Below are 72,089 nucleotides of genomic sequence, written 5' to 3'. Positions count from 1 at the left end.
ATGGATATATACTGTGGTCTAGCAATGCTGAACAACAATACAGACCAATACTCATCATAATTTACCGTGTTTCTTCCAAAAGGGTAACACCTAAATCGGTATAAACGAAAAACGAACAAAAAATAAAATTAATCATCAGACAAACAAGCAATTAAAAGTTTAAGTATGCTTTCAACACATCCGTTACAAATGCGGCGCAATTTAGTAAATATTGTCATCGATTGGCGAAGCGTTTTATTTCTTTAAAGCAAGCTTTTTAATGCTTAACCTCCTATAAATTCCACATTAACCTCAATCTTAATGCATCGCCCTATCCCACCCACGGCTTCCAGGAAAAAAATTCCCGTCCTATATGCACCTAATCAGGATTGCTTTGCAAGCAAGGCCAGGCTACAAAAACTAGCTTTCAACAAGAACGCAGCTTTTTACTTGTCCAGTGTCAGCAATTGTCTTTGAGATCTGGCGCCCGCTAGCGGTGCATATTACGCCGTGGTTTTCGCTTGTCGCCATTTCGCTCACAGCCAGCAGTGAATCACACAACTCTTGGTCAGATATTTCAACCATTATCTCCTTCAATTCCTGGTGTTTCGGGCGAAGTTGGTTCATTTTGCCTGAACGTTAAGAATGAGCGAATATTTATTAGGTTATAATAAATTAACAAAATATGATTTTAATTTTTGAGTAAAGTGAGATTAGCCAAGCTTTCTCTTCATTTCATAAAGGAATGTAAAAATCCCTATCACTCTGTTGTGGTTCCGCTTCGTGCACTTTCTAGACAGCAGTAATCGCGTACGCGCATTCCACATTCACGTGAATTGTACCGCATTTCATTGCTGTTTTGCCTGTGGTGATTACTATTCGTCTGTGCTATGTAAATTGCCAATTGTCCAAGCTATAAATACTTGTTTCATTTATTCGTTACTGATTCTATTTTACTCTTCGAGCTAACAATACAAAAAAAATATTTTTTTATACAAGTAAATAAAAGCAAAGTAACAAATTGCTAAAATGTGAGTACGAATTAGACACAGAATTGGACTTGACCTGGAAAATTGTGAATTTCGGATTTAGTTTTAAAACCTTAGCCCCGGTCCTGGTCTGACAGAGGTTGTTTGTTCAAATCTCACCACAGGCTAGTTTTACGAACATGATGCAGAAGGCAACAGAGCAATGTTTTTATCTCGACTCGCTCCTCTCTGGGCCTGGGTACCTCAGTTGGTAAATCGTCTGTTTGGGTATAGGTCGCAAGTTCAAACCTGACTCTCCTGCTTACACCATTGGTCAACACTTTTAGTGTGCTTTCACTTAATCTTTCAAACAGTTAAACTTGGCAATTTTAACGCATTTTTTGAGTGTTGCTATCTAACAGCGGTTGGCATTTGAAATTTTAGGTTGTATAAACCAAATTGAAACATGTAAATTTTAACCTAATGTAATATTACCTGCAACAGTTTCGAAATGTGCTATATTCCACCCTGTGGACATTGCGTCATCTCCGGCCTGGGGCGGAAGTGACGGCATACAGATGGGTCTGACGTATGGGGTGAAGGTGATTTCCCCTTTCAGCTCGACCAGTGAAATGTCCAACTCGGGAAAAACCACGGACCAGACCGAATCGAAGAGAAGTTTTTTCTTTAATCCTTCGAGCAGCATTTTGCTGCGCAGAAATAATTCAACCTTAAAATACTGTATATTCTGGGTATCTCTCCCGGCCTTATAGATGGATAGAGCTAACATATGTTCGTGTGTTCCTCAGAAAGTATGTTGTGTAGGTTTGATATCTTATATAGCATCATGTTGGTATCACAAGTGTTGGTATCGTGTTTGCATCTATAATGTTGGTAACTTATAGTGTTGGTATCTTTAATGGTGTATCTTGTAGCATCATGTTGGTATCACAAGTGTTGGTATCGTGTTTGTACCTTCGTGAGTTTTAGCGAGATGTGCCTTTCACAGAAACGGTGTTATATGAAATGTAATGTTGGTATCTTGTGCGTAAACAGTAAATCAAAATATTTGCGTGTTGCTTTGCGGTCCAACTAACTCAACTGGAAATTCTACCCTAGCTTAAATTCTAATCCCATTAAATTTGTTGTCAGAAAGTAACTATTTCTTCCAACTTACAATTGTCTTGCTGGTGGCAAGCTAATTTTTGCAACTGCCAATCGCTGTTCAGTTGGTTCCCACACTTCCGACAAGTGCTTTCCGACCAGTATTTCAAAGTCGCCTTTTTCGAGCCTGTACATTGTAAACACATCATTTGGTATAAGGTCAATTATAAATACTACAGTATACTAAGAAATTTCTTAAAATTGGATTGTTATAAGCTTTCCTCGTAGCTCAGACGCAATCACAAAAAATGGATTTATATATAATTATAAAAAAGCGGGATTGTAATATGTAAAATTAATATTACCTCAAGCTCCTACTTTTTGGGCAATGTTTAATGTAATCACCAGTAGGTTCAAACTTTTTAAAGTTACTTTTTTTGTCCAACATATCGGTATCAAAAAAGTACCGGCCGGCCCTAGCTTAAAACTAAAAGCAAATGTGACTACAGTGGACTTCCGAAGTCGTTAACCTAAAAATAGTTAATTTTAGAAAATCTGCCAAAGATTTGATTCACTTTAAATAATTTTACCTATTTTTTAAACAAATTACCCTGCATCAATGTTTCTCGAAATTTTAGGGGGTCCATGAAGGCCAAAATTTTTCGAAGAAAATATTTTACTTAAAAAAAAACATTTTAGCACTGAATGTATTCAGACTTGGTTTACTTAAATCATCAGCATATTTCTAAAATCTATTTGTATTGTGACGCAAATGTTTGACGTCATTTTTGAAAATTTCTTGCCAACTTTTGTTCACGTAAAACAAAAAAAAATTAGAGGTTTACGGTAAAAAAAAACCCTGCTCTACATAAACCTACTTTTCAACGCAATGAGCCGCAGTGAGGACGAACTTGCTTGACACGACTGTCCCCTGGCAGTACTTGTTGTAAGAGCCCTTGGTAACCAGCCCAGCATGCCACGGCCAAGATCCCTCGTTTGAAGTAACTGGTAGCATCCGGTCGTAGTCAAATAGCTGTACATAAAACGTCGCACGATATAATAAGTTACTATATGTTTAGACCAGCGTTTCTCAACCGGTGCGCCGCGGCGCACTGGTGCGCCATGGAAGGTTGCTAGGTGCGCCGCGAGCCAAAGGAAAAACATGACGAAATAAGTGCAAAATTAATCGGATTAAGACTTTGATCGACAAAATAACGTTTTTAGTCTCAAAGAATGGAGGTCCCTTTAAATGTTGCAACTATAAAACCCATATAATGAAAACTGCAGGCAATTTAAGAGAAATATGGGTACACCTCAAAAATTTCGCGCTCGCTTCCCTCGCAAGGTGCGCCGCCACGTTTTCATATGTCTCTAGGTGCGCCCCCAAGTAAAAAAGGTTAACAGACACTGGTTTAGACTATGAGATTGCAAAAACAACTTTGAGATTTCGTCTCAATTTTCGGAACGTAAAGTTTAACTTCACAGTAACTATGTATTTAAAATCAAATCTCCACCCATGGAAGTTTTTATTTAGAATATACTTTCGAATAACAAAATCTGTCTGAATCCAAATGGCGAAAAACAAACGATTCTGGCTGCACATCAATGATAAAGATTAAATAATAAGCATAGAACTTAGTAAACCGAAAATCAGTTTGTTTGGATGTGAAAATAATTCACTCGTAAAAGCATCATCAGTATCTTATGCAAATTGAAAGATGCTGATATTGCTTTTAGTAGCGAAATATATTTATCATAAAACATTCAAACAAACTGATGGTAGGCTTACTAAATCCTGTACTTATAGTTTAATAATCATGGAAGTTTTTATCAGTGTTACCATTTTCCTGAACACGTTAATTTTTAAAGTTTGAGTTACGCAATCTAATTTAAATTGCACACTTATGTCACTCCTATGAGGTAAATTGTTAAACCAGACCTGGTTGTAAGCAGGAGTCCTTGAAGTCATTCCACATTTTTCCCATTCCTTGTTTTGTTTAGATGGTCGCTCTAGCACAAGCAAAAATAAGCTAGAAATCAGATTTCTATTGAAGGCTTTTTCAAATGAAAGAAACATTATGGGAACATTTACTTCAACTTTGCCATCACCTTGGTATGCGTGTGCTTTAAACATCAATATACACAATAACGATTTTAGGCGAATATTGAATTGTGTCGCTTTATTAATCCCGGTGAATTCACGAGTTTCACGGGACTCGTTTAACTGTACTTTAAAAAATTATCACTTTCGGGAAAAACGAACTTACATTTACCAAATAGGGTTCAGGTGACATTATGCAAAGAAAAATATCGAAATGCTGCATTTCTACTTTGACCTGATGAAAAACGGTTGTGCGAAAGCTTGTCGATAATTATTCAATACAATTTGTTTTATACAATTGCCACATGATTACTTTATTTCAAAATAAAAAAAATTCCACCTGATTACCTTGTTTCGAATCAGAGAAATATGGGCATTGACAAATATTACAATTACAACTAAGTCTTAATAACATCTTGAGTTAAAAATAATAAAACAGACTTGGACGCATATGTCTTGCCGAATCAATTGCAAGGTTCCTTAGAATAGCACAACATTTTTGGTATATGTAAAAAATTAGGATTCTCACTTAAACTCGTCCACTTTAGTCTGAAGTTGCGATACTTGGTCGCCCCGCTCGCGTAATACGTCACCACAGCCGTGTGTGATGACGTCACAAACGTGGTGTTGCGCAACTGGCCGCAAAGCTTTCGATCTTCCATCTAAAGTTTGTCGCAGTTAAAATCGTGAGGAAAAACGTTTTAAATCATGGTGAAAACATGTTTTGACAATATCAATTTTTTAGGATTGTATGATAGATGATTTTTAAATATTTTTTTTTCGATAAATGTGAAGATTATTTCCTTTCCAGAATAATCACATTTATGAAAACATTCTGCACCAGTAGAATTTAACATTTGTTTTTGTCGTTAGTTTACTCAAAGCAGAAGTTTATAATTTCAACTATTAAAAAACATTCTGGCCGCAGATATCGGAACTTGTCCGATAAGTAAAATGTTTCCAGTAGTTTGTCTCACAAACTCTGCTCAGTGGAAGATTTCAACTAAACAATTAAATTCACTTTACTTCATATTTCCTAAATTTTTAAACGGGTATAAGTTGTGATTTTGCAATGTTATCCACCTTTTGCTTGTTGGCGAGCAAAGGGAAACAATCTGCTATTGTAATCATATAATGTCCGTAAATCAAGATTGACAGAATAAGCTTGAACAAATCTGGTTTGTCTAATTAGTATAGTGCTACCCGCAATCCAACATGTATTTTGTTAATATAGAAAAATGGATGCTGTTTTAATCGTTTTAACTAAATCAAAGTTTTTAATTTATAGTGAGCAATTAAATTATTAAAGTTATGTACATATTTATTCAAGATTATCTGATCTTCTTATAAGTACATTAAATACTGAAAATGAATACCGTGTTATATTTTTTATTAAACTAAAAGTTGGTGTATTACCTTTGCCGAAAGCTTGCTTCCATCAAAAACCTCAAGATATCCCCAGAAACAATATTCATCAAACGGAATGCTGAACTCTTCAAAGTTGAGCTTCAAGATCTGAAACGTCACAAATTTGTAGTTATTTGCAACCTAAATTCAGTCCAAATTAACTTTAAAACAATAACTAAGGAGGTGTTTTATGTAATGGACATCAGTTTTTTTTGTTACTAAGTAAAACAAAGTAAATGTAAAATAAATGGTGAACGTGTAGTGGCGTATTCTTCCCATTGACCCAAAAGTAGGCCGAGAATGCCTGAAATGTCAGTAATGTTTAGACCCAGTCCTCAGGACAACCATTCTCCCATAAGGAAACGGTGCCGCCACTTAGAGGTAGGGCGGCCACAGTAAAACTGTGCATCGGCAGGTCAACATTTTTGCTTATTTGGTTATAGGACAGGGGTAATATCAATGTAAATAGTAGTAATGATTTTGGTATTTTACTGCCTTAAAACACCCGGTAAGCAATGGAAATAAAGATAATAGCACAGAATACTGCATTTTGTGGTCGGATACCAGTACACCACTGAATTCGTTCTCACCATGTCTTTCGCTGTTCTAATGGTCCAAACGCAGCTCGTTCCATTGATGTACTGGAGACCATTTGGTGTTGAGATTTCCCCTACAAGCGTAGGGTCGAATTCGTAGCCATCACTGCAGGCCACTGAAAAGTATAAAAGGTTAATCAGCGAAAGTTTTCTTGTCACAAGCGTGTATACGCGATTTCGCAATACAAACAGTCGTGTTTTCATAGCAAATGTTTAGCAAAAGTTCTATTTATCACAATGGATTATATGGCGGTGGCGTTTTGCGTGGTGTTGGAATAAGGGAAGTACGCGGTGTTAACCCACACCGACATTGCAGACATGGGTTCCGCCTTGCCTATTAATGACTTTAACACGGATTTATAAAATCGGTCGGCGTTTATTTCTTGTAAATTTACAACTGACCGTGAGAAACTGACTGCACTTGCTAACCAATGGTGAAAATGCAGTTTATAAGCCTTATAGTCATTTATTTTTTACAAAAACAATTTTTCACATATTTTTGTTTTTACAATCTCGAAGGTTGTATCTTTATCAGTGTTTCTCAAACTTTTTCCGCGGCAGCCCAAATACTACGCCTAGGTACAACATCGAAGCTTTGGAGTTTTTAAATTAACTTGGAGTTTTGCAATAACTTCGCTGGGTTTTGTAAGCTTATGGTGAGCAAAACACAAAGAAGCCATTAGCGCTGATAAAGTCAAAATTATTTAATATGAGCCATGCCTTCGTTTCCTTTAGCAATTTTAGGGATTGCTTAAATAAAAATCTTAATCAATCGGAATACGTGAACCGTTGCAGTGAAAATGAAAATTTGCAACCAATCGAACAGCGGCCCATAAACGATTTAGTTCTCTATACAACGAAAAGCCAATTAAGCAATAACTTATAGTAGTTGGACGCACTCATGCCATAAGATCGAAATAAGACACCGTCAGATCAAAACACAGCTCGGAATAAGACCAAAACAGGATTAACTTCCCTAATAATTTCTGTTCTAACCGTACCCATTACCCGCCACTAACCCCAAACAGGGCCCAATAAGAAGCCGTTCCAAAACAGCGGCGACGTTTAAACTATGGCGTCCAAAGGTCGACAACCATTCGGCCGATGCCAGAGACCCATGGCCCATGATCTTCCCATAACCATTTCTACAGTTTCAAGCGTTGTTTTGACCATTTAGGTCTATTTCTGATGATTATAGGACCTTTTCCGGCGGATTTATGTCTTATTCAGAGGATTAGGTATGTATTCTGTCCTGGATATTACTGCGTACTTGGTTTTATTTATGCTTTATTATCGGTCTTAATACCATGATATTATAGATTTATTTAGGTATTGTTACTGTGTAGGTCCTACTGTGTTTTCCCATGTGGACGTATGTGTTACAAGCAAAACAATATTACTAAACAAAGAAAGAAATTAAAAAAATATAATTTAGCATCAGTAACCTACACATGCTCGTGGTTGTCTGTACTTCTTTTAGCAATCTATTAATCTTGATTAGTTCAACCAACTCCGGGTCCATCAGACAATGCACAAGCGGTGGAAACAGCAAAATTATTAACGCCAAATGCTTCATTTTGAATTTATTCAAGGCTAGAAACACAAGACAGTTAAACAATTGTAATGATGTCGCTTGGGCCAGATTAAAACCAGGCTCTAAAACATCGCATTTCGCAAGAAAATCCATTGGGGTGTCACAAATTAGTTAAATGTTCTGCTGATTTTTAGTTTAATATAGTTGGTCAAACGTGATGTGCTATTAAAAGAAAAAAAATCATATTACATTTATGCTACTCATAATAGCGACCCCCCTCTAATCAAAACAAAAACTTACACACAAACACTGTGACAATTAACCAAATACGCGGCCTGGCTTTTCGAGGGCAATGCCCCAACACGAATAAGCACTGTTGAAGTTTGCTTTCATTTCAATGTAGCCTACAGCCTTCACAAATAACTGCAATATCGAAACTGGATACTGATAAACCTCTTACATCATATAAAGCAATGCCATGAAGAGTAGGTAATTCAACAACAGACAGCTAACGGTTTAAACAGCCTTTCCTAGATACATTTTTCCAACCATTGAAGCCAAAGCGCAATCTCAGAAGGGTGAGCAACGGGTACTTCCCCTTTAGGTTAACACTGTAAGCGAAAAAGCTGTTGACACCCACTTTCTCTCTTTAGCCAGAATCAGCCTTTTCTATGGCAAGTGGGCCAGACAAAGGCACGCCAGTCGACGTGCACACCTACAACAATAACGGATGTTGCCCTCAAGTAGCCTACTCTGCCTTCTCAGGTGTATCCGCCTAACTTAATGACAATTATATGCTGTGTCAGTCGTGTTTTAAAGTTTTACAGCTAAAATTTGTTGTGTTATCCTGGATTTACAGCATAAGGGTAAGTGAACAGGCAAGCCGTAACCATTGTTTTAAATATGCAGGCGTTGTTGCCTAATAGAAGACAAGTTACATGATTTACGTATCATTTTGCAAGCCGAATAACACCCGGCGATATGGTGCTAGAGCAATATACCTATATGTAACGCTGCAATTAGTGTTGAAAAACGTTTTATTCTAAACCTGTTGCAATGAACGACAACTTTAAAACCTCGACAACTTTAAAAACCTAAGTCTTAGCACAATTTAAGTCAGGTTAAACCAGTAGCCTACAGTACTGTAAGCTTTAGGCATTTAATAGATTAAACGCACTTCTCTATCATGTTGTACAAACCCTCTACATAAATGTATTTTAAAACGTTTTCCATTTTGATGAAAAAGACATCTGGCTATCTCTATTGCTTAATGTCCTAAACCTACCAGTCGTAACCGTAATGCGAGCTAAGCTCTACACTCTATCTTGGCCTGTGTGTGATTTTCGTCGCGTTTGTTAGCCAGTATCGCGTTTCTCGTAAAGTTTCACCGCTTGACTGGCAAACCAACGGACAGCACAACAGACGCTCTTTTGGGGCGATTATACAGCATATTAAAAGGCGGGATACCTGTGTTAGGGCTTTACAATACTCTAGCAGAGACTCTTACGCAACAGTGTGGCAATCAAATGGCGAAACTCTTTTAAACGTCACAATACGTTTTCACTAGTCTAATTTCAGCAGGTGTTGTTTACCCAAACTGTCTAGAATGCAGATTTGGTGTACAAAAGCTCCCACACACATTGCACTGAATATGGGATAATGGAAATCACCTTGACCCTTGCAAGATAAATGTCGAACTTAATCCCTGATCAGTAACAGCAAAACACTCTAGCAAAGAAGATTTTAAAAGATATTTGATTTATTCTAGCTAAGATAAACAAACGACGCCTTTGCTGTCGAAATATATCTATATCTTTTAAAATCATTTAATTGTGTCTGACTTGAATTACTAGGTTTGCTAGAGTATTCTGCTTACTGATCAGGAATTAAGGTCGACATTTATCTTGCAAGGGTCAATAGAGTTGCATTAAAACATATTCAGTCGTACATGTTTGTAGGACAGGGATTTCCAACATTTTATTATAGTGGGCCGCATTAACACTTGAAATAATTTAATAGGCCGCAGAACCTATTACGTTTCAAGATTAAGTATTGGCCTTTAGAGTTATAACGGACCTTTAGAGTTACATATATATTTTTTTTACCCATACTATACTATTATTGCGCCCCTAAAGGCTGACTGGTACATTTTAATTAGGCTAATTGAACGTTTAAAATGGTACTTTGCCGCAAACAAATTTCAACCGCCGCTGGTTGGACATCCCTGGTGTAGGAGCTTGTCACATAATCTGCATTCCATTCTAGTTTGGGTAAACACCACGCGCCGAAGGTCGACCGGTGAAAGCCTATTGTGACGTTTGAAAGAGTTTCGCCATCTGAATGCCACACTGTTGCGTCATAGTATGGTTCCGCTAGAACATAAAAAGAAATTGTGTGATGAAGCTCAGTGCAAATCCAACAGTGTTTCGTATGTAAATAAGAAATAGAATAAGGTATACCGCTGTGTCTTGCACCAGTAGTGTATTCGAGTGATTAATTATATTAAAGTGTGAGCTAAAGTGTTCCGCAGAAGCAGAACTATTGATAATTTCGGAAAATAATCAACTCGTAGGCATGCAGAATGCAAAATTTGAAATGCGTAACTATTAACCGATTTTGGAGCATAATTGTTGGAGTAAGACGTAGTAAGAATATCAAAGCCCATACAGAAGTGGGTGTCATTTTTAACCTTCAAAGAGTTTTTCGAAACGTTCAAAATGCTATCTACTTCTGTATAGACTTCGATTACCGATTTAATTTAAAAAAAGGTCTTTACATATTGCCTTGCGGTAGGGTAATTGCTAGGCTACATAATTAAAAAAAAAAAGTATGGGTCGCCACCCAAACATGGGTCGCACAGGGTCAAAAAATGGGTCGCTCAAGGGTGGCTCAATCTTGCGCAAACGAACTTTTTTCATTTCATTTTTAGAATATTTTCAATTCAATTATGACTGAATTGTTGCATTATAAGCTTTTCACGTGGCTTCAAATCTGTAACCTGGATTATTGCATCATAAGTGGTTTTATGAACGTTTTGATGGCAGCCAGCTACAGTAGCTGCTAAGACTGGTGTAAGCTCAAAAAAGCCACACTGATATTATAAATGAAAAAATTCAGTTTCACCAATCACACTAAAATAAATCAATCACTGTTTGTAATCAATCATTGTTTCATGGTTGTCTGTGTCTTTTTTCTATTTCATGCATATCAGAAAAAGTACATTTTTTGATGTTTGAGACTTGGGTCGTGAGATGCTCATAAAACTCAGATTTGGGTCGCGCTTAAAAAAGTTTGAGAACCACTGCTCTAGCATCTAAGCTAAATATGCCTGCATCTAACTGTGCTAAAAATAAATAGGCTTTAATTCGAAACTTTACCCAACAACAACCACTTTTTTCCTTTAGGGACATGGTGTTTTAGGATGCAATGAATGCTTGAAAACGTTGGTTTAGATCCACCACTTTCTAAAGAACATTATGTGGAACGATATTGGTCGTTTTTAATTTGAAATACCTCCATGATGTTTAACTAACTAAACTTCGCGATAAATATGCTGTTGCTACCAGGCGTAGTATATTTAAAACAGGTTCCTCTGGCAATTGGCAAAAAAATAAACTTCGCGATGTTTGCATTATTAAGTGATGTCCAAATGTTTCTCTTTTCAACCTAGTCGTCACGGTTAAAAAAATCAGGTGCCGCTTGTAGGAGAAAACCCGATAGGCATACACCCAAGGTGAAAACCCAGGTTGTTTTATGAAGGTGATTGCGACATTCACCGCTTTGTTATGCAATAACAGTTAAATGCCAATAATTTTTATAATTTATATCTTACTATTAGAAGAACACTCGGTTCATAGGCTTACAGCCAAAATCCATTATTTGAAATATCGCCAAAAATGTTAACAGGCATGATAAGGCATGTGCCACATAAAATCACAGCGCCAGTCACCGCTTTGCCTGGATTAAAATTCTCAGGTGTCGCTTATTGGGGAAAACCCGATAGGCACCCACCTGAGGGGAGAACCCAGGTTGTTGGTTGAGTGTGATTGCGACAGTCACCACTTTGTTTGGCAGACAAACATCAAGCCATTTGGGGTTTATCAACAGTCGTATATTCTGACCTTTCTTCACAGATCCTCTATGTTTGTAACTATGACTTTGTTTAAGGCGTTTTTACTGTGTTTTTGTGTAGCTTCTGTTTGCCTATATCAAACCGTCGCCGCCACGACCGTTGGTGAGTACTTAACAGTTTAAATTGATGGAGCTTTGTAACTTTTTTTGCGGATCTATTCCTGTTTTAACGCTCTCTGCCTTTTCCCATGCATTTAAATCAAAGCTTTTACCAGAACTGGCCGCCATTTTAGTACTTGCATTATTCTGCTTTAAGATAAAGCAGCTAAGATTTGTATAAATCTTATTTACGATTTTTGTTTATTTACAATTTTAAATCACAGCTTAGTTAAATTAATATTAACGTAGTGGTAAGGTGCACTGAATTTTCGTTTTTGCTTCAGTTGATTTTGCTTATCTTTTTAATTTAATGACAACAAAAACACCCATAATGCTTGCTGTTAGTTTTTTTGCTAAAACGTATTTGTTTCATTAATTGCTTTCCGAAGGCCCATCAATCGCAATGTAAGTTCTTGTAGCCTCTTTTTAATATTGTTGACTGATATGTAAAATGTTAAATTGATTGGAAACAAATATATTGCCATTTGAGTTAACTTTAAATCACTGTTATTCCAGTTGAAAAATGAACTGTAAAATAAACAAAATATTTTTTGTTATTTCTTGTCTAAAGTGAAAACATCAGGTTATTGCGAATACTAAAAAAATAAGCACCCTGGAAGTAAGCAATCCCTTCGTGCCAAGCGTCTAAAGTTGATTTAACTTAAATTTTACCAATTTTTTTTTTTAACTCTTTTAAACATGACGGACTGAGCTTTGCTAAAACGTTTTAAATCGCAGGCGTCAAAAAGCACGTGAGAAACGAACACAGTGGTACGATTCGCTCACCCGGTACAGTTGCATGGAGTACGGACATCGTGAGACACGAATGGTTGATTTCCACCCCTGCAAACACGGTATGGTATCTTGTGGAATTACGACCGAGCTTGTTATAGAATAATAAACTTGAGCTCCTTGTCTGTACGAATCAACAAACGTTGAGACCTTTCGGTATAAAACATTAGTAAGACATAACTGTTTTTTTTTCAAACTTACTACCATTTTGATTAAGGCGTTTAGATATGAGCTTGTATCATCTTTAGTTGATGTAAATTGAGAGTAATTCATCCATAACTTTTAAAAGGTGTGGCGCAAAAACTCAGAATGATAACAATTGCGTCCCACCATTTATAAGTGATGCTTGAACTACTTCTCAGTAACATTAACTAAACATGGCCAAGTACGTTTCGATACGAAATCAAGATGATGTCGATCTACTCGATTGTTTTGGCTTTGCAATTTATTCTCAAGCTACATAACAGATCCGTCCATAGTATACGCTACTACAGGGGTTCTTAAACTTTTTTACCGCCGACCCCTAAAATTTTTGGGGGCTCGCGTGGACCACGGTAGGCAAAATGACGTTAAAAATTTACGTCACAATACAAATAGACTTCTTAAATCTGCTGAATTCGGTCCAAAAAATGTGAAAGTGAAATGGAGAGTTTCAGTGCAAAACCGTTTTGTTTTTAAATAAACAGTTTTGTTTGATAAATTGATTACTTCCTAAATATACACTAATATTTCAATTAGACCTTCATGGACCCCCCCAAAACTAGTCCACGGTCCCCTAAGGGGTCCATGGACCCCAGTTTAAGAACCCTTACTCGACTACCTTTTGTTTTGGCTAATTAAAAAGAAACGATTTGTAGACAATAATCATTTTGAGAAGAAAAAACAGGAGTGGTTTCGTTCGACTAGTTGTGCATTCTTGCAAGAGGATAAAACAAATAATTTAGTTTGCAAAAGAAATATTTGCCAACGGAGCACTACATTAAATTAGCGAAAGCAATAAATCACAAATTATGTGTCCCGGGGTATGGCAGAGATTTTGAGTTTAAACCTCATTGCAAATTAATTTTTAGCCCGGCTTCATAAAACTGTTATTTAATCAACTGATTTTTGTTAGCTGCTAGTTGGTTTTAGTTAAAATGTTTTATAGTATGTTGGAAATGCGCGATTTTTTTTGTACGACATTTGATATTTCTCGGCTGTAAGATTTTAGTTGTTCATTTCCTTAAAACGAATTGATTTTATTCAGAATCTGACTTTTAACTCCAATCACTTTTAGTGCACTTAAGTGAGGTCATTGTCTTAAATCACATCACACGGAATCCTTAACTGATTAACCAATTACAGTTAGCTCCTAATTTAACTTAACTTGTATGTTGCCAATGCGCGAAAAAAACGACATTTGGTATAACTAGTCATTTTAGGCTGTCCTAGGATGTATATATAAGTTTGTTGTCCAATTTTATTGAAATGCATTGTTTATCTTCAGAACCTGACTTCCACCTTCGATCACTTTGACCTACCGACGTCGAACGGATGCCGCTTCGCTTACGTGGACATTTTTGACAGGAAGACTACGTTTGTGAAAAAGGTTTCAAACGAATGTTTTCCTCAAATTTTATCTCGGATGTTGGTAGAAATTTAAACAAAAATAGTAACAAAGATTTATTTAAAAATTTCAATAAACTTCAAAAAAAAATTGTCATCTTTTCAAAAAAAATTTACCTACTTAAAATTGGGTGTTGGTAGAAATTTAAATGTAAAACTGACGTTCTGAAATATATAAATCACCAGAACTAATTCTCGCACACCTTGTAAACCCCTTTCTAGAATTGCTTAAATAACAAAACCATTGTAATTTGTGTAACTTATAGCACAGTAACAAAATACCTAAATGTGAGTTAGGCTTATTTTTAACTGAGCGAAGAAGTGAATTACAGTAACACATTTTTTCTTCCCAATCTAGCATCCCCGCATCCCCTTGGAACAGTTGAGCACCCCTCTGGTTAACAAATCGCTTTAAAGCAATTAACATAAAGTTTTTTGATACATTCATGATCGTGCCAGGGTCGTGTTTGATTTTGCAAAACACAAAAAAAAATGCTCGCAATTTATTTTAGTTGAACGTCAAAAAAATGTGCGGCCACCATCGCTTAGATGATAACTTCTTCAGCGCAAGCGGAAATTCATTGGTGCTGGTTTATTACGCACAAGAAAATGTAATGTCACGTGGTTTCACGTTTCGCTGGACGTCTGGTGGTAAGGGTAATTTTGTTCTGCTTCATTGAATTTGTCAAAATAAGAAATGAACTATATTCGATAAAATCGACATTCCGCTGTTTCCAAAGTTCCTGTAATACAGCTAACATCAGTGTAAAAAAGTAACGATAACAAAAACAAAACGTTTGTAAACAGCGCAATATCGACTTTATTGAATATGTGTTCTGCATTAACAAATTGGTTAAAACTAGAATTGTAGTATAACTTTAAAATTCTCGTTTGATATAAGATTTACAAACTTTTTAAATATTAAAGGGACAATTTCATTTTTTGGTTAATTTAAATATCAGGCCATAAAACAAACAATGTTGATGGCAGCAACATCTCTTTATTGTCACTGCTTCTTAAATATATATATGACGAAAACCTCAATTTAACTTTTCCATACATATGACAAAATTAATGACGTATGGTGTTTGATTTATCTAAGTACAAACAAAGTTACATAATGGCATAACTCTAGATTATTGGATAAACAAAAACAAGTTAGGTGTCTTCGAATTTCATGCATTGTTTATGCTTTTCTATGATAAATTAACGCCATTAAAATATCCTCATCAGCCTGCCCTAATCAATAACTTTAAGCTTCAACTCATTATTTTACAGAGGGCGGTCACGGAAAAGGGTTTGAAGACAAAGAAGAAGACATTGGGTGTGCAATGTCCTCCTTACCGGAACCAAATACCAAGGTTGTGTAGTCAACTTCGCTTAATGCTGCCTCTAGTACTTGTGATAATCAGCAATCTGTTTAGATCTTACAGAACTAACAATACTTTGAATGAAAAACTACATATCGATGTTGATTTTTTTGCGCTGGAATCCTTCATCTATCAGTCTATCATATCCCCAAATCATACAATACATCAATAAAAAATCAAACCGTCAAAGTTGTTAGCTGCCACATTTTTAATCAAGGCCAATAGTTTTAACAGATTAGCAGAAACCAAAAACTTAGGCTTAAACAAAAAAAATTAGAACAAAAGAAAAAAAATCTGTTTTAAAACGGATACACCGCAAACAAAATATAATATCTTCACAAGAGTGGAACAAAAGGCGGTAAAATGTTACCAAGTAAAACAACCTCCTAACTATATCAAAGCAAACGTCATTATGCTTTATGCAGAATTCGGTCGCAGTCATAAGGAGCCAAAACGAGGGCTACTGGCCGTGGGTTGCCATGGTAACAACCGACCAACTGACCAATAGGACCTACGGGATCATTTGCCAGGGGACCATAACGTCATTAACGCATATCGTGACGTCATGGGATTGCGTGAGGGATTTTCGAAGGTATGGGAGTATGACTGAGCTGTATTTGTACAAGTTCGGCTTTTTGTTTAACCTTTAAACTATGTTGAGTTGTACTGATTTCGCGAGAAATAAAACTGCATTTTGTGTTCAGCAATGGAATTGTGGTGTACGTTGGCAAACACGTTATGACGATGAGAGAATCCCCGGAACAGAGGATTGCGGTCAAAAAGGTATATCGGTAAGAGACGCAAGAACATTGTCTATTATTTGCTAGTATTTTTAATTCAAACAACTTTCTCAAGAACGAAGAAAACGAATGCCAGTTTTTGCAAAAAAAAAACTTTTTCTTAAACAGCCTCTAAACCAGCTGACTTGTGAACATTTCATTCAGTTGATTAAGAAATGTAACTTTTTTATCAAAAGCGGATTGTGTTTGAGTGTTTATTTAAACTACTGAAACAAAGTTTAATAAAGCGATATGCCAAAGGGAAATTACTTGATATGCATCAATAGATTAACCCACAAAACGTATCTGTATTGCTTTGATAACAAATTGAACTTAGAACTATACTTTCGGACTGGTTTGTAATAGAAAAATATTTGCAAATAACCTTGACGTGCTTGCTTTTCGCTGTTGAAACACGCGATTGAAACAAGTGCTACTGAGTCGGTTACAAATAACCCGAGTCCCAATTCCAAATCCGGCAAAATGTACAATTTCGTCGAGTCCCGAGTCCGGTTGCGACTCCACAGCCTGTATTTTACCCATTTCGTAACTAAAATAAGGTGGATTTTCAGCAATCCACTCATGTGGGTGTCATATAACTCATCCACCTACAATAAGTGGTTGGAAAATATCACACTATTTTCTATCCCGCCATTACAATTTACAGTTGGCGGCCATATTAATTTCGAAATTTGCTACTGCGCATGCGCACGTCGGACTCGGGTACTTTACGTGGTCTAACTCAAGTCCCGAATCCGACTCCAGAAAAATAAACCGACTCCGCATGTAGCCCTGTTTGCAGCAGCTCAAAAGTACTTTTATTGCTTTTAAGAACCGCGGACGACAGCAAAAATGGCGATTCCGGGTTCGCGGTGATGACCTTGGAACGCAAACTTACCGTCACTCCTTACGTCACGTCAGCGTGTATAAGTGACGTCACCGTTCCTGTCAGGGAGTTTTCGAAGGGTTCAAGGGTCAAGAACGGAAAAAAGTCAAACTGCTACATTGCTGGCTGGAATATTGCAGGTTTAAGTATAACTTTTTCTCTCTTCGTGAAGATGTGACGTAGTTCATTAAGTTGACGACAATGAGATTTTTCACACGCGTAGGAGATTAGTTTTCAGGACAATATTTTTATCCATTTTTAAATTTCCGATAGGTTATTGAGCAATAAAACGAGACAGATTGATCATTTTTTCAAATAACGAAATCGCTAATTATCGTCAGTTTGTAAAACATCGAATAGCCGCTAATAAGTTGCATAACTCTTCCAAAACAATAAACATTTTTACAACTATAGAGTTTAAGGCACCAAGCACTAAGCTACACGCCTACACGCAAAACATCAATCTGTAATGCTGTTGTGTTTCACTTATTTTGCTTTCACAGACCAAACCGGACGTTTTTCGCCACAAAAGGGCGCCGCGGCGCTGAAAATGATCAATCAATCAGAAATGGCCAATGTCACTGAACACCTTGATTACAAACCGCATGTAGGACTTTGGTGTGCGGTAACCAGCAAGGGAGTTAATATACCAAAGGTAACAAAGAACTATTTAATTGAAGAACTATTTACAAGTTAATTGAGTGCTACGTCGTTTCACCCATATTTTTATTGTGCATAGACTTTTAAGAAATCTTAAGCTTAAATATAGGTAGCCTACTTAGTTTATTTCGTCTAAATCATTTATGTGCAAAAAATAGTTAGATTTATATATTTCTAACACGTCATTGTTGTTCATTGCTTATAGTGTAAAGCTGTCCTTCAAAAACCTGCTTTTAGCCTTTAAAATGTTAATAAAAGTCAAATGCCGTGTTTCGATTCCACAAAATAGCCTGTTTGACACGTTCTAAATCTTAAATATACCTAGTTTTATTGCTCTAAATCAGTTGTGAGATTTATATATTTCTAACTTGTCAATCTTGATCATTTTTAGTAGTCTTAAACTGTCGTTCAACGACTTGCTTTCAATTGTTTTGTGTTTGTTTGAAAGTTAGAAAATGTATTTGAAAGTCAAACAACGTGTTTCGATGTCACGAATATCCTTTTTAGTAAATTTATGAGCTGTATTTTACTTAATCCTATGAGCTGTGTTTTACTTAATCCAGACCTGCAAGGGTGGATCCATTGTTTGCTACGAGCGAAGGAAATGGCTGGTGCACGGCATTGTGAAAGAAATAGTACCTCTGCAAAGTAAAGAGTCGGCAATTTTCTATGCACCAGTGAATAAACGTCTTATTAAGATCCAAGAAGGTGAAAATATTTATCCTTATACCCTAAAAGCATTAATTGTCATAGAATAGTAATGGTGACAAGTAACCTATTGGAAGCACACTGCTGCATTTAGTAAATATGCTGTTGCTACCAGGCATAGTAGAATAAATTATACGAGAATAAAATTATACCAGAATGACTTATATTTATTATACTGTATTTTGTATAGTTCACGTCAGATTGATATTCATACATTTGATAAACTTGCCTTTATTAGAACCCCTAGGGCCTAGGAGGCATTGTATTCCGTTCCAAATAAATAAGGATCAAACAAGTAAATCAACCAAACTATTCTATTTTAGTTTCAGAACTTACTGAAATTCAAGATTGACTTTGGTGTTGTTATTTCAAGAAAATTCTACGAAATTCAACTGAAAATATGCAACGCCTTGCTTTGCTCTAACTGCCTAGAGATTTTATTTTTTTCTAAAAAATTCAAGTCAATGTGTCCACCGAACCTATAAAAAAAGTTTTGAATAGGTGTTTATAATATGTATCATTCTATTCGTATCGTGTCTATTGATTATTGTAATTATGTTAGAAGGCCACTTGTAGATTAATAACTTTGGAGTGCACTTATATAGTTTATGAAATAATTCGTTGCTGTTCTGTTTTAAAGAAAAATGAGTTTTACGACAGTTAGTGTATGTGTTCTATTTCGTTTTTATTGCATGGTCACTGTTATTTTCGCGTGTGATTGAAACGTAAACGATTGCATATTGTTAAAAAGTCTCTTTCTCTTGTTTAACAAATTACCATCTGAAAACGAAATGATTCGTATAAAGTGTTGGTCGGTGCCGGAATCGGGAATCGAGTAAGACTTCCCGAGTCCTTAGTTCGACGTGCGTTTGCACAGTAGCAAGTTTTGAACCGATGTGTCGGCAAACTCTAAATCATAAACGTGAACCCTCATAGGGGGAGAATTTACCGCCACTTGTTGTGGGGTGTTGAGAATTATAACACACCTAGTAGGGAATAGTTGCATATTAGTTGCGATAGATGGGTATTAGCTAAAACAAAATAGTCACAATCCTATTTGGTTAAGACTAAATTGGAATCCATTTTTGTTTTCTGTGGTGCCCAAAAATGCGATTATTTTTTTATTTGGCAAATCAATAGGATTCGGAGCTGAATTCGGGCCTGAATGGAGCCGTTTTATCGTTAGTAGATATAACTGCTATGACATACCTATGCATATATAATTTCTAAAGTTGCCTCCAACTTTTATTTCGCGTCAAATCGATTTAGCGCTTCAAAAATTGAATCACCATCGGAACTACTACACAGCTTCTCATAGAGGAACTTTATTTTAACCCTAGCGGCCTAGCCAACCTATTTATCAATTTACTTTAAACGACACCTGGCAAATTTTGTCAATTTAATGTTTGTGCTTGTTTCGGCTATTTAGAGCTTTTTTTACACCACTTCTACTTTTCGTGATTTGTTTGCGCGTGTTTGAACTCTAATCTATTTTTTCGACGGCACTTGACTTTTTAATTGGAAATGATATTGGTGATGTCACATAAGCGAGAATGATCGACAGCAATCGCGGGATGAGAAGTTGACGTCAGCAAAATGACAAATTCGTTCGGGCAATAAAACACTGATTTAAACAAATCCTTGAACAATATATTTATTTTTTTGTTCAAAATTCAGCAAATCTTGGATTTAAAGATCTCCTAAAACAGTGATTCCTAACATTTCCTGGATGACAACAAAAGTGGTTATTTGCTGAACAACAAAAGTGGTTATAGGTACCACCTGATTTCAAAACAAATTATTTTACTTAACAAAAATTGAAATCATAAACGTTGTTTATCAGGTTTATCCGCACAATTTTGCTCAGATGTCGTAATTGTGGGAAATCGGTTTAATCGTTAGATGTATAAGAACTTTAAAGTTTCTATTTATTTGAATTTTTGTTGACTTTCTGGACTCGCTCCATCTTAGCCTGTGTTGCTGTTACTTTTAACAAAAACTTATAGGCCTACCATTATATATATCAGGGGTGGGCAACTTACGGCCCACCAACGCAAATCATCCGGCCCGCGACCAATTTTACAAACTGGGCGCGAGGCCATTCTTCATATTTTTGGCTGATTCAACTACGAAAAAGCAAATAATATTTTGCGCTTTGATAATTTTGTTCCGCCATCGAGTGTAAATCGCAAAACACCCTAGTTTTATCCCTGATTAAATGTCGTTGACGTTTTAATAAGATGAGTAAAGTATACACAGCTAACATATAACGGCCCGCGGAGACCTACTTTAGGTTGGTTTTGGCCCGCGACTTTTACTTAAATGGGAAGACTTACAACTTATAAAGTATACTCAAAGAGACTTCATTAGAGCGTTACAGACGACCAAACAAATTCGACATTTTTCTCAACTTTCCACTCATTGGTTTAAATCTCCTTGGATTTTCACATCTCTTTGGATTTTCAACATAAAACGTACCAGTCATCCGTTGATTTTAAATAAATCATGTGGAACGATTACTTGATTGTCGCAAAATTTTCATGTAGACACGTAAATAATAGAAATTCTACCGTGAATGTTTTGCCTCAGTAGAAAAGCTAAAGCCACAACCTATGTGGTATTTCGCCTCTAACAGGATGAGTTGTCAAAGTTATAATAACAAGGAGCGCATAAATATGTAAGAATCAATATAATGACTTAAGTTAGATGTGAATTGATATCACTGGAGTCTTTTTTTTTAAATTACTTGACCTGACAGTCTTTTGGACAACTAACTTTAAAGTTATTCTGTCCATAAACTTAAAAAAATCAGCTGTGTTATTCAATATTTTTGAATGAAATTACTTTGTTTATTTAAATTTTCGCATGTAAAACAACTTCTTGTTTTATATTGTGTGTTGTTATTTTAGAAAGTTATTGCTCATCAAATCGAACTGATTTATGGGCGCTGGTCTAGAATCCTACCACAACGTTGAAATGATTATTAAGCAATGCATAATATGTGGGTTAGGGTGTCAGTTAGTGTTTGGGTGTGGGTAGGTCAAGTAATATTGTTTAACACTATTACTGGACTCACCCAAACCCAAACGCTAACCTGCACCCTAACCCAAGTAATGTTCGTTGTGGTAGGATTCTAGACGAGCGCCGATTTATGTTATATGAATGACTTGACTTAGACAACTGATGACTTCTACTGGGATTTAAGTCCTTGCGAAGTGCGATTTCAAAAAAGATTTGAATAGGTTGCCGAAAACGTTGCTTAACATAAATTACAATTACCAGAGGAGGTTATTATTATCAAAATAACCTGGATACACTGCATGTCGATTCTGTGGTTGTAACTAAGGATGTGACATGTTAAATATCACTATACCGATACCCAATATTAAGCTTACTGTTTTTAGATCATGACACTTGTGAAAAACAATTTTTGTCCATTTCTATTGATCACCTCATATATATGTTTAATTGAGTAGTGCTACAAGTAGATTATATTTTTCAGTTCTATGTTACAGCTTTAGTTTGATTTTGGAAAAAGTTGTTATAAAAAATGACAGATTTTCAAGAAGTGTCGTATAATATGCCGGTTGAGGGGGAGATTCACCAGCCCCCGGTAGACCTTGATGAAGATTTAGACGAACTCTCAACTTTGGACGAACCAGTTAAAGACACATTTGTATGTGTTTGTGTTAATATTGCTAGACTTCTAACACTTAAGCTTAAGGATTTCATGTCACAGCTACAGGGACGCACAAAAAGAATTCGGGTGAAAGCAAATTCAGCCAAATGTGGCAATTTCATTGAGTCTCTAGTCCAGGTCTGATTGTACAGCCTGTATTTCACCGATTAACAAAACTAAAATCAGGCAGAAGCAATCCACTAATAGAGGTGTCATATAACTCATCCACCTTTCACTAAACTGTTGTAAAATTTGGTACTGCGCTTGCGTACATCTGACTCCAGTCTCTGATAGTTTTACAAATGTCTTACTGAGTCCTAACTTCTATCAATCGGACTTGTAAGCCTTGCACATCTGTATATATATATATATATTATTATAATAAATCTGCATCAGTTAAAATCAAGGTAGTTCCTTGTAAATATATTTCACACTAAATGATTAACACCACTAAGCGAAAGTGTAGGCAGTTTAGATGTGCGTCAGCTGTTTTTTTTTATCACAGACCAAAACTGGGACTTTGCCTAAAACTTTTAATTTTTGCTATGATTTCATTTTTGCACTATAACCAACATATGTTGTAAATAGTATTAGTCTTGTGTTAAAACAGTTAAAATATTATTCGTAGGAAACTGTGCTACATCAATTTATGTGTTTTTTTATGGTACTTTAATATACATCTGTCTTGCTTTAATAATATGCAACTGCCTTACAAGTGCCGATGTAGGTTAATAGTGAAATCACAAAAAATCTCTAGTTAAGGTTAAATAAATCGTAATAGTTGTTGTATATTGTTTTCAGGTTCGGGATATGAAAGTTATTGGGTCAAAGTTCGCTCACATAGTTTACCCAAGAAAGAATTCAATGCTGCTTAGAGATTGTAAGTTATTCAGCTTTAACATCCCTTAATTATCTTTCTCGATATAGATATGAATAGTTCATCGGATACCTTCATAAAGGGTTACCAAAATCAGTCGCCCTAATCAGGGCTATCGTACAAGCAAAACAGTGCTCTTACGGATCAGTCACGGATTTGCCAGAAGGCGTGAGTTCAAACCTCACCACAAACCAGATTTTTTCTACCCTTGCCTCGTTTAGACGATAATCCTAATTAGGCTGTCTAAATGGCATTTGTCTTTCCGAAGGCTTTCGGTTAAGTGTACTATTTGTTGGTCAGTTTGACTTCTGAAGGGCTTGGTTACATAATATTAGCAACATGTTTATGAATGTTTTACATGTGAATATATACATTTTAGAGATAAGTTTAATTTTTGTAAGACATTTATATTTTTATAGATTTTAGTTAAACTAGCTGGCAATTAATGTCTGTATGTGATTTATTGCTAAAGATTTTCATGTCTAACTTACTTTCTTGTTTTGTTGCAGGGGATTTATGGGGACCCTTGATTCTGTGTGTTGTGTTGGCCATATTACTAAATGGTGAGTACTTACTCGATTTCACTGATTAATTTTATAGTGACTCAACTGGCTATTTGCCTAATACATAAGATGTAGTGCTGGACTGAATATTGTTCCATTAGGCCAGGTAGTTCCAAAAATTATCTTTATAAGAGAAAGCTGTAAGCTCAAGGTTAAAACCTTTTGTTTTATCGCTCATTCTAATATATATTACAAATTCAAACATTTTAGCAAGCTCAGACCATGTATTTTGGCTTTCACATAGCTCGTACAGAATATGGGTCCCATACTCCCATATTATCAAAGTTACTTAATATTATTTGGCCTTTGGTTGTAACTACAACCCGCAGACTTTTTCTTAAGATTCATTTGAAACGTTAACAAACTGACCCCTACCTGTGATGCCTAACTACAACCACCATCCATTATCTTAAAATTTATTTGAAACATCACCGGACTGCCACCTACAGTACTTCTATAATGGGCTTTTATATTACTTACAATATCCAACTAATCTCCCTAATTTCAAACTTATTCTTCCATTAAGGTGCTGGTGATGATTCAAGTGGACATGGCCCACAGTTTGCTGAGGTTTTTGTCGTTGTTTGGGTCGGAGCAGGAATCGTAACACTCAATGCCCAACTGCTCGGTGGCAAAATGTAAGTTTTTAATTTGTCATAGTTTCTGAAAACTGGTCCGGTCTTTATCCAAAATTTTTGATAATACTGTATTATTCCCATATTGAACCACTCCGTACATAAAACTAACCCATACAAACTTATTATTAAATCATGCAATTACTATAATCAGCAGATCACTAAAACATTAAACACCACTGCAATCTAGCCTTCCATAAGTCAAACTGACCCCAGTTGGTCCCGGTAGCGACGATCCTGGTATGGCTGAGGTTGTGATTTTTAACCTCACTACAAACTGGTTGTTTTTCTAGCCTTACCTTATATACATGAAAATCCTTAAACTAGTCATTTTGAAATAACTTTAGGTCCCAGTCAAGTCAAGTCGTTGTCAAAAAAATGAAACGTTATGTCCGATTATGAGCAATACCTCAAGTAAAATATATATTAACTGCAACTATAGCAAGCAAATTGTTTTGTGTGCAAGTAAAGTAATATTGTGATAAATAGCTCAATCTGTTTAAACGACTTAAGTGCACTTAAGTCAAGTCATTGTCTTAAGTCATTACAACACTGGCAAAGGCACATGCATTTGCCAAATAGAAACTATTGTAATTAATTTATTTTAAAAGGCATAAAACTCAACTGAAATTATCCATTGAAAAAAGGAATTATACCTTTGTTAATTTTATTATTTTGTTTAATTTGTTTTCCTTAGTGCTTCGTAATTCTGTTTACTGGAAGTGATTTGATAAATAATTTGTATAAATTGTTGCATTTCAGATCATTTTTTCAGAGTGTCTGTGTTCTTGGCTACTGCATACTGCCTCTGGTGGTTGCCATGCTAGTCTGTTGGATCTTGGTAAAGTTGTTCGTTCAATCAGCCGTGTTTGTCGCTATTCGCTGCATCGTTGTAGCTGCAGCTTATGGCTGGTCTATTTTCGGTGAGTATAAATTAGTCCTGTTAAGTTAGATATTGCCCAGCAGTGTTGTAAACAACTTTAAATCCAAAACTGAAGGTATAGCAGGCAAATTGTTTTACATGCAAAAATTTAGTTAAATAACCAAGTTGGATAAAAAATGTTAAATGAAACACTTAATTTTTTTGTCAAGTCGATTGAAAATAGTTCCTTAAGTGCTAAGTCATAACAGCCCGACCGGAGCAAAACTACTGATTTGTTGCTTGTTGTCTTGCAATCGATTCTGTTAAGTTATTTTTTTATTTTTCTAGCTTACCTCCTGTAAAGCAATATTATCCATCATAATAAGCTGGCATTACCTGATGTCTTGCAGTTAGCTTTTTATATCTATACTCCCGAGTAATTGCATAAAACTTGTTGCTCATTTTATGATTTGTACAATAGATATAATATTTTAAAAGAAATTACTATGCTAATTTTATTGTCTACATAATCCTATAGAAATAATTGTACATGCAATAAAACTGAAACATTCTATGAACCAAATCTGCTAATTTCGCCAAATTACTTGAGTTGTCATTCATAAAAGTTAAGTCAAGTTTTCAATTACAAGTAGTAAAATATTACTATAACAGGACCTGACAAAATTGCAATAGTTTTTTCAAAAAATTACAATAGAAATCAAACCATTGTTTCATTTTATATTTTTTACAGCCTCTGTAGCATTTCTCGGTGATAGTCAACCGCAATCGCGAAAAGCCCTGGCGGTCTTTCCCATTTGTTTGTTTTACTTCATTCTTGCCTGGATGGTTGTCACCTACACGTAGCATTTTTATCCCATTATTTGTTTTATTACTCGGTGTAAAAAAGCAACGCTGCAAGCCAAATCCTTGGCATCTGTACTGCGTTTTATGCTTTGCTTGTGAGAAAGCAGCTTCTATGTACTTAGATCTTTGTGTACATTTTGTATGTATGTTTATTTCTTGCAAAGTTTATATTTCTTCTGTTTATATTAGATTAAAATAATATATTCTTATTGTAATAAATAGTTTATTGCAAACTCGTTTATTTTTAAATGCTATAAACGCTCTTCTTGAATTTTGCTTATAAATTAGGTTAGTGCCAAGTTAAAAAAACAGCTTACCAAAGGGTTTTTATTTATATAAAAAAACATATTTTAAGCCAGTTTTTACCGTCTTTTGTAACATAAAATAATTTTCTATACTAATAAACATGGTTCATTATAAGTCTTTCTGCAAAAACAAAGCTATTTCAAACAGTTGGAGTACCCATTGACAAACATTAACATAAAGAGGACACCACACAAAAAACTTGTGGCGATTAAGTTATTTGTTCCACATTATTACTAAGTTTTGCCATAGAATGCATATTTGTGCAATTTGTATTGTGGTACGATATTTTGTTTTACTTTTTTTGTCCTGAAAAATCATAAAAGTTTTTTTGTATTCACATAACTTTTAAACAGTGATAATTTAAGTAACAAAAGTTGTTTAGAATTTTGTGCCTTGGTTATGTGAAGAACATGCGTATTTATTTTAATTTGGAGTGTTATAATACACTTGAAAGATATTCTGGCATTTTGTAGCTGAAAATACAAAAAAATACAGAAATCAAAAAGTATCTACTTTTGTTCCGGCTGTAGCTATAGCTGTACAGTAAGTACACATAGTACAGTTATAATCATTAGTTTTCTAATAAGGAAGCTATTGTATTTTTTAAAGATGAAAAAGTCACAAGAGAAGTAAAACGATTTTCTTCAACAATTGCAAATTGAGAAAAGATTTAAAATAAGTGAGAGCACAAACTTGATGAAAGCTGAAACAGATTTAATTACATTCGTGATAATCAGTTTTGAAGTACAAGGTCAGAAAAGAAATGGCAAAGTCGGAGGTAAGTTATGAAATACCCTGGAAAACATTAATAATTGGAAATATATAAGCTCTATGTTAGTTTAAGCTAGAAGTATTAACACAGCTGATATAAACTTTTGTTACTGCTGACAGTTTAGGAACTTGATTAATATTATAGCCGGTTCTTACAAGATTTTTCATTTTATTTGTGTACTTTTCTGCAACATTATTATCATTACACATATTGGTAATCTAACTAAAAACAAGAGTGGCACGATATCTGTTATACACTGTAATAATTTTATGCATACAAGTTTGAATAATCCATATAACAGCCTTCTAGTTTTGTGTGGTATTTAAAACACTAAATAGATTTTATTTTTAGGAACTTTTAAAAATATTTGCGAGTGTTAAACAGTTAACTGCCATTCCTGTTTTTCAAAAATATGTGGTTACCGAAAAGTAGACAAAATAATCTCTAATAACAGGAAATGTTAGAGGAAAATATTGCATCAAAAGGATAATAACAAGAAAAACATAATTTACAATATTATCTCACAATGATGCACACAAAATATTTGCAACGATAGTTATTACAAAAAAACTAAACAATTTTGGCTTTCATATGAAAAAGTGAATGGCTGAGATGACCAACAAAGAAAGTGGGAATTAAATTATCTTATGCAACATACTACAAATAAATATGTAGTTTATACTGCAACTTTAATTATAAACTCTGTACTATGACTATGTTAGGCCTCAAAAGAAAGAAAAAAGAACACAATACAAAATTGGAAACTGGTCACACTGGCCAGTGATACAACAAATCAGTGAAGCATACAACATTGTTTGAATATATATATTGAAGCAATAGCACATACGCCTTTAAATAAAGTGCATTTAATAGAGTGCTGTTTTTCACAATATCTTTCCATCCAAAGCAAAACTGCAGTTCATGAAGCATTGCTTTGTATTTTCATAGGAAAGCAAAATGTATCTGTAAGGCTAGATGATTTTATATATTGTTTTTAGCGCTATATTATGTTTCTGGAATACAAAAAACTTTAGCTGTCCAATCCATTGCTAATGCAAAATTGACAAAAAATAGGTCATACTGAAACATTTTTTTAGCCTAAAGAAATTTTCCCTATAATCTCAAGTTTATAATCAAGTTTCAGTTAGCACTGCTACAAGTATAGATCAGACTGCGATAATTCACATGGCCAAAACAATTCTACTTATCGCACAACCCACATTCCCGAAATGTGTAAAATTTGGCATTTTTATGAGTGGGCATAGTTTTTCAATTTTTTAAAGAAATGTCAGAAAACGTTCCACCGTTGCCTCATTTATCACTCATCCCAGAACGACTTTTGGCTGAAACTATCCCTCCAGTGTCAAACTGCACCTGAAGCTATACGGTTTCTTCGCGTACCCAGCGTTTTTGCTTTTGCATCGCGATCGCAAGCCAAGGAGGCGGACTGCCAACTTGATGAGAGTCGATCTCGCTCGAGTCACCTTTGCAGCTGACCGAAATGGCTAGGTCTGTTTTCTTGTATTGCTGCCCATCGGCGCTAATGGATCGAGTGGCAATATTTCCCTTTTGGTGTGCTGCTGCTTCATCTACACTTTTACTGCTCTGCTTGAAAGGGCTAGAAACGATGGCAACCGGTTTCACTTCAAACACTTTTTTGTCCTTCGTTGGCACGCTGTGCTTTTCTGGGTTGGAGAGTGGCTGTGCCTTTTCTGGAATCTTTTTATCTTCGTTCGACTTCTCAGTAACCTGAAAAAAGTTAGTATGTTGAACAACATATATCCAAAGCTGTCGTAAGAAATTTTTTAAGATTATCACCTAAATAAAAATATTGGTGTTTATACTGGTTGGATTGTGTTAATATTTTTTATGGTTTTACAGCAGTAATTCTCAAACTGTGTGCCTCCATAGAATCTGTGGTGTGCCACAATTTTTTATTTATTTGGGAAACTAATAGGCATGCAGTCAAGCATCTAAGCCTTAAATGCACAATATTCATTAGCACCAGGGCTGGGGAGCCGGAGCCGGAGCTGGAGCCCGGAGCTAAGCATTTTCTCTGGAGCCAGAGCCGGAGCCGGAGCCATTTTTATTATTTTTGTGGAGCTGGAGCCAGAGCCGGAGCCCTTTTTATTATTTTTGTGAAGCTGGAGCCATTTTTCAATTTGTGGTGCTAAAGCTAAGAAAATATATTTTGTTCCATCTCCAACGTTAGTTAGCCAAAAGCAATTTTTAAAACTTGTCATTGAATAAGTGACTGGTGGCACCGGAGCTGGAGCCGGAGTCATTGGGTGTGTGTTTGATGGCTCCGGAGCTGGAGCCGGAGCCAAAGGATATGAGTTTTACTACTCCGGAGCTGGAGCCGGAGCCAAAGGATTGAGTTTTTAATGCAGCCGGAGCCATTAAATAATTGCCTGATGGCTCCGGAGCTGGAGCCGGAGCTAATGCTATTTTACGGTGGCTCCCCAGCCCTGATTAGCACTAATACGATGATGTTAATCTATGGCCTTGCTATGTAACAATTGTCAAGTTATGATATTATTGATTGTTGAAAGTGTTGATTTTCTTAGTGTGTCAAAGGCTAAAAATAACCACTGTTTTAAAGTGTCATTCGTCAAATTTTACCTTATTTATAAACTGCCCTACCTTATTTTGTGGATTTGAGGTTGTAGATTTTTCAGGCGGTGGTTTTGAAATGATGTTCTCCCACTTTTTGGATCTTCTCCGAGCCATTGAAACCCACGATGGAGCAGAACCTCCAGATGGGTGATTTTCTTTTGCTTCCTCGTTTTGCGGACTTTCGGCACTGTTGCTTTCCTTGACAGACCCATTGCCTACTTGCGTTTTGTCATCTGTTTCGGAAGTCAGAGTACTGCCTTTTCTGCTCATCCTCGAATGGTCATGTTTGTCCTTGATGACTGGCGATGTGACCTCCTGAATTTCTATCACAAGTTTTTCGCTGCCGGGCTTTTTGGTGCTGTTTTGTTTTTGGTAGTTTGGTTCTGCACCGGAGTCCCTGTTCACAGTGTTGCTGTTGTTTTTATTAAAAGAAGCCGCTTTTCCTGATACAAATCCAGAAGGTTTTAATGGTGATTTAGGCGGGGTCTTTTTCCTTTGTACAGCCGCTTTTTCTGTTTTTATTTGACCATTAATTTTGGATTTTTCAGGAAGATGGTCGGATTCTTTTACCATTTTCCACTTTGGAGCAGGTTTTTCACTGCTTTTTGGACTCTCGGTTGTGGGTGAGATTTTCTGCTTCGGTGGGTACGACAACTCTGTGTTATTTGCTGTTGCTTTTCTTGGCGTCACAGATTTTCTTGGCGATTTTGTAGCGGGTGATTTCTCTGCTTTTTTAGCATCAAGGACCTCGTCAAGTTTTTGAGAAGTTCGTTCAATTGTCTTCATTTCATCATTCATTGGAGAAACATCAGGCGTTATTATCTCTGGCTTCGTCTGAACAGTTGTTTTTTTAAGTTTAACAGTGGAAAGACTATCTGCTTTGTTCTTAGTTTGACTATTGTCTGCCGTAGGGCTTTTTCCTTCAAAGTTAGGCTTGGTACTTTTCTTGTCTGAGTTGTTTCGTTTTACTTGTGTCGTTTCGGCGACTTGAAGTGAACTTTTCTCTGTTACCGCTATTGAATATGGTCTTGCGTTATTTGACCTTGCTTGTGGAGTTCTCAGTTTAGGCATAGCCTGGACTTCTGGTGATTTTATTGCTTTCTTTGGCTCACTTGTCACCTTTTTTAGCTTTAAAATCGGGTTTTCTGGAGTCTGTTCTTTGGAGTTGTAAGATGGTGATTTAGCAGATTCATTCTGGGCCGGATCGTCTTTTGCCCCATCACTTTCATTTTCAGTTGAATTACTTCTCTTTGATTTCTGCTTGTTACTCAAAACATTCAAGTAGTCCACTTTGGAGTTTGCGTTGTCCAACGGTTTTTCTTCGCTGGTTTTTGAGACTGTTTTATGGGGGCTAGCTGGCTTATCTGGATCTTTACTTGGCGTTGAGTTCAACCATTTCGGCTTAAAGGGATCGGTCTTATTTTGTCCTTCTGACTTATCCAGTTTTGACAACCTGATTGCCATGGCCACATCATCTTTTCCCTGCTTCTTTTCAAATGTGCTTCGTTTTTTAGCACTAGGCACAGGAGAATTGATGTCTGTTTTGGTTTCGTTTTCCTTAGCTTTTGTAACTTGTTTGTCTGACTCCTTTCTGGTAACTGTTGTTGCAGAGGTTCTGGAGGTTTTATCCGACTCTTTTCTTGCAACTGTTGCCACATTGGCTTTTTCTTCTTCTTTTGTATCTTTTCTGGAAACCCAGGAAGGTTTATTATCATTAGTTTTATTTGAATTCGTTCGAACAACTGAATTAGTTTTGACTTCTCTCTCCAAGCCCTTTTTGGATGGTTTGTCTTTTTCATCTTTAGTAGGGGAATCAAGTTCCTTTTTGTCAACCTTGACATCTGATTTTACACTTTCTATTTTAGGTTTAAGTTCATCTTTACGTTTTACCCACGATGGTTTATTTTCGCCGGTTTGATTTGAATTACTTCTTACCACAGAAGTAGATTTTGTCTCTTTGTCAGAGTTCTTTTTGGTCACTGAAGATGGTTTATTTTTCTGGATACTTGGAAATTCAAGTTTCTCTTCATTGACTTCTTTGGCAGACTTTAAACTTGATGCTTCAGGTTTAAGTTCATCTTTACGTTTCACCCAGGAAGGTTTGCTTTCACTGGTTTGATTCGAATTACTTCTTACCACAGAAGTAGATTTCACCTCTTTGTCAGAGTTCTTTTTAACCAGCGATGATGATGGTTTATTTGTGTTGACTTTGGGTGGCGAATCGAGTTTTTCTTTGTTAACTTTTGAAACGGACTTCAAATTCTCCGCTTCAAGCTTAGGTTCGACTTTACTTGACGAAAACAATGAATTGTTGGCGGTTTTATTCCACCTTGGCTTTGGTGACGGAGCAACCTGGGAAGATTTTGGTGAATTAACCGTCACATCATTTTCATTTGACTTTGATGGTGTTTTCCTCAGCTTTATGTGCTTCATGTCATCCAGCGAAGGCAGAACGCTTGGGCCCTTGAAGGAATGCGCTTTCTTGACGCTTTTGCGGTCAGCTTCTTCAGGTGGCTGTTCCTCTTTGAGGAGGCTGTTTCTTGATTTTGCACTCGGCACTTCTGTTTTAGATCCTAAAAATTAAAAATAATTTAAACAAGATGAAAAACTGTAAGTCAAAAAAAAAAACAACACTAATTTCTGTTTTCAATGCAAGACAATTTTTTTCAAAAAAAAAAAAATCATATTTATTCATAAAGCACTCTTGCTGTAAATACAATATAATGATTATAAGAGTATAAATTGATTATATATATAAAAGAATTTAGGTCAAGTAAAATTAGGATTATATTTGATAAAAACATAAAATACCACTGTCAATAATTAAAAAAATTAAAATTGCCTGACAAAAATATATTTATTACTAAAGGACTATTGTTGTAAATACCTCAATTGACTAGATTTTTCTTGTGTTTAAAATGTATACCGGTATATATGTTTATTGTGAAATACATTCCATATTAACTTGTATTTTTCACACAATAGCAAATTAATAATATGCTTACATTTCAGTACATTGCTTATTCAACATAGAAATAAATTTCTAAAAAATGTTGCATTTTTAACCCTAAATAGTAACAAATATCATGAAATTTCTGCAATAATAGGGCCTAGTTTTTCATTGATTGCGTGTTGCTTACATTGTGATGTCATTTCCTCTACAGCACTGCAACTGTTCCCCAACACAAAACGGCTGTTAAGTGTTTGCCTAGCATTTTAACCAATTTAAGTGACATGATAGGCTACTTGAATACCAAACCTCTTCTCAAACTAAATTTTTTGTGAAGTAGCTTGTTTAAAAAAAGCAAATAGTCTGAAAATTGTATCCAATTTCCTACACTAGATGGCTATATGTATGCTCCATTTAAAAACAGTCAGGCAATTTCTTGGAAAAGTGTGGCAAAACTTTTGACATACAATCTATTCAAATTTTGACTTGCACTAGCCTCAGTGGTTTCCACGGTATGGGTCATGAAGGGTAAAAAATGGGCCTCAAAGGTAAGTATTAAATGGAGTCAAAATTGCACTGTTGAATCTATGAAGTTTTTTTATGCCTTTGCTTTTCGACGATTTAACTTTGTTTCATCGTAATATATACTGAATTATTGCATCATATACAGTTTTAGCAGTTATTAAAGCCATCATATTATTTTAAATTGTTTGCTAAGAACTGGCTAAATTTACTAAAAAATCACATATTTTTATACTAGTTTACTGTATCTTTGGTCGAGTAGTGTTCACAAAAAATCAATAAAGTTTGGAAACCACTGGCACTAAGCAGGTTAGCTTTGCAAATGCCCGCCATTTATGATTGGTGCACATGACTTGTCAACAAAAGGGTAATCGGGTAAATAGTACAGAAGCAAAAAACAAAGTGACTAAAATGGCACAAAGCTGCTTATGTGACATTTCTAAATCTATTTTTGGCACTGGTGTCGAATTGTACTGCATTTTCTTCCGTGGGGGCAGGGGATTATATTTCTACATTCTTCGGGTTAGGGGGCGAGTTAGCATTTGGATTGGTCAAGTAATAAAGTTATATTTATTCTCCCATATTTATTTCTGCCTTGCTTTTATAATTTTTGACAACTTGTTTTGTTACTTTAACCGAAAGGGTTAGGATTCTAGGCCAGCACCCTAGCATTTCTTCTTAATAAGAAATTTAACCATTTTTATTCAAAGAAATGTTTTAAATAATGTTTTTACAACCTGCTGCTCGTTTTGATGGTGTTTCGAACTTATCGAACACATCGTTATTTCTATCCCAAAAAGCAAGATCTGTTGACAATTCCGATCCTGTAGACGCAGGTCTCTGAAAATCCATTTTAAAGGTTTATTTTTATTAATTTGTCATTTTGATAAAAACATTAATGGGTTTAATACTAATCACACAAAGACAAACGCAATACTGTAATCTGGATTCTCTGATTTTGTACTAAACAACAGTATTGCACACACATATTAATAGCACCAGGAGCTGTCACTTATTAATAATGAAAAAACAACTAAATGTAGTGACCGCAATAAACTTCAAAAGGTTTAGTTGCAATATTTTAACGTTCGGATTTTGAATTTACAGCTTTTTCTTAGCATCTAATTTAATCGAGATTTGTCTTTGTGCCAACTATTATCTAGTTTTAACTTTATTTTCAAGCATTTAAAAAGCATGGATTTTAAAACAGCTGAAAATAGGATGAGCCATAAACCCCAACTTAATAAGAATTTGGTGAAAAACAAGAAGGATTAGGATATATAACAAACTTTTAAAAATCGCAGGCCAAATCATTGGTTAAGTCAATTCCAGGTCGCAAACCAAGTCACCAGTTACATAATTTAGGTCAATTCCCAGGTTAATATCATTGGCATTTAAACTTGAACTATTAAAATTAGTAAATTCATTGCGATGCAAGTAATGTTTTGCTTACCAAACATTAAAAGTATATCAAATGGTAGGCAAATTTTTACCTCTATAATTATAGTAAATAAACCATTTAAATGGCGCTGGTCTAGAATTCTACAACAGCGAATATTAGTTGAGTTAGTGTGTGGGTAGGCGTTTAAGTTTAGGTAGGTTTAGCGTTATTATTAAATATAATAATACTTAACCCACCCAAACACTAAACGCACCCTTACCCAAACATTGTGTGTTGATTTAACAATTGTTTGAACGATTTGGTAGGATTCTAGAACATCACCCCATTTTACTTTAATTCCAAACACTTTGGTTTATTTTACACACTGTGATCTGCCTAAATATCTAAACATCAGCGTTTTAAGTATTACTATTATATTTATTTTCCCGTATTTATTTCATCCCAGTAGCAAATGGAAAGTGGAAGTCCAAGTCAAGTCATTTTGCCCAAACTACTAAAATCAAGATGAGTCATTTAGACCAACGTAGTCCTACATTTTAAGTCAATTCAAGTCATATCGTAAAAACAGGGACTTAAATGACATGTCATTGATTATTATTAAACTCAAAACAACACCAACCTTTGCTTTTCGTGGTCGTTTGTTGCCTCTTCTGTTTTTAGGCCGCGCTGCAATCTTATCGTAGGCTGCCGTGTTGTTAAGGTTGGGTTGAACGGCGCTCGAATTTACCGCCGCCTCCATATCTAAGGAGAAACGTCTTGTAGGTCAGCTGAGTTAGCAGCGCCAAGCAAATACAACGGCAAGCACAATGCCGCAGACAACTGTCTGCTACGGTTTCAATTCGACCACCTACTATATTCACTGTAAGAGATTAGAATTTAGAAAGTTACATTTCTTGGTTAATTATTTTGTGAACCTTAGGGACATGAGACGGTAGAGCCAATGGGAAATAAAACATTTTCGATTGTTATTATTAGTTTGGTTAAATTGCTAGTGAGACCAATTCATCCACGTTAAACTTTGCGGCTGATTTTAAACTTTTTGATCAAAGTTCAAAACTTATTTTAGGTTTTACATGAAATAGTTTATTTTTTAAACGTTTTAACAATCTTTACGCTGCAATAATAGCAATTAACGTCTGACAGGGTCTGCAACGATTTTAATTCGATCGCATACGTTATTTCACTGAATGGGTTCCAAAAAAACATTTGGGTAGTTGCCTTTTTTGCTAAACCTGAATATCGTCGAAAAAGAATATCGTCGAAAAAGGCATAAAAATAGTTATTCTTCGGTCATTTATGACGTTTTTATTCTGAACTTCAGTAATATAGTAGGCGGATTCTAACCTTTTACTTTATGTATAAGCCTAGGCTACCCGACCTTTTTGCTTTGTGCGGCTGACAAAAATAGAATTCAACATTAACCATTCTGAAACAAACTAAGCTTTTTGAAACTTTGCATCATTAGACAACGCGTCATTTCGCATATTCACAATCGGGACTCATCCCACTAGAAATACGGCACCATAGTTAGTTTAAAGCGCTATCTAAACTCCACCAACACAGCATGTATAGCAAAAAAGAGCAACTTTTTAACACCCGCAGACCGCCCAGCAATTTCCCAGCAGCGTAAAACAGCCTCGAAAGCATCAAAACACGAGTTGGTCTAGCTTGCTTACAGGAAGCTACGGCGTGCGTTAATTTCCCTTAGAGTCTTTCACAGCAGCAGAGGCACCAACAGAGTAGCAGTAGATACCCGTGTGTACAGCCAATCATGCCGTGCGGGATTGCTTAATGACATGTTAGGGCCGTACGTTGAATTGCGCTGTGCGAAATTGCAGCACCGCTGCGTCGCCCTATTGAAATAGGCTGCTCGTGGATTCAAATATACTGAAATATGTTGGGTTGCTGTCAGTTAAACTGGCCTTAGCCACAGCGATACACATTTGAAAATTTGCAGGGTGTAAACAATAATGTCCGTTTTCCAACAACAACAACAACATATTCGCGATTATAGACCAAGTAGCGTTTCTCTATTCAATTCTAACGTTTGTTGTTGTTTTAAATGTTTTACAACTGTAAAATGAGCCTTAAAGTACGGATAACACCATCCTATACAGATATTGAAAACTGCAATAAAGTTAATGATTGATATCTAAAAGCATAATGTCATTACCAACAGGAGCTTAGCTGCCCAAGATAACGTTGCTTGACTTGGGTTATTGACACTTATTTAGTATCCTAGCTTTTCCCGTTTATTTAGCCTAAGCTTCCGATGTGTTGGGGGAGGGGAGTTTTAGGTCGAACGACGACTTGTACTGGGATTTAAAAAGCAAAATGGTTCCCTATACGTAGTAGTCTGAGTAGTCATTTTTCAATCGCTACTACACGCATGAAGGCAAGATTTTTATTACGGCCAGCGTTATTTACACAAGACACACGCAATCCCACGAGTTACTTGCTAGTAAAATACTTTTAAATTAAAATTCGCTTGTCAATTTTTTCACGACTGGTCCAAAAAGCTCCTGGCAACATTGCGACCTGGCATTTGAATTTTTTATCAGTCTCTCTGGCTAACGGACATTGCTTGTTATGAAAAACTGTCTGTTTTTGTTTTAACTCGCAAACGTGACACGAAAGCAGTGCAAAGATTTTGCAGCGCAAACATAGGCCTATACTTGCTTACGTTTTACGTCCCCTAACTTTGCAGCAAAAAGCGACTCAAAACGATGGTAATTACAACAAAACTTGGAATTTGACATCGTATTCTTTTTTCAATTTAAAAACTGCAATCGGATGTCACTGTTGACAGAAAGGTTTCTTTGTAAGAAATTTGGAATTGGGTTTACATTCGTTCAACCCTTTTCTTTGCGTCAAAACTTCTATAACTCCCCAAAATTTTTGCACAAATTAACGTTTCAAAACAGCGGTTCTTAACCTTTTTAGTTTTGTAAGCTCTGAAATAAACTTGATTAGTTTGATTCCTATATATACGTTGAGCATTAAAAATTCAGACAATCGAAAAGACTGGGCTACTACATTTTGCTTTCAGTCAAACAAACATCTCCTACTATGTCAAAACTACCCTTTGGTTTGTCAAAAACTCTTTCGGGGGTAGGCTGATATACTTTGTCAAACTATCCCTTATGGGTAACCTTCGGGTTAAGATCCATCGTCTTACAACAACTTTTAAACTTGCTGTAATCTAAAAACAGTCTGTTCAGGTGCAAACATAGACAACACCGTGAAACTCGCTTCTCATCTACTGCTTCCTTTGAAATGCTGTTTCCCCGCATGTCGCAGTCGCTTTTAAGCGGATGAAAAGGCCTGCGTTTGCTGTTGTACGTGACCTGACAATCTCTCTCTACCCTAGCTCTACCTACCCAAACGTTCTATTTTTAAAGACGACTTTAATCACGTTTGTGTGCTATCGATTCTGAAAAACAAGGCTGCGGATTTACGTTTGCTGGCATACTTTACGAAACATGCTTTGGCTGGTTGTGTTTTTGCATGTTTTTTAGCCTTTAATCACATGTGTTGACTGATCGTAAACTTTATAATAAGGTAACACTGCTGATCAATTGTACGATTTAGGATTAGTGGCTTGTTTTACCCGATAGAGACGCTCCGCCTGAAAATTTATATGCTCATTAAAAGTGCTTGCTAAGTATTAACATTTATGGAAGTGACACTGGCTGATCTTGACTAGTTGTTACTGGCATCCAACCACCAAAGGGAAACATGTAGCTCAAAATTTTATCCTGTAATATCTCCGGAAGTGCACAAGATATCGTTTAGAAATTTTTACACATTACTCAATCCTAACTTATCCAGCAATCAGACTTTTCCAAAAAAATACTAATGAAAATTCGAGCTGCATGCTTTCCTTTGGTTCTCTAACCTATTTCTGCGAACCGTGTCACGACAACAGAGCTGTACTTTTGACAAACGTGGACATATTATCAAGCTGTCTTCCACAAATAAGCGACGTGGCTTCTAAAGGGGCGCGCGTATACGAAAGGCGACGATTTTCTCATGAACCTACAGTCATACACACAAGTACACGTGTGGGTGGCTGCAACTGCTGGCAAGAGGCAAACCTTGTATATTCAGTGTTTTCCCTGTACCTGAACATGCCACAAGTTTAAGGCTGTACAGCGTTGTTGATTTAATCACTTTTTAGCGTTAGGCACTGTTCTCAATCCCAAGGCACTATATACAATGGACCTGATCGCCGATTGCAGTATTTAACACCATTAGATTTATAATCATATACGTTTGATTATTTAACTTTGCGTTGTAGCAGTGTGACTCAACATATGCTGTTAAAAATATTTTAGCGTTAGGCAGTGTTTGGCGCTATATACAATGGGCCGAATCGCCGATTGCAGTATTCAACATCGTTAGATTTATTGTCAAATACGTTTGAATATTTATCTCTGCCTAAAGGCAGTGGTTTTTAACCCATGAGTGTTCAAAATTGGAGCCGCCTAATTCATATGGGTCGCCTATTGCAGTGGTCAACATCGTTGATTTATTATCAAATAGTTTGATTATTTAACATTGCGTTAGGGCTGTGGTTCTCAACTTTTATTCGCGGCGACCCAAATAGGTTTAAGCTTAATTTTCACGAGCCATCTTCGTATTGCTTTCCGCATTTTTCTCAGGTATTCGAGAAATCTTGGACGAAACGAATTCCAATAAACCTAACCTTGAATTTACTGCAGTTGGTGACCAAACCAAACCAAATCAAACGAGACACAATCTTTGGCCGCGACCAATGGGCTGAGAAACAGCAACTTCCTTTCGGAGATGTAATGTCACGAGTGGGGCATAAATTGTATCCTTTCGTTGTCAAGTTGTCAAATTAAACCGACTGAAAGCACTGGGAGAAAAGTTTTTTTCGTATTTCGTCTTAAATAAACGTATTTTTTACGCGATTTCAGTAAAAGCCACCAGACGTTACTCGGCCAGAACAGTTTGACCCGCCTTTTAAATATCAAGTATAAACAGAAATAATAAACATATAATAAACACCATAATTGTTTTCAACAGTGTCGGTCGCTGCCTGCGCTCAAATCAATAGTTAGGCTTTTGAAACAATAGGTCATTTACCTTAGTACATAAATCGCCACCAAATATATAAATATTCAGGCCATCTTTGCAAGCCGAAAATCGCTTTGTTTACAAAAGCAAGATTTTCTAAAAAAAATAGGTGTTTGCCTGTGTAGTGTGCGTCACGATAATAAATCTTATATTTTTTAGACAAAAATAGAGCTACAGGCGAAATAAAGTGAAACTGTATATCGACACTTTAATAAAATCGCAATTTAAAATTTATTTTTAAACAAACGGTGCAAATATTTGAAGAACGACGTCAAAAATATCTGCTTGTAAAAGCGTAAAATTGACTAAGACGTGCTCTTCTAGTAATAAAAACAGCCGAAAATGACATTAAAATTACTTTCGTTTTGATACAATCGTCAATTTTGTGTTTAACTAATCGATTGCGTTAAAAATGCTCACAAATTCCGTTAATCTTGGTTGAATTTCGTTAAAATGCAGGAAAAACAAATGTTGTTGACTTTGCCGTAAAGGTTGCAAAACCCAGATTTGCTTTAAAGAATACTTTTTAAAAAAACTAAAATATTGTTCTAAACGCGCTATTTTTGAAGTACAGTTGTTTGACAAAAACAACCAGACATTCCCAAGTCGTGTTTTGTTAATTGAAAAGTAATGTAGTAAAACACACACTTCTGGCGAAATAGCGCTAGTTGCAATAAAAGGAACTATATTTACAACGGACCGTTCGTTTTACGTCCAAATGCACTTCATATTGCCTTAAAAGCGTCGAAGTGCATCCTAAGATAGCGAGCATAATATTATTTTCGTAACAGCGAAGAAAAATTAAGATAAACATAGCATACTTTGCTGTAGGCTATTGCCTATCAAAATGAGTAACGAGATATTCAAAACGCTAAAAATGCTACCTGCTTTTACTGTACAGTATATTAACTTTGATGCTCCTACTACAGGGGTTCTTAAACTTTTTTTCAAAAAAATTGTTTTTGCTTCACGTGGACCACAGTAAGCAGGAAATTTAATAGAAATGACGTCATGAATCGACGTCACAATACAAATAGACTGTAGAAATCCGCAGTTTTAGGTCCACAAAATGTGAAAAGGAAAATAGAAACAGAGACATTCAGTGCAAAAATGTTTTATTTTTAATTAAACTCTTTCTCTAGAAAAATTTATTACTTCCTAAATATATACGAATATTTCAATTTGGTCTTCGCGGACCCCCTAAAACTAGTACACGGACCCCTGAGGGGTCCATGGACCCCAGTTTAAGAACCCCTGTCCTACTACATCTAACTTTTCGAACCCAATCGGTCCACTACAGAGACAAAAAGCAATTTCCGGAAAAAATGAAAACAAAAATTCGAAAAAGTAAAAAGACAAATTTGAGGTCCCTAACTTTCCAATAATAATACTTTTAAAATGCCTTTATTAAATGCACCACATAAGTTCCGTTTTGCCTAAGATTTCCAACCGACTTAAGGCTAACTGCTCTTTGACATTCGCATTATGTTTAAACTTTTTCAATTCTATTTCAAATTTAAACTTAACCTTTTTTCAAAGTCACAACATTATAAAACTGCACAGAGCGCATCGATGTATAATCACAGAACAACCGAAGCCAACTACATTATGCTTAACTTGTAGCAGAGCGTTCTTATAGCTCACAAACCTTTCATTGACGTGACACTTTGTCCCTCGATAACATGGCAAAATCTCTGCACCAGCAATGCTTTGAACAGGCGTGTTATGGCCAAAACATATCGTGTAACATAACTCGCCTTTGTTTAGGAAATCGACGCCTACCCCGTAGTACGTATCAATATCGCGCCTCCCGTCTGGCCTCCTGCGTGGCCAATTTGAAAAAAGGCCGGCACTCTTGTTAAGTATTTTTTGTTTCTACTGCTTACCACGCATGAACGATGCTTGGTATTTTATTTACATACCGATAAGTCATTTTGGTATCGGATCAGCACCCATACCACCCTCATATCGGATGAGTTTCGGTGTTACCACTTGGCCTCCTGTATCGGCTCCAAACCGATATTTTTGGGTAACCATACTTTTAACCCATTGGTTTACATGTCTACCCGTTAGTAGGCAATTATGCGTGACTATACTTATGCCTTTTATACCACGAATTTAAGCTACTTTACCACTTGTTCTTTTGAAACAAATTGCCTTATAACTGAAATATAACGCTTACCAACTAATCCTTAATTGTTTTCAACCATAATACCAGTTTGCTAGCACAGTCAAAACTTACTTAAATCAACCAAACACTTTTCCGTGTAACCAAATCTTGCATTGTAACAGCAGAACGTTGCATTAAAACGTCTTATTGAAGGCACGATTTTCTAGTCATTTTTCTACCCGTCCTATTTATTGGTTAAATTCTTCTGAATCGCGTTTCTGATAAGTTTAAAATTGGCGAACAAACCCATGATCCATGAATAGCTGATTGGGAACAACTTTATATGTTCCAGGTCGCGTTTGCCTTGCTGTGAAAAGGCTCTTAACCTAATTTAACGCCATACATTGGCAATGTACCTTAACACATTCAGCCCAAAATAACGCGTACGTAACGTACAAGGTGGGCAAGCTATAAGGTTCTAAGAATCTTACGTTTTAATTTCTGTTGGTGAATGTTAGAGCTAAAAAAACGTTTTGTATTCTTTATTTCGAAGATCCGCCGGAAAAACTAAACATCAGAGCGCTGGGTGATAAATGTGGTGTTTAGGTTGAAGCAAAGTGTATTTGCAAATTAAATTTACTGAACACACTACAATTGAAAGTATGCTTTAAGACAGTTATTTCTCATCCAACAATATTTATTGCGTTTAAAATCTAGAATTGCGGTATATAACTTGGCCTTTTTACACAAAATACTTTGAAATTTAATTTTTGCATACTTTTCTTATCTGCTTCAAACCAAGGTATACCCGACGAAGTGTGAAACAAAATGTCTTTGTAAAACTGATGTCGATTTACTCGACTCTTTTGGCTTATTCCTTATCAAGCTACGTTACAGATTAGTTTATAGTGTACCAAATATGTCTATATGAACACAACAATATAATAACATTTTCTGTTCACAACCAACCGATAAAGGGCCTCCTAAAAACGTACTGACCAGCGAATCAGCGATTACGACATATTCATATTAATTAATCGAGTTTATGTATTTCCGACGTCGTGAGTTCGAACCCCACCGCAGGCCATAGTTGTTTTCAAGCCTGACCTAGCTTCCACTGCAATCCTGATTAGACTGACTGATTTCGGTAACCACCTTTACGAAAGCTATCCGGTTTGGGCCAAAATTTCAAAAATGACGTCACAAAACAAATTGACTTTCAGAAATATTCTGATGATTTAAGAAAAATAGAGTATATACACATTCAGTGATAAAACGTTTTATTTTTAATTAAACTCGTTTCTTTAAAATATTCAAAGAATTTTTTTGGCAAAAATAGGTAACTTCAGATTATTCGCTCAGTGAGATTCTTTTTTGAAAAAACTAATTCCTAAATCTGACCTTCCAAAAGTTGACGGTCGCTTTCCGCCTGAGTAACTTCCACTGTCGGCGCTGTTGAGTTCCCGCCGAACAATCTGCTCTTTCGAACCTGGAACAAGCAAAAAAAGGTTCAATAGTACCGTATCATTCGATAAATATGTGTGTATGTGTGTGTCTTTCATAAAACTAGTCATCCTTAGATTTTACAGGGTTTGATTTTACAGTTATTGAAGATTCTTTAAGCTATTTTTTTAGATTGGTGTGCTAATAATTCCGACTTTAAACATTCATAGATATACAATTTCGTGATCAAGTATAGACAGAAATTTGTCCGCTAAAATATTCTCACAAAACTTCTTTGCAGGGATTTTATCAGAGTGTGTAACAATTGCTGCCCAGAAGCACAATGCAATGTGCATCATCGATACGTTGTCGGAGTATTACCGACATGTCAATTTGTCCCACATTTTTTGTGGCGGGTGATCCAACCACAATTTACAACCTGCTGGAAATTCTAAAATTGGAAAATAATTTTTAGGGGTTGGGCTGATTCATATGTTTGCGTCTGTTTTATGTTTCAACTTTGCAATCTCTATATATTTTAAGTCTTTGGTCGTGGCGTCATCGGCTAGAACAGTGGTTTTCAACCGGGGTGCCATTTCTAATCCTAAGGGGTGCCGTGACCTATTTTGGAATCTTTAAGTATCTGATTTTTATTCAAATCTTACACGTTTTCGTGTAAGACTATAGTGGAATAAATCCAACTATAACTTCCTGCGCTGTGTAAAGTTGATGTTTGTTGTTCCAGTTCTGTTTATTGCGACATTCTAGTGATTTACCTACTGGAAAATCTTATAGGGGTTCGGCAATCTATTGATTATTTCTAAGAGGTTCCGCTAGCCATGAAAGGCTGAGAAACACAAAGAAACTAGCAGCATTTTTTGTTTTAAACTTTGTCAATATTTCCTTTATAGTTTAACCTTGTAAAAAATCAAATTGTGATGTTTTCTGTTAAAATGCACATAAATATACACAGGAACCCAGTAAAATAGAGTGAATAAATTGTTGTTGTTTTTAACAAGAACCACATACATGTTTATATGCAATATCCAGTGTTGTAATGACTTCAGTCAACAATTCAACTTAAGTCTACGCCACTGTTTTCAAATGGCTTTACTTGGACTTTAGTTATTTTTGTCAAAAAATAAAACTAGCATCACTTGCCCCCCCACCCCCCCTCCCCTCAGAGAACCTTTTACTAACAAAATCACAACAACAGCGCCACCGTGCGGCAGTCGTGCATCTACCTTGTTCTTTTTCTCGCCCTTTGCGCGCTTTTTCGACTTCCCTGCAGCGGCGCGTCGCATCGCCGGCAAAAAGGCGGAAAAAGGTCGAAAGAGCGGACGCGTGGACCGCTTTGCGGATTTGCCGCGTTCCCTGTTTTCGCTTTCACGCAGTTGCGGAGACGAACCGGCGAGCGAACGCTCATTTTCCTTTGAATCGAGTCCGCAATTCCGCGTTTCGGGCGAGAGTCCGTGAGACTCCGCTTCCGTGTTTTGCGATGCCGAAGCGAGCGGACTTCGTGGCGCCGTCTGGCGTTTATTCAATAATCCGATAAGTCCGTTCGACTTTCGTCCGGTGGGTATTTCCGCCCGTTTGTCGTTGTTGTTGCCGTTGCCCGGGGCAACCTTGCCCGGTCGTTTTTTCATCAGAGGCATCTTGCTGAAATGGCGGACGGCCAGTGGACTGAAGCTTTTGGGCACTTCACTTTTTTGTATTGACGTTTAAAAACCTATAACGCGGCACCTTTGGAAAACAATCTTTGTCAGTCAGTGGAATCCTTGCTGGGGCCTCGTAGGATTTTAGTGATCGATTTTTTGCAAGCTAATGAGTTTTAAACGCAGAAGTTCGACTGTTGACAGTTACGTTTGTACGGCTGTTTTAAAGCTTCATTATGAGCACCGATGCACAGTTTGAGCACAACTGCTATATAGCTTTGTTTTGTCAAAGCTTTGAAGCCATTAAGCTTCATTTTTTACCATGGTCACATAGTCAATATAAATCATGTACTCAAAATGAATAAAGACTCCGAAACGTTCTCCAAAACGCGGCGACCCAGATATTAATCGAAAATATAACAGCAAAGCTTTGGCTGCCCAATACGTTTCATTGAACATGCCGTGGGCAAACATATACCATTGTACATTAGCATTAATAAGTTCGATTGAAATTAGTATTAGTTCGGTGGTCGTACTGCTTACGCTATTTTTGTTAATTTTTCAGCAACATTTTTCTTACAACCAATGTCAATAAATCTTTAACCAAATGTCAATCTATATACAGAATGCAGTAAGCGAACCAACCGAAATAAACGGCCACCAAATTAAATGATTTACACTGAAGTGTCTAATATAGGCGTTTCTACGAGACTGCAATCTGTGAAATATTAAAACTCAATGCGGCACTACAACTGCCTTTAATCTCCAGGTTTTCCTTCTTTATACCCAAAGTCGAGTTAAACGTTAGATCGGTGCAAAAATGGCAAAATATTGGACTAAAAAAAAGCGAGTCGGTTGCTTTTTAAAGCTGTAACCTAACCCGTTTTTACCCTAGCCTATGCTCTATACCTGCCCTACCATGACTATAAAGCGACCATCAGTCTTAGGGTATCTCAGTTCAGCTCAACGACACTTCAAACATTTGCATAAAATTCAGACCAGGGCGCTTTTAGAATAGACCTCCTGTTGGCACGCAAGCACTTCAGCCATTCACTAACAACATGACGAAATATCCCATTCATTTGTGTACTTCCGTTATCACACACAGCGAAACCTTGGTATCCATACTTCAGCCTGTGTGAGCGTTCTTCCTGGCTTTACGACTTGGCTTGGTCAGTTAATCCTTACACGAAGTTTACACACGAGCGGTAGTCATTTTTGCCGTTTTTTATGACAGGGCAAACAAATTCTGTGAAAGTATTGGAGAGTACACGGAAGTCATCTTTTTTCCATACACTTTTCGAAATTTTCTTTTAAACTGCGAAACGTAAATCTCTTTGCCTTTGAGCATAATGTTTGGTTGTACTAAGACGTTGAATGATTATTATTAAAGCCCATACAGAAGTAGGTAGCACTTTTGTTATTAAATGCGCTGCGAAAGATTACTGTCGGTTATATAGTGGGCTGGAAATATCCGCTTTTTTGCCTGACGCAAAGGTAAAATCACAACATCAGGCGGTTGAACTCCAATTTTTATTTCCTGTATAGTCTAGATACATTGACTAATTCTACCTGTTCTGACTCACAAGCTTTTTATTTATACGCTAGAATAGCGTCGTGATAATAGTCCTGCTTGTATTGAAGTATTTTGCATATTTACAAACAGTTTATTTAATAACATTTGAGTCCCCATGGTTTACTTAACTGCGTGATAACACAAACGTGCTGTTGTTTAATTTAACTGCATATGGAACATTTTTAAACAAGAGTGTCAAAGCTGTACCACGTAAGTGGCCCATGGTTTTTGGGCTTTGGCTTGGTTGGCTAATGCATATTTAAGACCGTAATTATATAAACAACTATCTTGGTATTTACTACTAGCCTAATTCTTTGCTTAAGTTGAACAATTAGGCTAAATTTTCTTTTCAGAAAGACTGGCTACAACAAGCCCCATCAACTACGACTTAGATAAACTGCTGGTACCTTGGGAGTGGGGCAGTTCTTTGGTTACATAACGAACATTCTGGTTTATGCAGGTTACGATTTTGACAGGACTGTAAAACGCTTCCGTGCAATCTTTACAGCTTTGGGGTGCGACAAAATAAACACCTTTGCCAATAGAACCTGTATAGCTCGGAGTGCGTCAAAATCTAGTGTCAAACAGTTTACACCGCTACAACATATATCTATATACCTGATGTTGTGAAATTAAACTGAAAAGCGCACGTTTTTAACACGTATCAAAACCATACGTGGATGCGACCAGTTTTTTAGGCTTTATTATAACAAACAGTCTGATCTTCGCAGGTTATTAATCTGGCAGGATTGTAAAACGCTTCCGTGCAGTCTTTACAGATTTGTGGGTGCGACAAATATAAACACCTTCGCCAGTAGAACCTGTATACGTCAGATCAGAGTGCGCGGTCTAATTATGCTCTGCCCTTTTGTAAACCCGTGCGTGCTTGCGCTGCACTAATTGCACTTTTAGCGTCCGTGCAATTGCGTATATAGGTAAAGGGCATCTTGCATACAATAATGTGACCAGCGTCTAAGTTTCTCACTGCTGTAGATGTGCTTAGCGATTTAATTAGGCGCAATGAGGTTCAGGCGAAACGAGGAAGTGCCCACCTCTCGTGCAACAACGCACCGGGTTATCGACGGGCCAGCTCACACGGCCTATAAAAGAGTTCCAGCCACCAGTTTTCAGTCATATTTTTGTGCTTTTTGAAGCTCACGTTCGTTTTTCTCGGTCACTTTAAGCATAGTGCGATTTCTATTTTTAGGCTCTATTTTTTTGTTTTTTACTGTCTACAAAGTATCGCAACACAGGTGGTACAAAAAGTGGATATAGGTGCTTTTTCAAACGGCCAGTAATTTGGGCCAATATTGTGCTGATAAGCAGTAAAGGAGGCATCACTAACCGGCTGACAATGCGATATCTTTAGAACAAGAACACGCTATTGTTTAATACCGAAGAGAAACCCCCGTTTAGTTATCAGCGGTTGTGCATTCTCTTGCGGTTTTAATTATACAGCAGTTTCACACAATGTGAGCTAGACCTGGAATGCATAGGCCAGGGGTTCTATAACACTTCTTCCTATAAAGAGTTATTGGAAACCTTTAAAGGATGATGCCTACCTCTGTATGGGTTTCATATTCTTACTTCGTCTAACTACAACCTCCAGCCATTATGTTAACCTTTTCTAAACGTTGACACTTTGATATTTTTACTACCACTCTATTGCTGCTTCCGTCCATTCAACATTAGGTTTAAATTCTATGAGCACAATTTACCGGCCTTTACCACAAATGTTGAATTTGTGCGCCTTCCAATTTGGTCCATAGAATGCCCAATTAGCCTAATGGTGGCACCTCTGTGTATACAACGCCCTCCTAACATGAAAACTATCGCTTTGATGCTGCACCTTCATCAAATCCCACGCTCTTAAAATGATTACTAAACGACAACGCCCGTACTACGATCTTTAAAGCTAGGTTAGGCTATTGCCTTGAAAACAAACTTACAGTTTTTCGAAATGCTTTCAAATTTTGTATGTTTAACTTTATCAGAAATATCCTGGTTCTGTTAACCAAAATAACGTTTGGCTACTTTAAAGGTTGTTTTTAAAAGTAGTAGGAACATTGAAAGCCATACGGAAGATTTTGTAACTACTTCAAACCAATCTTTATTTAACATCTTGTTATAAAAGAGCTGCATTCTGTATGAATTTTTATATTTCATTTGAGCCTGTTTTTTCCTGTTTTGCCTTACTCCTATACCAAATAAAATAGTTTTTCAGGGTGATACCACAATTATTAAATAAATGCAAATTTAGGCTTTTCTGCGCATAACCTTGCCTTAAACTGCGTTTTCAAGTAGTACAGTTAGCCAAACTACGATTAAAATCCACTTAAATTCACCGATACGACGACGAAGTGCTTCTAAAGACGCTTGTTTTGGCTTGCAGGCGCACACACAAACAAGTCAATTGTCGTCTCAACGCGAGCCCTTAGTAAAACCCGTTTAAAACCACTGAACAAAAAAGGGCCTTGGCAGGATTCTGTCAAGTTTTTTATTCGACCAAAATGGTAGTTTGTCGTGTTTTTCACCAGGTTTCTGAAAATCAAAATGTTGACAGCATGCTATTAAAATACCCCGTTTTATAGTATTGCAAATAAGATAGCCAACTTTTGAATAAGCCTAACTGCATTGTTATTAGCTCAAATATTAAGAATCTCCCGCAGACAATCAAAATGGAAACGAAAGATCAGTGGATATTCAGGCTGTTTTGCAAACACGGTATAATAAAACATTAAATAATTTTTTTAAATTATTACAAATATATATTTCGCCGTATAAGAACAGGCATTATGTTAATTTTAAGAAAATAATTTATGCATTTATACCTCTTTTTACTACACAGTCTAAATATTTACCATATTGTTTGCATATTGGCCACTCATTCTATTTTATAGCGGCTCCAAATTATACTGCTAAATCACAACTATATTGGACCAATTCTCCGTCCTATAGTTTTATATCATCACCCGTCTCTATAGGCACGACGCGTTATACTTCGAAAAGCACACGCAACTGTTCAAAGGGGGCTTCGTTGTAAACTTTCCGCAACGAGCAGCTCAGCTTAGCACCAACACTACAGTGGCGTTTGTCGGTCTGCTGTGGCTTTAATACCAACTCAACTCAATGTTATCTTGCATACCAGTCTACATGGCCACTTAGTAATTTTGGGTTTTGATTGTAATTTGTTAAACTATTTGTAACATTTTAGTAATTTGAAATAAAAATTTATATTTTTTAACTAGTGTTTGACAATGATCAGATATTATCAGGATTACAAAAATTAACATTTCATAATATTCGGGGTTTTAAAATCTAATAAATTAGGTTTTGTTGTTGCTTCTAACCTAAAATATACCATCGTATGTTAAACCAGATCACTTTAAAAATACGTTTTCAATGTTGACTTTTCCTGAACCCGAACGAGTTAACACAACGACATCCAAGGGAGCCTGGCTAACTTTTGTAATGCTGACTTTTTAAACCATCGAATAGTAAAAGAAGACAACTTCCGAAATTCATAGTTAACTGTATCGCAGTTGGCTATTTCAATTTCGGGCCAGGTTACAGGATAGCTTTTAATCATTGGGCAGCCTGGCTAACTTTCGTAATGCTGGCTAAAGTTTGTAAACTCCCCGACATGACAAATAGAAAATAACTTAACCCAATTAAATTGGCCATCTTTAAAACGGCGTAATATCGTCCTGTGGTGGATTGCAACATGGCGCAAATTCACCTTCAAAAGTACACGGCTTGCAAGTTTCAGCATTTACCCGACTTTCGCCACTCGCTTTGCACAGGACGACCCATTAAACTTCCGCACTAACTTCGTAACGTCAATCGCTTGCCCGAAGGCACGCGCGCGTTTCAATTGTTTCGTCACCGCGCTGCGACAAGCAAAGAAATGGCCTTGGCGATGGGTCAAGGTGACCTTGAAAGCTGCCGGGGGACGCACGTGGTTCGGTGCGATGAAATCTGAAACCGTGGAATTTATGCTCTTAAAGTACTTTGCTGCAAACAGTGAACGGCCGTTAAACGCGGCCAGTTTATACGGCCACTCTAAACGGGCCGGCTCTCTTTTTATTTGTGGCTTTCTCGAACTTTAGGTCAGTGCTCCTCAATTTATTTTAAACAACTCATTAATAACTTTCTACCCACGCAAAAATAATTCAATAAAATATGCACACTCATACGTGTTCAATAACAGTAAGCTGCATTTGACCAACGATTGCGGCTTACTTATCATTAGTACACCGGAAGCCACTCACCGAATCTGTCAATCAATAATGCAAGCTAGAAAATTACTAGCATGTAAAAAAGAGGTTCGAACATATGACCTCGGCCATACCGGGACCGTGAAAACGAATACTAATTAATTGTTAGGTAAAGTTATGGCATTACTCTCATATCTTGGCTCGAAAATACAGACAAATTTCAGTTAGAAGAGGATACCAGACTTTTGCGTGGCATTTATAAAATTGCAGGATGACTTAAAATAAATCTGTCTCACTTGTGACATGCATTATACTTGTATACCATTCGTATACCTTTTGTCAGTCGCATACCTTAGCTTTGATCTAATATAACTTGGGTACACGGTCCCGGTTACAGAGCACTGATTTACATTATGGCTTTTCACACACTTTGAATTTAGCCACTACTACCTTCTATCGGGTAACATGGCCAAATGGATTGTTCAACTCTAAAGATCGCATTAATTTAATTTAAAGCAACGAAACAAACAATCTCCTTCAAGAGCTTGAGTCGGTTGAACGCAAAAATAACACCTCAAACGTTTCTACTGCACATATATGTGGATGTCTTGCCTATGTAACAAAACATCCCGACACTATTCTACCCAATTTCTCATTATGAATTAATAAATTCTGCATGCTCAAGCTTTACAAAAAGTGCTGCCGCCAGTTTCGAACCTACGCCCTTGGGATTTCACGACCACGACGGAAAACCTCACGAAATCGATTTCCAGCCTACGGTCCGTACTTATCCACAAATCCAAGCCTAATCATGATTGAATCCCGGCGCCAAAGCTGCTGTTCGAAACACAGAAGCACTTCTCTTTTGTCTTGCAGGTGACTAACCTTAACATGGCGCCAACAACGCATTTCCGGTCAGCCTAGTTGAATGGTGTTTTGCCGACTCAGATATTTGCATAGATTAACTGCGGAAACATTTTACCCATATGAAGAGTCATTAACAGGTATAACTTTACATCTGAATTTAACACTTACTTTCCAATATTAAAAAACTTTGCAAAACATTACTGAATGCCACAGGTAACCGTATACTAACATACTGGAAATGTGCCAAACTATGATGCGAAGTCAAAACTTGTTTATGTGTGCTACTTTGGTAACCTCTACACATTCCAGTAACGTATGGCGATAAACCCGGATTGAAATACAAAAATAATACGAAGGACGTTTTGTGGGCTCAGATATTTACATAGATTACCTGCAAAATTGTTCTGACCTGTGACCTTAGACGCGTAAGCAGGTCCAACGTTACAGCTGAATTGAACACTTAACGTTTTTACCAAAATTTCCTAAAAGTAGTCAGCCGTAAATGATGTTTTTACTAGCATAATGATTTAAAACTATGATGCAAACTCAAAACTTGTATATTTGTGCTACTTTTCCCACTACTTCACGTTTGATTGACGCATCACCACAAACCCGCATTAAAAAGTAAAATATAACAGATCGCATTCGAAAACACGGCCCATCAATAGGTATGTCTTAATTTGCACTGATTAAATGTTAAATTATGTTCCAACTAGAAATTGAAAACCTATTCAAGGTCGCATAGAGTTTTCCAATATTTAATAGTAAAATGATATAGAATCTACAGGCGCTTTGATGATGTATTTTCAGCGGAATTTTCCTAAAATGGAATTTGCTTTTTGTTGAGTTGGTGATTTGTCCAATTCTGTCATGCCTTAACTAAATACGTCCCTTAGTTACGTTTCCAACGTATAAAACAACTTTCTGTGACGTGACATGAAACCAATATGGTAGCTGATACAGAAAGCATACAACATTGTATAAATATTTCGTTTTTTTTTTCTGTTGTAAGTTTGTAACGTATTTCAAGTTTCTCAGGCTCTTTTTGCAAATTAATACAATTCCTTGAAATATGCGCGACAGTCTTCTGTGGAAGGTTCTAAATAGCTGAACCTATCCAACTCTCTAACTACAACCCCCAGCCATTATCTTACGATTTATTGAAACGTTCACAAAAGCTACCTACTTCCGTATAGGCTTTCATATTCTTACTATGTAATACTACATTACATCCTCCAACTATTTAGCTGCCAGGGCTATCTATTCATTCACCCTCTTTTGATATATAAAAAACTAATGTTGAAAATCTAATTTGACAGCATTCGGTTTTTAGCGTTTACCAGTCTACACAAGAAATCAGATACGCACTGGTAAACGACCTTGGAAGAATGCTGTGATTATAGCGTTTGTATACTGAAGCAGTAGAGTGCTCGATTAAGGCTGGGCGATTGAGCGTTTTATTAGCGGCCTTAAGGCTGCGTTAGAGTTTAATCCTGCCGAATCCGATTGATTTTTCGTTAAAGCTCGTTGCAACTCATTGGGTAGAGTGCTAATGGCATGAAATCCATTTCGCTCCGATTGTGTATTCGCGGTTCATCTGGGTTTAATTTAAACTGGTCTTTACGTCGTGTTATTTTTACAAAGTTTACAAATGATGTGTGATCAGTCTGCCCTAATGGTTAAGGAGTTATAGGTATGTGTTTTAAAATACCCTTTCTTGTAGTTAAGCATCGATGGGGCATTTAAATTTGCCCCAAAGAACATAATGTTTGACTATTTAGTTTTTAAATATGCTCCTCCAAAAACCGTGCGGCAATTTAAACTTAAGCATGCAAACAAACTTAATTTGTCGTATTAGTCGTTTCAGATTTTATTTAGCTTGTAACATTTAGTTCAATATTATTATATTACTAAAAACATTTAAAATGTCACAGAAATTAAATTTAAAAATCAATCGAAAGCAGGTTTTAAGGAATGTGACTTTGCTGAAGCGATTGTTGGCTGCGATACCCTACCAAAATTAATTATTAATTACCAACCCCACATATAAATGACAACTTTGGTTTAGGATAGTCCTGTCAGTTAATGTTGAAATATGTCGAAACCTTAGCGATGTCAGTAATTTTATGAAATATTTATTTCGAGGAAAATACGAGATAAAAATCTCATACTTTTTCAAATAATGTCTGTTCAATCAATTGCTTTTGAATTGTATTAGGATACTACAAGGCCAGCTTGACTAGACGCGGAAAGGCATTTTCGCTGTCTATGTGCAGTTTTATTTTTAAATGAATACGCCTAAAACTACATTTGTGTCGGGCAATAACCTTTAAAACCTTGTATTGGTTTTAGGGTGGTTCCATTTAGAAAACGTGCAAAATATCTTGTAAAAAAACTAAATTCATCAAAAACATTGGAACACAATACACGGGTTTTTTAGCCATTTTCACTGTTCCAAAAACACTAATTCATGTAAAATTAAGTCACGTATAATATGTTTAGCGTTTTGAGGGATCTTTCAAAACATAGCTTACTTATGTAACTATATACAGCAGTTTTAGCAACTATGGTTATTTTTTTTTCATTCTTGGATGAAATAGTTATATCGCTCTTATCAGGTGATAAAGTTTGTAAAGCTAAAACAGATACCTACAAGCAGTGTTTTCAAGATCTTTTGAGGAACGGTCTTTCAAATGCCACCACCAGGCTCCAAAAAAATAAATCAAATTACCCAAAGTCCCCAGAACAATACCCTATATTGTTAACCAGGGGTGCGTATACCCCTAGCAGGGGTACGACATGCTGTGTGAAATTATGCGCTATTTAGGCATAGTTTTGAAGATTTATATTTTTGAAGATTTTCGTCAAAAATCAACAACAAAAAGCCTTTAGTAAAATGACTGATTGTTTGTGTGTTGTAAATATTGTTGACCTTACAACACTGTATTTAATTCATATATTTAACACGTAACTTGTAAATACACCAAGTTAAATTCCTATGCTTACAATTTTGTTTAATTCCGTCGGACATTGGGGTACAACAAAATTTCATGAAAGCTCAGAGGGTACAAGCACTAAAAAGGTTAGGAAACACTGGCCTATATATATGCATATATATCGTTTCAGCAGCTACGTAATCTTTTTCATACTTGTATATAGCGGTCTCCTTTCTTTAAAAAAACCTGGTCACGTACACAAAGTAAAAATCGCTCCAAAACGTGTTAACTTTTCCAGTTCCTACCTTGGGTTTGGGCGGTACTGACGTCACGCCTCCCACGTCATCCTGCGTCACGCCTTGATGGTCCTGGGCGGGCGGAAGTGACGTTATGGCTTGGGAGTCTTCGGTCTCGGCCTGAGCGGGTTCAACCTGCGTTCAAAGTGTCAACGTGACAACTTTTGTGCTGACAACTTGCGTCAGTGAGCAGCATCAATCTGCCAGCACGGTTCATGCGACAGCCATGACATTATGAATATCATAACCTATATGCAAGTATAAGTGGGAGGTGACGAATTACACTTTATTCATTTTTAACTTGGTAAAAAATCACTGTTAAAGCCTAATAACTCTTGTGACAACGTGTTGTGTAAGTCAGCAACATCAATATCCTAATACGGTTCATGTAACCGCAATAAACCTATGAATACCATAGCCTATATACAGAAGTAGGTGGCAGGTTGCAAATTTTACCATATCAATTTTTTAATTGGTAAAAAATCACTGCTAAAGTGTGATAACTCTGTGCTGAAAACGTTGTGTACAAGTGAAAAAACAATAGTCTCCCAGCACGAATCATGTGGCATTAAAGAACTTGGGCACACTGTACGGATCTGTAATGTAGCTTAATAATAAATTGCAAAGCCAAAAAGGTCGAGTAAATTTACACCATTTTCAATACGAGCTTGTATCATCTTCAGTTAATGTGACTGAAAAGAAATCCAAGCATCACTTACCAAATTTGGGACGCAATTGTTATTAGTCGAGGTTTTCTATAGTTAGGTCTTTATTTAGCACCTTCACATTAACTGAAGATGATACAAGCTCGTAGCGAAACGTCTTAATCAAGATGATGTCGATCTACTCGACCTATTTGGCTTGGCAATTTCTTAAAGAACTTATTTTTTAAATGAACATCAGAGCATGTGCAGAATTAGGTTGCATATTTTTAATGGTTCGGATTGTTTCTTTTTAACATGGTAAAGAAAGCACTGCTAAAGCGTGACAACTCTTGTACAAAGCGGTGCGTGAGTGAGCAACATCAATCTCCCAACACGCATTATACGACATTAATGAACTTATTGTTTGTGTTTAGTTCTCAGCGATATTCCCTAACCCACCAAGATACAGCGAATCAAATTGTGTTATAGTCAAAAACTTGATAAATTACCCAATTTGAAAAAATGCTTAATGACAAAACTTTATTTTCAACTAAAGTCATTTAGCCACCATTTGAAAATGTTGACTTTCGTGTACTTAATTCAAGTCATTTACATAAGTCATTACAACACTGTAAGTAACCTCGGGTTCAACGACCTCCATTTTTTCGTCTTCCTCATGTAAAGAGGTTTTGTCTTCCGACGTCGGATCTTTGTTATCTTCCTCCAGCCGGCTCCTGAGAAGCTCCGGGTTGATCTTGGGAAGCTCGGGAGTGAAGATGCTGTCATGGGAAAGGCTGATCCTTCTGTTCAGCATCCCTCCCTTGAATCTGTGACGCCCAAAGTGAAGCTGGTTTAAAATTGTTTCCGTCGCAATTATGTGAAAGAAGGGACAATATCGAGCGTTAATTTTCAAAGGTTATTGACAAGGGCTTGGGTTCTTAAACTTTATGGGCCGCGCCCCCCTTGGCACAATTTATCGTAACTCGCGCCCCTCTATGCGAATAATATGTTTCATTTTATTACAGTAGGCTGATCCTTCTGTTCAGCATCCCTCTCTTAAATCTTTGACGCGAAAGTAAAGCTGGTTTAGTTTTGATAATATTTTCTCGCTTCTATATTGTTCTGTTTTCGGGCCGATTTTGTTTTTCACAACTGGCAAGTCACATTTTATAGCTGCCTCTATTTTCTGATTGACAAGTTTCATACATATTTTTATATTTTCGCTTGCCAAATTTATTTCTCTTACTTCTGACACGAGGAAAAATTAGAACCAGAGAGATCGTTTCAATGAATGTGTGACGTCAAAAAGGAATGCTGTTTTTTGAACATATTTAGTTTGGAAGATTAAAGTATTGTATCGTTAAATTACATACTTCCCCAAAAATGTCGGTCTAACAAGTTTTTCAATTTGCTCTTTTAAAAATCGTGCACTAATTTGTATTTTGAAAAGCATAGCAAATTTTACATCATTTTTATTTTGGAAGATCATTTTTCGGTCCAAGTCATGATGGAAGTCCTGAATCTTTCGTTGATTGACTTCCCAAATAACTTGAGGCCTAACGAACTAAATTAAAACTCCTCTGAGATTTACGCCAAATATTTTTACCTTCTGGCGCACAAAATGTTACCGTCGCAATATAAGCTATATGAAGGGCCTTTAGCGCATTGGGTTTTTAAGGATACTGACAGTGAATATCGTACAGTATTTGCAGTTTAAAAGGAGCGCCGATGATATCGCTTTTGGCAAAAACGTATTCTGATTTTAATGAATTTGGTTTTTTCAACCTTTTTGTTATTTTTGGATCTCACGATATGGCTTGAAAATCAACAACTGGTAATGTTGGAACAGGCATGGGTCCCAATGTACAAGAAATAAAAATAACATTTATTTTATCATCAAAATGCTGGAATATACTGGAAATTCTCAGTGGATGAGGCTTGAAAACCGATTAAGAATCCGATTTTCTAATTCCATATTGTCCACTGACCTGTACACTGCCTTGTCATCCGCCTCCTCATCCGACATAGCGCCGGCCAAGTTACCACGTGATTTGGTCACGTGCTTCTTGTTTCTTCCTTCCTTGAACATTCTTCGAAGCGCCTTGAAGGGTTTGAACTTTTTTCGATCGCCTGAATTAAATAAAGTTATTATTGTAATGCAAGTGTTCCCAACCTAGGTGCCCATTTGAAAAAATATATTTTTTTAATCTGTCGTTTCTAAGTCGACTCCACTCTAACTACCGGTAATTGTATAAAACTGTTTTTCAACTAACATGACGTTTCCTTAGTTTTTTTTAAACAGTTGAAAAAAATTGGGGGGCCATTGATTTCTCCGAATTTTAAAAGGGGGTGGGGGGGACGGTGAAAACATGTTTCGAATCCCTGCTGTAAAGCGATACGATCATTCATCGTTGTAATTAACATTGTATAGATGCTGTAAGAATCTTCACAAAATTTCAGACATGGACAAAGAGATTTATTTCACTTTGTTCAAATTAGACTAAAATTGAAAATACCGAATTCCTGAAAACTTATATCATTTGAACCAGAATTACATTTAATTAACTGGCCTTAAATTTATTTTAAATGGCAATTTATTCTCAACAAATTTTGAATGGCAAAATTTCTGTGCTAATTTTTACACTCCTTAATATTATATATCATGCTTTTCACACTATGAAAATCACCTACAAGTTATTCCGACCAACGAGCAGTCTATTTATTCAAATCCTTTGTTTTGACTGAGATAACAAAAGTGCCGTTAGAGTACCAATTTGGGTAAAACCTGAGTAATGACAGAACTAGAGCAAACAAGCAACTCAAAAAATAGAAAGCTAATTTCTGTTAGCCACCTTACAGTATGCCATTTAAAATGCTGTGGCAGTTTGTTTCAGTGGAATCAGGTAACACGGTGGTCAATGTTTGAAATATACACAGGTAGCATATAGTGCGAGTGCGACAAGATTTTTGGAACAAGGATCGAAAACATCATTTATCTATCGTAAATCATTAGAACCGATTCCACAGGTTATCAAGTGTGTAACGCTTCTATCCAGGATCTACGACCTCGAGCAAAACTGGCGACTAAAATTAGCTACATTTTGCTCTATTTATGTCAATAAAAAAGCTGGAATTATATCTAACTGTCCAAGTCTGTTCTATGGTGCGTGTTCCATTCTATGTCGTTACCGTAACTAAGAGTAAGTAAGGACACCCTGAAAATTTTGCTTTTATAGTGACGTCACAATGTTATATTTACCCGATGGTTCCAGTTGATTGAGGCCATCCTCCATTGACCTTGACATTTCCGCAGAAGTCGACTCCATCTTGCCTTAGTCCTCGTGTCAGATTAAAAGTTTTTACCACAAAGCACTATTTCATATTTAAACCGTCGGTTAAAAAATTAAATCTGTAAACAAATGATCGGTAATTCTAAGATTTCTAAGTATCGAAACAATGTAAAAATACGTAATAAGAATATCAAAGCCCATACAGAAGTAGGTATCATTTATTTTGAACGCTTCGAATAACTCTTTATTCAGTTTCAACATCATCAATGTAAAATTTTGATGTTTTCAGCAAAGGTTTGTTTCGCAGGAGAGTTATTTATAATTTGCTACTTCAGATGAAATAGGCAAAATATGTCTCCCATGAAGGCAAAGTATCTCATTTTGTTGAGACTCTTGTTTACAATCTTCAGTTTTCAATATCATACTCGATTGCACGAGACAAAGCAGTAACATTAAGGCCAAATCTCACTGCAAATACTGTAAATAGCATAATGCGGAGAAGACATTCCGTCAACGTTTAAATTTCCTATGGTTTAAAGTAGAAACATATTACTAGCCTTTAAATGCTTAAGCTTATTGTTCAATTTGACAAGTAATGTGTTTGTTACCAGAATGCTCAGTTAATTAAATTCGTTCTGAAGCATTTCCACGAACCTTTTACTTTTAAATAGCCTTTTAATAAAACTTCTAAAGTTAAAACAGGACACAAAAGTACTCCAGGATAAAGAACCCTCATCCTTTTGTAATTTTCTAACCAAGTTTCGATCTGTTTGATTTTGCCATGTCAACGCAATTACTTCGAGCGGAGAACTTGACGTCACGTATTTTGAAAACCTCTTAGCGGAACCGGAAGATAAGTTGATGACAAAGGGCCCATTGCTCTTGCACGTTTGTTAAAACCGCTTTGTAGTTGGACTTGTTTCTGACTGCTGTAGTAGGTATAGCAACTCTGATAGGTCGATATGTGATGATGTTTATCGTCTTTTTAAAATGTGTTTAAACAAATAGAAAAAATTTCACACGAAATTACTAAAAGGTCCACAAAAAGAGGTTAATAATTTAGAATTCTGCTATCATTATAGTAGCTAAAAAGTTTATTTTTAGTTGTCTATAAGCAATTCCTAACAAAGAAGAATTGTTATCAAATAAAAAAAAAACGCTCAAATAACTCTTGGTATACTTTAGGGTTAGGTACCCGGTACCACTACAACGAATTCACGTGATGATCATTTGTTTGCACAAGATAGCCGTTACTTTGTCGAAGTGGCACTATTCATAAAACACACCTACACATCAGTGTTGTAAACAAGTTATTTGGTAAGTAGCTTGAGCGAAAGCCAATTTTTTTTTAATAAATAACCTATAAAGTCTTAGTCCGAATCATTAGTTGGGATTTGCCATAATAATAAGTCAATTTTACAGCAAGTTATTGGCATCCAAAATAAAAGAAATGCATTTTTTGGGCAATATTTCGCATAGCAAAACTAAAACCAAAAAAATAGAGGCGAAATTTTCACTTCTAAAATTGCGATTAAATATTCCATTTTACGAAATGGCTTCCCATTCAAATACTAGGGATTAATCTAAGTCCTATGCCAAATTAGCTTAGCCTAAGTTCACTTCAATTGTGGAATGACGAATGTCAAGTCATTTTGCCTAAAAACCTAACGCAAGTCATTTTAATGCACTTAACTCAAGTCTGTGACTATAAAATCTTTACAATACAGCCACATACCTTTATCTTTTCTGACGATGTTTTGTTTGTACAATACAGCCGTGGCTTTTTCGGAGTGGCACTATAGCCTACATGTACTGAACAGACTTCCTTAAAACCTTCCACTCACACACCTACACATTAAGCTGTTTTCTTGAGGGTTACCTGTTGTTATGCATCCCAGCACATCTTCTCCCAAACCTGGGGTAATGATTTACCGGGATTTTGACGCGCAAAAGACCATTGTTGACGGTTTGCATTGCACACAGGATAAACGCACACAGGGTCAGCGCACTATTATGCGACATGCGCAAATCGAACAACGGATAATCGAAATCGCGTTAAGGCGACAAACAACCACCCAATTGTGTTCAAAGAGTGGTAAATAAAAAATAGCAAAACTCTATCCCAAAAATTAGTTTCAGATTCGTACCTATAGCTCTCAATAGCACAGATGTCATTGTAAGCCTGAAATGGTTGTAACGCGACAACCTGCCAAAAGCAGTATGACCTTAGTAATATAGACAGTGAAGAATAGTATGATTTCTAAAGTCAACAATACGCTTACCCTGGTTATGCAATGATATTCGGTTTTGCTGCTTAGTTTTTCACCTTTTGTGTTGGTTTAATTCCTGCGCGTTTTTTCGTGTATCTGTCGCCTAAGAGTTGGTTTTGTTTGCTTAGTCTATCTTGCCACTTAAAGAGCACCCCCTTTCCAAACATTTCTCCGAGCAACTCTAAAAGGCGGTAAAGCTGCTTTTAAGCCACCTTTAAACACTAGGCATGTGGCAGGAATACGATACAAAACGTTAAAAAAGGAAAACTGGTGCTTCCATTTATGGTCGTCTAAACTGACCCAAATACTAAGCTTAAGTATAAAACAGAAGCTTTGGCGATTCAATACTCTTAATTTAATTTGTGAAAGCGAACAAAACAAAGGAAAATAGCATAATTAAATTCGAGATCAATCTTTAGTTTTGTCAAGTATTGGAGAAATCCTGCCCAGAACCATTAATAAATCTAACCAACTACTGCAGTCGGCGACGGAACCAGATAAAACGGCGACTTCAATTTGGCTCGCGACACTTAGGTTGAGAAACACTGTTTTTAGCTACTCGCGACAACGTTATCACTACACAAACATACCCTAAAAAATCATACACAAACAAAATTGGATCCAGTGCCAAAAACGTGCTTTCCAGTTGGCGGAAGATGGTTTCGCGTTTTTTCTTACGTCACAACGACAGTAACGCGCTGGCATTGTTCTCCGACAAACAAACTTCCTTCATTTTCTGCCGTAGCTGTTTGAATGCGAAAAATCGGCCAAGTTGGCCCAACCATTTTACTGGGAACTTTAATCTGGTTTAGCCAACAAACAAATTCGTTTTTTTTTCGGATTTTTCAACTTAAAAACACAAGTGAGGTTTATATTCCAGTCTCAGTAACTCATGACGGTGCGCATCGAAACATCTTTTTTAAGTTGATGTCGATTTACGTGCCCATTTGGCTTTGAATTTAATTTTAAAAACATTTTTTTTAAATATCAATGCTTAATGTGAAATATAATATTCCTCAGCTCTAAACTTCAATGCGGACGAACAAAAACTTAAGCTATACAACTGACGTAATGGCATGTGGTAACGTGACGTCACTTTTAAAGCAATGGCATTCGGATCTGTTTTTGATAAAAGGTCATAGAAGGCGTGGCCATGGCCCCAAAAACTTTGTATTTCTGCCGATTTATTTACGTAAATCCAACCGTTTCTCGAAGCATGTTGCTGCTATGCCTTATTCCGTTTTATTCAAATCGGTTAAAAACGCTGCAAGCGAATGTGTTTCATATTTTTGATGTAAAAATCGCCACCTTTCGACGTAACTCCATGGCGTACATTGCGAAGCCAAGTTTTTTAATGACGTCTTCCTGATTTTTTTCATACTCACAAACAAAAAATCCTGGATCCGCCCTTGCTGTCAATCAGTTTAACCCAAACAATGCCACGAACTCAATCAAACCACATTCATACCTGATATTTTCAGGGTGATATGATAGACTTACAGACCATTCATCACCAAAGCCATCTAGAACAGCACTTTAAAATATTTATAAAACCTTAACCAATTCAATTAAAACAAAACTGCAGCAGTCCAATCACTACAACATGAGGCTGAGTTATGTAGTGCTATTGCCGGCTGATCCTATAGGACAACATAAGGCGGCTGCTGTGGCCTGATTTACTCTGCGGACGGATTTGGACGCTCTGCAAACAAAACCGCGATAACTCTGTGTTTGCGCTTCGCCACAACCGCCGACAATTATTGGGTGCCGTAAAGCGTAAATCACAGAGGCACAGGTATGCCTGGTTTCGCGTACTTAAAGCTTGCACTTTACACCCTTGGGATTTGGCCTCGTTTTTTGGCGGTTTGTACAGCTATTAGCTCTCAAAATGAGTGCTTCCTAAACGTATTTACACCAAGTGGCACTGTCAAATGTGCATGGTAGGCATAAGAACTATTTGTTGCAAGGACTACGTTTGTCATCAAAGGCCGGAGAACTAACTATACGAATTGACGATGTCGAATATAATTTTTTTATCTTACTTTATGAAATAACTATGGTTATACGAAGGAAATATGCAACAAAAACTTTAATGAGACGTAATAAATTATCGTACATTTCACATTTTCATTAAAGTTTAGTTTTTAATTGGATTCCACAACATTTCAACTGTACTTTAACTCCATTAAAAAAATATTCTTTTGGCCAGATTAATCGGCCCACCGGACCGCATTTGGTCCACTGGCCTAAGTTTAGTGACCCTTTGGTTAGAGCATTTTTGTTGCAAACTGCATTTGACCTTCAGAATACTACACAGCTAATGATTTTGTTGATTGTTGCAGATTTGGCGATGTATTTAAGCAATGTACAAATTTAGCAATGTATTTGAACAGCAATATAAAAAGTGAATCATTAACCCCCGATTCACCCATCTCTGATGGTGCGCATTGCAAAATATTTTTTAATCAACGATTCACCAATTTAAGAAATATTGGTCTGCATGATTTGGCTACCGTTTATTTCCAACTACATAATGCCTCTGTAATGAGGAACGCAGCTTGTCACTCAGCTGGACGCAGATTTTTATTCCCAATTTGCGGGCGTTTTTAAAGTGTGATACTTAAGTTGAAGTTACTGTAGCAAAATTTATTTCTATTTACACAATTGCTTTGTTTGAAACAAAATATTACAACAAAAAAACTAAAAGTCAGACTTTTCAATCATTTAGATGTCAAAATTGATGACGGATTCGAGTGAACAAAAACTAAACGTTAGCAAACTATCACTTAAAAAGCCAGGCCGTACCTTGAGTAAAAAAAAAGTCATTTATGACGTCACAAATTTGCTTACGTTGTGCTTTTTCGCATTATCAAGAAATAACGTTATTAAAACTTTAATAAAGGCCAGTCAAAACGTTACAAATAACGTCATTAAAACGCTTAAAATGACGTACAAATTGCTCTAATATAATAAGTTAGCTTTGACGCCAGAATTCACCGTTGTTTTCACATCACGTATGACGTTGTAAATTGGTAGCAAAGTTAAGAAATAACGACTTTATTTAACAGTGCAAAAGCGATATTCAAACCATATTACTACAATGTTTTTTTCTGGCATGGCTATAACAATTCATATACACTATACATACTCTCGTGCTTTCAAAAAACAAATACACTATACTCTCGTGCTTTTCAAAAAAAAAAATAAAGACAGCTAAACTGTGCGTAAAATCACTTTTACTTCTCTTTAATCTCTGCTGTATTTCACCAAGGTTTCTATTCTTCGAACAGGCGTTTGCTATGCAGACTTCAATAACGTGATTTTCATTCCTTGCAATGCACGTATTTGTCGAGCTGCAAGGTTTGCGACTACCAAGAAAATCGATTCCAAGGAACATTACACGAAATCGAAACACGACTAGTCATATTAAACAAAGTCAAAAGGCTTCACCGCACAGCACAAATGCATTGGCAGCTATTTTCGCCTTTATTATCCGAACTTACTGCAGCCACCGATTTGAAAAGTAACTACTTTGACTGTTATGTAAACGTTTTGAATAGCTAATCTTGGCTAAACTTATATTCCGGTTTAAATTGTGTTTTTCAATAGTTTGATAATTCTAATTTGAATCTAATTTGTGAAAACTGAAATGATCTAGTTTTAACTTTACTCTAAATATAAAAAAAATATCTAATCTAATTTTAAAAAAGCAAAATAAATATAGTTGTTCAAGTCTGGGTTAACCCACATAAACGCCAAGGTTTTCACCGCACAGCACAAATGCATTGGCAGCTATTTTCGCCATTGGAATCCAAACTTACTGCAGCCACCAGTTTAAAAAGTAACTACTGATTACTGATCGAGTAACGTTGGTCATTAGGCTGAACGTAATCCTACAATGTTATAACCAGCACTTACTCAAACTCAAGGCTCCACTTTTCTGATTGTTTATTACCTAGCCATGGGACGCATCAAAACTTTAGAATACAGATGTAGCATTAGAAAGTTCGAATTTTACTGATGCGAGCCATGTCGTCGTACTGCATGTCAGTTTTTTAACTTTATCTACCCACACAAAACTACTGCACTCAGAGACCCAATCAAAAAAACGGCACAAAATTTGCGCTGAAACCCATCGGTTGAGCCTCTAAATGGAAAGTAAGTGCTGGCTATCGTCGTGGAATCAGGGTAGTATTTATTTCTTGTTTATGAGCTCTATAGGACAATTAAATAACCATCATATCAGTAGGACATAAAATTTCACCTTGCTAAACTTCAACAGAATAATGGTAGAACAAATACGCTAACAGTAAAATCAGTAAATCAAACTGCTTGGAATTAACAAGCTGTGAAATGATTAATTTTATTGAACCTAAATATTAACGATGTGCTGGTACCTAAATATGTTATACCGACCACAGTTTAAACCAGTCTAAATTCATTTTTGTTCAAACTTCATATCAAGGATGTACTGGTACCAAAATAAGCTCTGCCTTATATGCTGATTAAACCTGTGCTATGGGAGGCATACGCCACTTTTACCAACAACACAATGCGAAAAACTGCAAATGTACAATCAGTTATATTCTACATCAAGACATTTTTACCGCTTACAAACTGTTCCAAAAGTACTGCAAGTGAATTATAAAACACACACCAAATAACCTTTTATCTACAAACAATCACTTCTGTTCGATACAAACAATGTCAAACAGCCAGCACATTGCCAACAAGGCAACAGCATACAGTTGGTGTGCATTGGGTCGAAATGGCCGACAAGGGTTAAATCCGGATTTTCTTGGGATTAAATTGTGCTGTTTTGACTCAGTCAGTGGTCTCGGTTTGATTTCTATTCACAAGGGAATTAGCGGTGTTTGATAATTCACTTTCTAGGTTAATATTGCTAGCTGGAGTGCTTATAAAATGTACCGGTAGCCGACAATTGCATTTTTATAAAACATTCGGAGTTGTTCAACAACCCATTTTGCTTATAAACTCCGCTATCTTAAAATGATCCGTATAATACGATTGCTATCCTTTGATTTCATTTTGCTGGCATTTAAAGTGTAAGTTTGCAGTCGGAATATATAGCCTACTCACTTTAAAAATTCAGGAATCGAAACGATTACGTATTCTGTTGTAAATACCCGTGATGTACACAATACAAGGCGAATAACAGTTTTTTTCGAAACGAACAGACTCAAAACGAGCTGGGGGATTGTATCTGGGCTGCAATTAGTATGGCCGGTCGCACTCTGGTGAGATCAGTTATCCAAAATGCTCTACCGACTGCTATGCATTCTCGGTAATTTAAATAAACACGTCTTAAGTTTTAATATTGTACCTAGAACAAGGAAACAAATAAAATAAGCGCATTTTATGCTACCTATACACTCTGATACTGAATATTGGGACGCCTGCAACCACGTAGCATTATAGCTTTTGACGATTAAAATAGCTCTTATTTCTGCGCTTAACGTTTTATTCTCTGGATAGGGTTTGGCTCGTGTAAGGAAAAAACACATGTCAATAAACCACATAAAACAAAAAAGTGAAACCTGTAGCCTACCTATTTAAACTTTGGTATTTTGAACTTTATATGTTTACTAGTACACCAAAGCAAATAGCAAGTATAAGTAACTTTATCACGAACCCATAAATCTCAGAAGATTTCTCTGTATTCTGATAGCACATGTCTTTTATCTTCGCATCATGAAACACCTTTGCAAAGCACAGGACAAGCACCTTACGTCACGCGTCATACTTTGCTGACGTCACCAACACATAAGTGACGTTTCCGCACCGGGCATTGATTTGATAAGAACCTTACTATTCATGTATTCACATGAACCGGCAGGTCAGTACAGGCCATCGCATTCATGTGTGCGGCGCCTGCAGTAATTTCTTCAAATATGGCTATTTCTATGCGATAAACTACTTTCTGTGAAAGTATGGTTTCGTTTTTTTAAAGCGTGCTTAAAGACAAAAACCTCAAAACCTTCCTTACCAGTAATCTAGCAGTTCTGAGATCTAATTAAAGTAGCTACATAAGATATTTAGGGGAAGTGTATTTTGCCAATAAAAGCATCATAAATCTCTAAATTCTAATCATAAATTATTATCTGACCTTGTTTACGTACCAGAAGATTATTTCCAAGTCATTGTCGTCGTTTATTTGAAGGTTTCGATCGAAATCTTTTAATATTTTAGTATAAGCGCGTTTAGTTTTCTCCGTTTCGTTTTAGTAGTTTCCAATATAACACATGGCAAAGCGCGCCAAAATTAGTTATCGACCAAAGTTCACCAAACAAACGTTCACGCCAACCTATAAATAAAATAAAGGGATTGCAAACTGCTGTACATTATTTAAACAAAGAGTCTGTAGTGACAATCCTCAAAATTATGTAAAACTCGTCTGATTGTCGTTATATCCATAAAAAAGGAAAACAGTATAATTGGAACAATTCCTTATACACTTTAATTTTGGAGCATATTGGTTGGAGCCTATATGGGCTTAGTTAGCTGAAATTTCTTGGTGAAAATTGCTGTTATTGATTTTGAAACTTATTGCGTACCTGGGATCTAATCGTATTTACTTCATACCCGGCAACTCCCATAACAATGCTAAATTCACCGGAGGCATCACACCTACTTTCAAAGCAGTAGGTCCAAAGCTAAATGGATAAACAGGGCTTAACAAGGTTTAAGATGATGCCACCCGCTCAGAACCTCTTGTTCAAACAACGTGTTCTCCTCAAATAAGCATAAGGGCCGCCATCTTTTGTCCACCGGCAATTGTTATTCTCCAATCAAAGCGTCGTAAGTGGTCCTAGGGCGGACTTAAAGGTCGCAAAGTTTGGTTTGCGATTTGGTTTAAACGTCAATGCGACAGCGACTCAATTTGGCGAGCTTAAAACAACACCGGAAAGCAATTGGGATCTGTAATAACAATGGAATACTTTATTGGGTTTGCGCTATTGCGCTGTGCGATTGTTAAAAACAAGAAATTGGGCCATAAAACTTGAGGGCATCTATTTATCCAGAGAAAATTTACCCGTACCATTTGCTTGGCACGCTAAAACAGTACCTGTGTAGCGCGTCGGCTTGCTACAACTGGTACTTATAGTTTGAACTGATTACCCATAAAAATTAATGTTTTGCGACATTATTTCCCTACGATATTACAGTAGCGTATTTTCCTTTTTATATTGCTATACAAAGCGATTGCAAAATTATACGCGAATAAGCTGCGGTTGATTAATTAATCGTTATGCGGCGGCAATATGGTGATCTTTATATAATGTAAACTGTCAACTCAATATGCTGTCAACTTGTGCATTGTTTCTCTAAGCTCACGCAAAGCTAAGCATACTCAATATACTCTTGCCGTCGAAGAAACATATAAGCTCATTTTGTTATCCATACCAATCCTGGTGTTAACCGAAACCTTTTGTTTTTGCATCAATTCTCCATTAGGCCTCCATCTATTATCACTCTAGCTGTGAGGTCCCAAAATCGACTACACGTGAACAATTTCTCTCCTAGCGTTTGTGGCTGTAATTGCTGTACATGGGGACATCCAATTCCTATAAACTACCATTGGCGAACTCTAACTAAACAAAGCTTCAGTTTTGTTGTTAATGGACGGTAAAACCGAAGCTTGTTTTCATCATTCTTTATTAGGCCTCCCTTTATTCTCACTCTAGCTGTGAGCTCCCAAAATCGACTACACGTGAACAATTTGACGTCAAACCTGTTAAATGTGGTTATTCTGGGTTTCTGGGTTTCTGCGGTCTGCTTTCACTTGAGAGATTTAAGCATTTCACATACAACGCGTCAGTCGGTTTGCTTTGCACTCCTTTCCGTATTTTTTTCTTGTAACCAGGAAATCAGTCTGACTCGTTTTTTCTGTTTGGTTTATCTTGTTACGGCGAAGATGTTAGAATGTTCTATAAGATAAACTAAATAACATAAAACGCAAGGCATATTTGTCTGATTTAAACCCCTCTCATTTACAATTATAAGGTTGAGGAAAATACGGAAATGTTCAAACTCTTTGCATTGTTTTATATCCGCATAAAATCCCGTATTTGTCCAAACCTTTCTCCAAACAATTAAAAAAGGTTAAACTACTTCCTGATTTGAACCTTTGTTTTACATTTTATTGTTTTTAGAAGCTTCTTTAAAACAAAAAGATGTTCAAATTTCTGGAAAGGGCTTATGTCTATCAAAAGTTAACTCCCATGTTTATTCAAACTTTCAGCATTCTATGTAAGACTTGTTTACAGCGAGGTTTGAATCTAAAGTTTCCATGTACGTCGTATAAATACCAAAACAGTCTCCCACTTTAATTTTCCGCTTCTTCGGGTTTAATTTCGTTCGATGTTCGATTGCGCGTTGATTGATGGATTCAATCGATAAAACGCTAAGGTTTTAATGACCACAGGAACGCTCCAATGCAATGCTTCCAATACTAAAACCCCTTGCATCACAATTGTAATAGGATTTTTATGAACTGAAAAGGGGTATTTTGACGTACTTTTTTAAAATTAGAATAAAGGAGATCTGTTAGCCTACATCGTATTTTATTTTATAACTAAATCTGGACGTTTTGACAAACTTTAAAAATAATAACTTATATAAAGTTCGTTCCATAACAGTACGCTTTTCAAGATTCCTTAAATTATGACGTCAAGGTGTGACGTAAATTATATGTGGTCATATATGAAAAAATTGGCCTCAAAAATAAAAATCGTGGATCCGTCCTTCATTACAGTAAACAAATAACGAATTTAAAAATGCTTTGTCTGCATGTTTGCTAAACGATCTCAAATGCTTTCTGTGCTAGAAATAGACTGAAATGGCAGTAACCTTTTCATAACCTTGTAAGAATAAATGCAGCAACATACGACGAATTTAATTTTGTTATGCACAGCATTTTCGGGCCTGTTCACTACAATCGAATTACATGCATTAAACTGGGTCTTGACCCTTGTAATGTATTTGCGTGGAACATTCTAGCTCAGTTAACCTCTTCAGCATACAGCGACGAATAAACTTGATTACAATCAACTGATAAAACAACATAAACTAAAAAAGAGACATTGTATGACTGAAGCCAGTACACTTAACTTATTTATAAAAAAAGGCCTGCCTTATTTTTTTTTGAAATGGTACGCCTTTAATCAAGTCCTTTTAGGTTAAAACATTTCCTTTTTTATCTTAAATATACTTGAAACTGCATGGTATAACAATGGCTTTGACTGTGATTTGACGACGTGCGTAATCAATGACTGACTTGGCCTTGACGTGTTATTTGCTAAGAATGATTTCAGACTTGAATAATGACTTGTTTACAGTACTAAGACTAGTCATTTCCAACCTTTGTGCTTTTACGTACCATGGCTTACTTACGGCCATTGTTTTATTCGGCCTTCCCTTTTAAAACGAACTTTAAATACTGCACAAAAAGCGGGATAGGTACGGTTTGCTTAAGAAGCGGCAATGCAAACTATAGCCAAGAGAACTTTAAACATAAGGGCATTAATAAAACAAGAGGTTCCTCTTTCACGAAAAACAAAACCTAAAATCAGCAAGACAAAAAGGTGCTGACTGACCCTAAATAGAAGCCTGTTGTTTCCACACGATAATAATGTTAAATTGCTTTCAATAATCCAGGATTGCACTGCACAAAACGAATAAAATGTGCCTTTTGTGCAACTCAGTCGTGATGAATAATGCATTAAATGCCTCGAAGGATTGGCAAACGCACACCGCCACGACAGTTTATGTTTTTATACAATCCAATTTCAATGTTAACCTGCAGCTGCTGCCAGTAAATGCGGTTTCTTGTAACTAAACTGTACACCTACACAAACGCAAATCAAAACCAAATGTTTAAAGTTATAGCCGAAAAACACCAGTCAAAAAACATGTCAAAATATTTCTGAAAGCTAGAAATTTACACAGGACAAGTCTGACTATATTTACATAAGACTCAACAATTTTCCATCTGGGTTTAATAAGATATCGCCTGCATTCAGTATTTCGGGTTAAATGACTTGACTTGACTTCAGTATTTTGGCAAATGACTTGGGTTAAAATAAGATTATTTCATTAATAAGCTTTTTTTTTGCAAAATTGGTTAATTTTTCGGAAAATTTGCACGTAAAAAATTAACTTGCTAGAAGTTGTGTGTTATCTTTTAGTTCAGGTATTGCTTATAATCGGACAAGTTTGCCATTTTTTTTTAATTTAACAGTTTGTGTTAATGACAAGGACTTGCCTGGTGCTTTACTAATCTTTTGACCTGACTGGGACGTGACCTGTATTTTTTTTAAAGAATTGAATTGAAATTAAGAAAGTTTACAAATGGCTAGGCTGGGACTTAAGTCATTTCAAAATGACTTGTTTATAACACTGCAAAATGACTAGGCCATATTGGTTAAATAGATACACGGTCAACCTGACTCCCGTCTATATTCAGCCTTGGGTTTTGGTAAAATGCGCCAGGATACAATACATCATGGTAAAGGTTCTAAACAGTTTCTCCTGTGCGGTTTGTATACCAAATATTGAAACTATTATAATTGTTTTGCTGTATCGTTTGCACATATTTTCACGTAATCTGTTAATCATTCAGGGTGTTGTTTGGTCTTGCTGTTCAAGTGTTGGTCGTACATTATTCGTGACGTTAACTTGTGTTTGCATAGAAAATCACAAACTGTTTTGTACATGTGTGTATTCACACGTTTCGGCATAACTGGACAGGAAACCTAAGGTTATCGTTCGGTGTCTTGCACAAATATTTAAAAAAGTCGTTGTTGAACTACATTAAAGAAGATGGCGGGATGGCCTGGTAAAAAAGTAACATATTTTTAAACATTTAAAAAAAACCACATATTTTACCCTTAAA

The 72,089-nt window shown here is 36.3% G+C and overlaps 4 protein-coding genes across 5 annotated transcripts in view; 2 read left to right on the top strand and 2 right to left on the bottom strand.

Annotated features, from left to right (window-relative positions):
- The window catches only part of LOC146135233 (serine protease 33-like), a 9,405-nt gene extending 1,585 nt beyond the window's left edge, over window positions 1-7,820 (bottom strand). The window contains exons 1-9 of one of the 2 annotated variants that reach the window (XM_083394980.1): window positions 7,605-7,820; window positions 6,150-6,271; window positions 5,569-5,667; window positions 4,682-4,814; window positions 3,991-4,061; window positions 2,930-3,084; window positions 2,125-2,238; window positions 1,443-1,657; window positions 430-611 (exon numbers count right to left, since the gene is read on the bottom strand). In XM_083394980.1, the coding sequence (XP_083251106.1) occupies window positions 430-611; window positions 1,443-1,657; window positions 2,125-2,238; window positions 2,930-3,084; window positions 3,991-4,061; window positions 4,682-4,814; window positions 5,569-5,667; window positions 6,150-6,271; window positions 7,605-7,731 (1,218 nt within the window). In that variant the 5' untranslated portion in view covers window positions 7,732-7,820. The remainder of the gene's footprint in view (window positions 1-429; window positions 612-1,442; window positions 1,658-2,124; window positions 2,239-2,929; window positions 3,085-3,990; window positions 4,062-4,681; window positions 4,815-5,568; window positions 5,668-6,149; window positions 6,272-7,604) is intronic. The other variant, XM_083394981.1, reaches the window with a different exon arrangement.
- Window positions 7,821-14,202: 6,382 nt separating this feature from the next.
- Window positions 14,203-19,518, top strand: LOC146135232 (plasminogen-like). The gene is made up of 9 exons (XM_083394984.1): window positions 14,203-14,299; window positions 14,829-14,967; window positions 15,595-15,677; window positions 16,112-16,278; window positions 16,391-16,477; window positions 17,298-17,491; window positions 17,855-18,006; window positions 18,575-18,719; window positions 19,043-19,518. The coding sequence occupies exons 2-9, from the start codon at window positions 14,844-14,846 to the stop codon at window positions 19,069-19,071; spliced, it is 981 nt and encodes a 326-aa protein (XP_083251110.1). The 5' UTR covers window positions 14,203-14,299; window positions 14,829-14,843; the 3' UTR covers window positions 19,072-19,518.
- A 2,602-nt stretch (window positions 19,519-22,120) lies between these two features.
- On the top strand, window positions 22,121-26,523 carry LOC146135231 (protein YIPF6-like). The gene is made up of 6 exons (XM_083394985.1): window positions 22,121-22,395; window positions 23,200-23,278; window positions 23,785-23,838; window positions 24,365-24,476; window positions 25,236-25,396; window positions 26,087-26,523. Exons 1-6 carry the CDS (start codon window positions 22,270-22,272, stop codon window positions 26,197-26,199), a joined length of 645 nt encoding a protein of 214 aa, XP_083251111.1. The 5' UTR covers window positions 22,121-22,269; the 3' UTR covers window positions 26,200-26,523.
- Window positions 26,524-27,130: 607 nt separating this feature from the next.
- Window positions 27,131-45,078, bottom strand: LOC146135230 (uncharacterized). Its single transcript, XM_083395714.1, has 5 exons — window positions 44,668-45,078; window positions 43,382-43,469; window positions 31,547-32,466; window positions 29,921-31,480; window positions 27,131-29,026 (listed from the first exon to the last, which is right to left on the bottom strand). The coding sequence occupies exons 1-5, from the start codon at window positions 45,076-45,078 to the stop codon at window positions 28,658-28,660; spliced, it is 3,348 nt and encodes a 1,115-aa protein (XP_083251840.1). The 3' UTR covers window positions 27,131-28,657.
- Between the last annotated feature and the right edge of the window lie 27,011 nt (window positions 45,079-72,089).

Source organism: Ascidiella aspersa, chromosome 8 (genome assembly GCF_963924565.1).
Source record: "Ascidiella aspersa chromosome 8, kaAscAspe10.2, whole genome shotgun sequence".
In the NCBI taxonomy this organism is placed as follows: Eukaryota; Metazoa; Chordata; class Ascidiacea; order Phlebobranchia; family Ascidiidae; genus Ascidiella; species Ascidiella aspersa.
This window is presented reverse-complemented; position numbering and strand designations above follow the sequence as displayed.

Coding starts and splice junctions, on each gene's coding strand:
- LOC146135231 (XM_083394985.1), top strand. CDS start 22,270: ATGACAGATTTTCAAGAAGTGTCGTATAATATGCCGGTTGAGGGGGAG. Junction 22,396..23,199: donor AACCAGTTAAAGACACATTT/GTATGTGTTTGT, acceptor TATTGTTTTCAG/GTTCGGGATATGAAAGTTAT. Junction 24,477..25,235: donor CAACTGCTCGGTGGCAAAAT/GTAAGTTTTTAA, acceptor GTTGCATTTCAG/ATCATTTTTTCAGAGTGTCT.
- LOC146135232 (XM_083394984.1), top strand. CDS start 14,844: ATGTGCGGCCACCATCGCTTAGATGATAACTTCTTCAGCGCAAGCGGA. Junction 15,678..16,111: donor TACCGGAACCAAATACCAAG/GTTGTGTAGTCA, acceptor TGCTTTATGCAG/AATTCGGTCGCAGTCATAAG. Junction 18,007..18,574: donor AGGGAGTTAATATACCAAAG/GTAACAAAGAAC, acceptor TACTTAATCCAG/ACCTGCAAGGGTGGATCCAT.
- LOC146135230 (XM_083395714.1), bottom strand. CDS start 45,078: ATGCCTCTGATGAAAAAACGACCGGGCAAGGTTGCCCCGGGCAACGGC. Junction 43,470..44,667: donor AGGGCGAGAAAAAGAACAAG/GTAGATGCACGA, acceptor TGCTTGTTCCAG/GTTCGAAAGAGCAGATTGTT. Junction 31,481..31,546: donor AAGAAGAAAAAGCCAATGTG/GCAACAGTTGCA, acceptor GTTACCAGAAAG/GAGTCAGACAAACAAGTTAC.